This window comes from Cibotium barometz, chromosome 37 (assembly GCF_041138505.1).
Source record: "Cibotium barometz isolate CiBa-2024 chromosome 37, ASM4113850v1, whole genome shotgun sequence".
Lineage (NCBI taxonomy): Eukaryota > Viridiplantae > Streptophyta > Polypodiopsida > Cyatheales > Cibotiaceae > Cibotium > Cibotium barometz.
In genome coordinates this window covers 31,117,950-31,190,038 of record NC_141082.1, presented here as the reverse complement: position 1 = coordinate 31,190,038, position 72,089 = coordinate 31,117,950, and the positions used below count along the sequence as shown (strand labels likewise).

Genomic DNA, 72,089 nt, shown 5'->3' with positions numbered 1-72,089 from the left:
CAAACAGAAACAACTACAAATACAAGGCACACTCATATTAATTATACGCGAATAGTCCACATCTATCTAATGTCAACACGTAAAAAACGTACTTCAACAGTAAATAATCCTCAAAAATATTAAATTCTCAAGAAAAAAGAATTATCATGATTTCTTTCTAATTTTCTCTTTTTTTCTAAGGCCTCAAAATTTACTAACTTTGAAATCCACCAAATTCTATCTTATGGCACTCCAAATCTAAATTTTTCCAAAAACATTTAGCAATATTTGCCAAAATACAATTGATATTTCAAAAGTACCAATTTTTAAGATTTTTAAAATAATTTCTAAAAAATTTCTAATTTTTCTTAATTATTAAAAAAATTACCCGGAGAATCCCATCAAACATGAATTTTTTTAATTCCGCCCGACAATTCTCAAATTCAATTAAAATTTATAATTTTAATGAATTTACTAATTTTATGAGCCAAATAAAAGATTTTTAAAGGAATTTGAACGGTCTCACGGGCGCCCGAACGGACACACCACATGCCGGTTACCAAACCCAGATATTCCAAAAATTTGAAATAACCTTTGTCTATTTTTTCATAAAAAAAATTTTAAAAAATAAATTTTTAATGCACCCCGAATGCATTAAAATACGAACGGTCAAAAAATTGAAACCCAAAAGGTTGGTCATCCCCGAATATGTAAAGTCAAGGGTCACTGGAAAATGAAGAGACAAAGAAAACCCAGAATTCAGAAGGTCAAAAGAATTTTAGAATCCAGAAAGTGAAAAGTCTCAAGAGAAATTTTTCAAAAAAAACCTCGAAAAAGAAAATTTCACATTATCTTTTTTTTTAAAGCTTTAATCAAAGGCATTATAAAGCCTCTTTTTTTTGTTTTTTTTAACTAATAAAGCTCTTAAGCTTTAAATCTCGACGGAGAAGAAAAAAAGAATTCGAGCACACTGGAAGAACACGATGGTGCATACATGCAGAAAATTAATTCTCTGATTTCCAACATGAAATTATATTTTCTAGGCCGCACGCTTGTGGAAAAAACCCGTAAAAACGCATTAAAATGCCTAAAATTACCCTTTTATGCTCAAATAATGTCCTAAAAATTAGGAAAAAATTTCCTAAATTTGTTTGAGATGCAGGGGAATCCTTTTTTAGTAAAATATCCAGAATAGCATGTGCAATATTTTGGTTTTAAAGATCCGTAAAATATTTATTTTAACCCAAAAATAGAGAAAATAGCATTTCCACCCACGAAATTTCCCCGCAACGTTGATACATCCATCCAAGTTAAGAACCACCACGTTCCAACTGCCATATCATATCATCTCTATACAATATCTCTATACAATGTGAAGACCTATGTTTGTGTGAAATTATTAGATAAATGAAATCTACCTGTAGTTGGTGTTAGCACATTCATCCCCAGTTTCTGCCCATTTCTAGTGTCCTTTTGGTCCCATTTGTATGGCCCTTAATTGTGGGCTAGCCACCCCTTTTTTCCATATTTTTGGGGATTTTTCCCAGCCCTTTTGGTATTTTACCAGTCGGTCAGCTCCTCTGCTCTAGTCGGCCAGCTTATTGAGCTCCAGTCGGCCAGCCCTCCTCACCTATAAATAGGTGGGGCTGGCCTCTCACTTTTCATTCAGTCTTGTATGTATTTGCTCCCTCACTTATGAGACTTGTAGTGTCTCTTGATTGGGACTGGTTTGCTTCAGTATATTCAGCATAGTTTGCTCTCTCTCTCTCTCTCTCTCTCTCTCTCTCTCTCTCTCTCTCTCTCTCTTGTTGGAATTAGGGTTGCAGGAAAGCACACAAAGCTTGGAGAAGAAGAAGCAAGAATGCACACAACACACAATGTATTAGATTGTGTCAATGTACAAAAGATAAGTTAGCCCTAGAATGATGGGCGTATATATAAGCCGGGGAAAAAAACCTCCTAAAGAGGGAAAAAGTACCCCGACGGTCCTAAGTGTGTTCACACACATCACTACCTATATATATGGCAACAAATCTCCCCTAGGAGTGATGGTGTGAACGAGAGCTGGCACTCATGTATAGGGAAGTGCCATGCCCAAAGTAGATCAGTCCACAAAGGGGAGCAAGCCCAAAGCTTTGCGGAAAGCTTCGAACTTCTCACGAGGAAGCGCTTTTGTAAAAAGATCGGCGAGGTTGTCCTGTGTTGGCACATAGGCCAAGCTGATCTCTCCTACTGAGAGTTTCTCCTTTACATAGTGATAATGCACCTCAATGTGCTTTGTGCGAGCATGAAAAACTAGGTTTCTCGCAACTGCCAATGCGCTCTGACTGTCAGTGTAGATAGAGGTGGCAGACTCCTGTCCAACACCCAAGTCAGCCCCATAAGCCGTCTGAGCCACACACACTCAACTGTAGCTGTGAAAGCTGCCTTGTACTCAGCTTCACAACTAGAAGTGGCCACAGTAGGTTGCTTCTTGCTCAACCAAGATATGCATGAGCTACCGAGCATGAAACAAAAACCACTTGTGGAAACTCTTGTGTCATAGCAACCAACCCAATCTGAGTCGAAAAAAGCATGTAAATTTGGCGGCAACGATCCCCCCTTGGGATAAAACAACCCAAGATGTATGGTGCCACTCAAGTAGCGAAAGATGCGTTTAACTGTCTTCCAATGCTGAGACCCTAGGCTATGCATAAACCTGCTCACCTGTGAGACTGCAAACTAAATGTCCGGCCTCGTAATGCATACATAAATGAGGCAACCAACAGCAGTCTGATAGAGTGTGACATCAAAGTGATCTCCAGCATCATGAAGACAACTTCAAACCTGTCTCCATTGGAGTAGCAATAGGCTTGCAGTCTTCAAGAACAAATCTCCGCAACAATGTCTCAATATTGCTTTGTCTGACACAAAGCAATACCTCCATCACACTGCTTAAATTGTATCCCCAAATAATGATGCGAATGCCCCAAATCTGACATCTCGAAAGAGGCATTCAAATCAGCCTTAAAATCAGCAATATGACTCTCATTTGGTCCTGTGAGTAGCATGTCATAGACATAGAGAGCAATGATTAGATGTACATCATCCACACGTTTAACATACAAAGTGCTTTCTATTGGACTATTCTGAAAACCATGTGCAGTCAAATATGCATGTATCTTTTCATACCAAGCTCGTGGAGCTTGCTTTAAACCATACAAAGCCTTTTTCAACCTGTACACTTTGTTTTCTTGCCCTCTTTGAACAAAACCACGAGCTTGCGCATCTTTACCATCCCAACGAGCTTGTTCAGTAGTGCAACATCCTCAACAGATCCTACATCTACAGAACCTGGACAAGCTCGTTGGGATGGTAAAGATGCGCAGGCTCATGGTTTTGTTCAAAGAGGGCAGGAAAACAAAGTCTACAGGTTGAAAAAGGCTTTGTATGGTTTAAAGCAAGCTCCACGAGCTTGGTATGAAAAGATACATGAATATTTAACATACGAAGTGCTTTCTGTTGGACTATTCTGAAAACCATGTGCAGTCAAATATGCATGTATCTTTTCATACCAAGCTTGTGCAGCTTGCTTTAAACCATACAAAGCCTTTTTCAACCTGTACACTTTGTTTTCCTGCCCTCTTTGAACAAAACCACGAGGCTATGATACATACACCTCCTCATGCAAATCTCCATTCAAGAACGCAGTCTTTATGTCCAACTGATGTACATTCCAACCATTATGAGCTGCCAATGCACAAATGCTACAAATGGTAGTCATACGACAAGTGGGAGCAAAGGTCTCATCAAAATCAATGCCCTTTTCTTGAGCATAACCCTTTGCAACAAGTCTAGCCTTATAGCGATCAACACTGCCATCTGGCTTTCGTTTCAACTTAAAAACCCACTTACATCCAATGATCTTTTTACCAATAAGCAAATCACACAAAGACCATGTACCATTCTTCATTATAGCATCATATTCACTTTGCATTGCAGCCAACCAATTTTCTGATTTTTGTGTCTCATCAAATGAAAGAGGTTCTTCCTCTTCACACATACTAGACACAGCCAAAGCATAACAATCTGATGCATGAGGCATGCTGAAAACCTGAACGAGTATGACTAGAAATAGGTGCATCAATTTTACTATCACGCAAGGTTTGCACCAGCCATTTAGGCATACCTCTAGCCTGCTCATTTTCAATCCTATCCTCATAAATTACATCCTGTAAATATGCATCAGAAATAGGCTGATCTATGATGTCGTTTGAAATCTGCATAGGCTGAATATTTGCCTCATTAGGACTTACATTTGAATTCCCACCTGTAAACAGAGGCAACAACGTATCAAATACATCCCGTGAGCTCACACCTGTCTCTTTGGTACATGATAACAAAGGCTGCACAGCATCTTCCACAAAAACAACATCTCGACTAATCAAGATACGCTTTGACTGCGGATGATACAATTTGTAACCCTTTCTCTCAGCACTGTAACCAACAAAAATGCATTTGACAGCCTTATCATCCAATTTTCTACATTGTTGCACAAGCACTAAGTCATAGGCCAAGCAACCAAAGACACGTAAGTGACCAATAGAAGGCTTCCTGCCATGCCAAGCTTCGTATGGAGTAACAGACTGTAAGGCCATAGTGGGACACCTGTTGAGTACATATGCAGCACACATGACAGCCTCAAGCCAAAACGCATGTGGCAAAGCTTGGCTCTCTTGACCATACATCGTGTCATCTCCATAAGTGACCTATTTTTCCTCTCAGCAACACCATTTTGCTAAGGGGTATACGGCACTGTACATTGGTGTTTTATCCCATGACTAGCCAAAAATGCATCAAACTCTTTAGACAGGTACTCCCCCCCGATCAGAACGGAGGGTGCCCACAGTACAATTGGATACATTTTCAACCATAAGTTAAAACTGTTTGAAGCACAAAAACACTTCAGACTTTGCCTTCAGTGGATATACCCATGCATGCCTTGAGTAATCATCAATGAAAGTCACGAAGTACAAGTGTTTACCAAATGACGGAGTTTGCATAGGCCCACATACATCACTATGTACAAGTTGCAATTTGCGAGTGGCACGCACAGAACCATCCTTTGGAAATGCAAAACGCTGCATTTTGCCCAAAATACAGCCTTCACAAACATGTTTCAATGGTGCCTCAAGAGGGGGCAATGAAGCAACCATATCAAATTTCTGCAAACGTAGCAAACTAGCAAAGTTCAGATGACCAAAACGAGCATGCCATAGTTTTGCATCTGAAACTGCCTTTTCATCAGAAACTACATTTGCTGAATCTTCCACACACTTGTCATAAGAATTGAGCCTATACAGCCCACGAAACAAGGTGCCAGATGCAATAATCATATCACCAGAAGAACAGTACATCTGTCATCCACAAATTTGACTACAAGTCCAAGTCTAGCAAGCGCAGAGACAGACAATAGATTCTTCTTTATCCCTGGCACATACAAAGCATCTGAAAGTGTGAAAGCGCTGCCATCTATAGTAGTAAGCATAATTTTACCAACGTCCTTCACTGGGTAAGAAGCATTATTATCACATGTGACAGTATTCCCATTAGGGACAGCCTCAAGACAAGTGAACATATCACGATGCGAGGTAATGTGCTTTGTAGCACCACTGCAAAATACCATACATCAGAGTCAACAGAAACTGCCAAACATGCATCATGTACAGATGGGTCATACCGGCATACACGCTAAATTCCCATTCTGTATCCTGCACAACATTTGCAGAATCTGCATTTGTAGAAGCATCCGCTATTGTGGCTGCATTTGACTCTTTCTTCTTTGCCTCTTTAGCCTTTAGCTAAGGGCAATTCTTAATGACATGATCAGTTGCCTTACAATAGTTGCACCTGATCTTTTTCTTGCCTTTATCAAGAGCCTTCTCAGACCTATTGTTGCTACCTGTGGAAGGAGAAGAAGTTGCAGACCTACTAATAGGAGAAGAAACAGTGGAAGGGGCTGCCTTACCACTTCTTCTCTGCTGGTGGTTGGGCAGCAACAAATGCCTGATCAACTGCACGCTGCCTAGCCCTGTTTTGCCTGGACTGCGCTTCTTGCAAGAGCTTGTTGACTAAAGTATCATACTTGACAACATCAGGTCTGTCCTTAGGAAACAAGTCTCCACATGGAAGCAAAAGTCTGATATGACTCAGGTAAAGTATCAAGAACAGTCTGCACAAGAGAATGATCAGGAATAATCTCACCTGTAGAAATCAATTGTTCCTTGAGTTCTTTAATCTCAGCAAGAAAAACATTCATGTCATCATCTTCCTCCATAATCTTCGATTCTAGCTCTTTACGCAGGTAAGAGATTTTTGCCTCGTTACGACTTGCATACAAACCAGCTAGAATATCCCAAGCCTGTTTTGCTGTTTTAGCTGAACGAATATGTGGAGTGATGTTACGTTTGACAGAAAGTGCAATCAAGGCATGAGCCTGCGCATCTTTACCATCCCAACGAGCTTGTTCAGCAGTGGGTAAAACAACAGCAACAATAGAGCTGCTAGAACCTGCAACATCCTCAACAGATCCTACAACAGATGCTACATCCACAGAACCTGGATGTACATCCATACCCTACACAATGTTCTACACTCCTTTTGCAACCAAAACATGCTGCATCATGTATGCCCAAAGTGGGTAGTTGCTATCTCCATCCAATTTGTCATCAGCAGATAACAAAATACATCATTGCTGTTATCATCAGCAGCCATGGTCACTGACTGAAACTGATGCAAAAGCTACCTGTAATGAAGCAAAGACTGAACAGAAAACAACTCGTGCTATGTAGCACGCTCCACAATAGAATACGTATGCCTGTTTTGCAGAGAACTGCACTGTCAAAATTTCTGCACAAATTGACGAAAACACATGCACAGAACTTGCAATGCAAAAACGGAGCCCGAAACGACCTCAGTTGCAATTTCTGAGAAGGCCAAGCCCTATGGGCTTATTAGCAGAGTATAGGGACTTACAAGCACTTGTGAAAGCTCACCTCAATCGGAGAACGTGAGTCGGAGGGTGCTAGCGGCGTAGCCCTGGGAGGCCGATGCGTGCTCTGATACCAATTGTTGGAATTAGGGTTGCAGGAAAGCACATAAAGCTTGGAGAAGAAGAAGCAAGAATGCACACAACACACAATGTATTAGATTGTGTCAATGTACAAAAGATAAGTTAGCCCTAGAATGATGGGCGTATATACAAGCTGGGAGAAAAAACCTCCTAAAGAGGGAAAAAGTGCCCTGGCGGTCCTAAGTGTGTTCACACACATCACTGCCTATATATATGGCAACATCTCTCTCTCTCTCTCTCTCTCTCTCTCTCTCTCTCTCTCTCTCTCTCTATTTAGCACATTCTAGTGCCCCTTTGCTTCCACTTTGTGCACTCTTTCATGGTATCATCGCTCCCAGTTTAGCAACCTCTTTGCTGCCCCAGATTCAGCCCTGTTTTCAGCACCTTCTCCTCTACGTTTTTTCACAGATCTGCAGCTCTTTACTGCTGTGTTTTCTAGACTAAACTTGGTGGTCGCTTCGCCTTCAGATTGGCTTCATCAACACATCCATCAGGTACTTGTTGACTAGCGTTTTCTTTTCCATGTGGAGATTGGACATAGGCGGCCTATTTTTTCAGGACAACAGCCTTCTGTGTGCTGCGTTTTCCTCTCCAATGGGCTTTCCCCTTTGTAGAGGGGGTATGTGGTGTTTCAGGATTTGGTGGCACTCTTGGTACCTATGGAGGACACTTCTACTTCAGAGATTGTGCGTTTTCTTGAGGAGAGCCCAAGCTACTGTCCTTGTTAATGCCTTTCTCTCTTGCACCCTCTTATAGCATATTCCCAAGCCCTGTGTAGCTGCCTTTCCTCTCTATATCAAATCTGCATTTTTTGCTTCCCTCTTCTGGTGACCTCAAGGTTGGAGCTACAGTCGACAGAAGCTTTTACGTTTTTTTGTACAGAAGGATTCTCGGGTGCTGTCCAGCCTCTTAGGGCTGTGTTTTGGTGGGAGGAAAGACCCTATATTAGCGTTTTCTGATTTGGATAGTTTTATCTTATGAGGGTTGGTCCTATTGATTGGATCAATGATGACAACTTCAGATTTGGCTCCTGTACCACTCTCTTGTTATTTCCTTGATGAGGCAGACAAGTTGGATGGTGGTAACTTTCAGTCATGGAAGTTGTAGGTTACTTCTATTCTCAGGGAGTATGGTTTGATGGAGTTTCTCTCGTACAAGAATCAGTGCTGCTTGCCGGACCTTGCCTGTACGGAGGATGTGTGTCGAGATGGAGGAAGACTGACGGAAAGATCTATGGCTTTCTCCTCCTGAATTGTCAGGATTCGGTTCTTCGACACTTCATCTATGCTCGTGATGATGCTTCTGCCTTCTTCTATGTGTGGCAATTGCTTTGTGACCTATATGGTGATGCTAGTTATCGACAAATGGTTTCTATGGTGCTATGCAGCCAGTGATCTTATGGATACTTCTTTTGGAGATGTTCCTGCGATATTGGGCCAGTTTTGCTATGCAGCCAGTGATCTTATGGATACTTCTTTTGGAGATGTTCCTGCGATATTGGGCCAGTTTTGCTATGCAGCCAGTGATCTTGTGAATACTTCTTTTAGAGATGTTCCTGCGATTTCTCATTGCATCTGAGGAGTTTGTTTCTCTTGTTGCCTTGCCTTCAGTTTCTGTGCATACTTCTCCTTGCCATGATGATATATCTGGTAATGTTTTTGAGGAAGATAGTGGGCTATCTTTGCTCACAGCTTCTGAGGGGGATTTTTCTCATATTGCTTCGCCTCCGATTCTTTCTTCATCAACCAGTGACCAGGATGTGTTGCTGGTCGCTTTGCCTTCTATGGAGGAGCCTGCTTCTATGGTGTGTGATGCTATTGAGGAGACTACTACTACTTCAGTTACCACTACAGTGAATGTTCCTCTTCTCCTTACTCTGTGTGAGGATTCTGGGTTGTAAAGTGTATTCATGACCGTGCTTGGGGCACAGTGGTACTTCCAGGGATTGAAGGATTGGGATGTGGAGTCCCGACATCAGTTTTCAGAGGGGGCAATTGAGTTCTTACATCTGGCAATGCCGACCTTCGAGGAGGGTGCTATTATACAGTATTTGGCTACTCTTGGTATAGAGTTGGAGTAAATGGACTCTATTTCTTTTGAGGGTATTATCTTCTTAGAGCTACAGGCTTCTAGGGATTCCTGTGACACTGTGTTTTCAGAGGGGGTAGTTGAGTTCTTACATCTAGCAATGCCGACCTTCGAGGAGGGTGCTATTATACAGCATTTGGCTACTCTTGGTATAGAGTTGGAGTAGATGGAGTCTAATTCTTTTGAGGGTATTATCTTCTTAGAGCTACAAGCTTCTAGGGATTCCTATGACACTGTGTTTATATTTGGCTTTGGCAGCACAGATATTTGGAGCAGCATGCTACAACCTTCATGGTTGATTTCTTCTAGAAGAATAGTGTACCTGGCAGCTTGCTCTGTTACTTTTGTAGTGAGTTGTGTGGAGATTACTTGTGGAGATTTCCCGGTACCTGTTGTTGCTGCTTTCTTTTGTCTTTGACAGAGGGCGACTTCTTTGGCTTCTCGGAGTTATGTTCAGTCTCTGTTCAGCACATTCTAGTGCCCCTTTGCTTCCGTTCTGTTCACTCTTTCAGTTGGCATGTACTTTGCATGGTATCTGAAATAACACTGCATCCGAGTCAAAGCATTTTAACCTATTGGACTGATTGATAAAGATGGATCCAATGGTGTTGACCTACCCCACTTTTCAAACCTGCACTTCACTCTTTCTAGCCACATATTTCCTAAGCTTAAGGCAAGTTTGAAAGCAGTCCTACAAACCAAATCACTACTGAAATTGTACTCAAACTTTCCCTTATAGCAAGGAACCAATACGTTGGGCATCCAAATTGAAACAAAATGGATGTTGGACATCCATTTTTATTCAATTTTGATGTTGAACATCCAAATTTGTTAAATTTTGATGTTGGACATCCAAATTTATTCAATTTGTATATTCAACATCCAAACTACGGTAATGTAGTAGTAATGTTTGGTTGTTGAACATCCAAACTTGGTCATACAAGATATTTATCATCTAACAAAAGGTCCAAGTCTTTTTTTTTTAAGTTCTAATTATGATTCAATCAAGATGCATTTTCAATAATTATGATTCAATCAAGATGCATTTTTAAGTTCTAATTATGATTCAATCAAGATGCATTTTTAAGTTCTAATTATGATTCAATCAAGATGCATTTTCAATAATTATGATTTTTAGCTTTTAGCATTTTATTTTTGTGAAAAAAACTATATACATAAAAATTTACAAATGGAATCTTTTTTGGGAGAATGTTTTGAGCTACATGGCCATCTTCATAAAATCGACGGTGGCTTGAATTGCAAGTTTTGGTTGTGCTGCTCCTCTTGCTAGTCTCCTATTCTCTCCTTCTTGTAGAATGAAAATTGAGCCTTTACTACCTCTTAAAGAGGCCTACTCTCTTGCTAGTCTCCTATTCTCTCCTTCTTGTGGAATGAAAATTGAGCCTTTACTACCTCTTAAAGAGGCCTACTCTACAAAAAATAGGAAGTAAAGTTATCTCTAACATTATCCACAAATAATATTTTTTTAAAAATTGCTAGAATTTTTTTTACATAATATTGCCCTACTTCTTGTTTACTAGAAGTGCCCATCTATCACTTCTCAAGTCTAAGTCCATGTGTTGAGGAGCACCAGAGTACACAATTTTCGTTGGTTACCCCATTTGCTAGCCAATTCCATGGTTCCACAAATTCTTCACCATCCCATTCACATAGCCTATTATTCTCCTCTTATTCTCTGTTAGACGGGGCAAAGAGAAATGGAAATAGTTTGTCTTAAAATGCAAGCACAAGTAGACAGCACTCGCTAGGTCTATCTTTCTCATCATTTGAAGTTGGAACATCAAATAATCTAATCACTCCACCTTGTTTGAATGGCAATGATAGTACCATGGGTGACAATGTGAATTTGATGGAGCAACTAACATCGTCACCATTGTATTGTGGCATAACATACCATAGAAAGAAACGTAGAGATTAGTTATGTGCAGATAAGCAGTTGAGAGCAGCAATCAAAGAGGAGTGTTGTAAGAAAAAGTGTTTAGAAAAGATTGGATTGTAGAGGCTTAAGGCAATACACATGTGCTACTTTGATATGAGAAATAAAGATAAAAATGTATTTCTTTGCACATTTTTTCACAAAAGAGGATGTTGGACATTCTCTTCATTGCATTATGAAAGTAGGACATCCAACTTGAAGGAAAAGTGTAAACTATCACACCAACTTGTTTGTAACCATTTGGATGCGGGACATCCAATTTGTGACAATTTAGATATTTAACATCCATTTTGCTTCAAAGTGGATGTGGAACATCTACTTCGATACAAGTTTAATGCTATAGAACCAAGCAAAAGCAAAAGAGTTGGTCCTTTTTCGAAGACTCGTGCTACACATGCAATGTTGTAGTTTAGATGTTCAATATTCATTTTGCTACAATTTGAATGTGAAACATCCATTTTGCAACAATTTTGATGTTTGTCATCCATTTTATTATAAAAAAGATATTGTACAATTATTTTGTTTCAATATATATGTTTACTTTTTAATTTTGTAGCTTAAGGGTTGAACAACATCCTAGGCATGTTATTACAATTTTGATGGTTTTTTACATTTATCTTGGTGTACTTTTGATGTCGCACATCTTATGATCTAGTGAGGCTACATGCATGTGCTGTGAGTTATCTATTGCACATGGGTTGAAAATTTTGGGTCTGTTCACAATGCATAGTTGGAACAATAATGGTCCTACCTGATAGAGCGTATTAGCCAGGCAGTGTGGGGGGGGGGACAGCATGTCCCTCGGGGGATCCGAAGGGCTATTTACAATATGGCCTATAGGGTTTTTGACATTCAACCATCAATGTGGTTGGTAGTCATTTATAGGCCGCTTTCCTAAAAACGCATGTCTTTAGAGGTTATATCAAGCGGGTACTCTTTTGGACTAAATTAGCACTTCAAACATGCATATGGATGTTTTGCATCCAAATTGTGGCGATTTGGATGATCAACATCCAAATTTGAATGTTAAACATCCAAATTGCTACAAAACGTTAGCCTAAGTTTGCTTCTCTCTTGTTTTCCTCAACTTTTTTCTTTGTATCTCACTGTAGGATGGCGTCCACGTCCATTTTTAAATCTTTTTTCTTTTTACCAAAAATAACATGTCCTTTTTCCGTTTCCTTCATCATTGTTTCCCTCGCGTTGCACCTCCTTTAATGTCTTCTCCTGTGGCCTCTTGCGCTGCTATCTCTCCTTCTTCTACGTCGCCTCCCGCAGCATCTACCTTTGTTGAGACCCTTGTAACTCTCAGGATGCTTGCGTGTTCGAATTTCACACAGCAAATATAAATGTTTTTCTTTAAATTTTTTCCTATATTTATATGCTTAAGATCTATGTTTTTTATATGTTTTTGGTTGATTTCTGCCTTATATAACCTAACTATGAATGAGTGGTTCCTTGGAATACAATTATTCTTTTCATTTAGGGACACACGTTCACACATCAAATCCCTTCTTCTCCTCCTCATACAAACCAACCCCAAAGATTGTGATGTGAGCTTACTTGTGGACTAAAGTTTTCCACTTATGGAGAGTGGTCCGACGAGTGAGTACCATTTCTTAAAGCTCCATGTGTGTGTGTGTGTATACGTGTGCGCGTGCATGAGAGAGAGAGAGAGAGAGAGAGAGAGAGAGAGAGAGAGAGAGAGAGAGAGAGAGAGAGAGAGAGAGAGAGAGAGAGAGAGAGAGAGAGAGAGAGAGGTGGAAAAATGAAAATGCAACAATTAAGGAGGAACACCGCCTTAACCACTAGTTTATTGTCTCGACCCCCTTTCAATATTGTTACATTTTCAATGTCTTCTTTTCTCTCACTAGTGTCTTATAGGCTTAAGGGTTCGGAGAAGTTTCATGAAAGATGAGTTTCTAAGACACTGGGGTTAGGAGAAGTTTCATGAAAAGATGAGCTTTTAAAGACACTAGGGTTAGGAGAAGTTTCATGAAAAGATGAGCTTGTAAGACACTATGGTTAGGAGAAGTTTCATGAAAAGATGAGACCTATAATAAGACACTAGCTATTGAGAGAGAGGAAGTCATTGGAAATGCAAAAAGGTTGAAAGGGTGAAGGGCCCACGTGAAAGGTGAGCTAGTGGGTAGAACTTAGAACAAGGCAGGGGGGATGAGGCATGGCATCATGCATGGTACTCCTATGTTGGAAAATGACTAAGGGGGTTGAATAGGACAAGTGTCATGTTGTGATTAATGCATGAAAACCTTCAGAGGTGGGAGGTGAGTAGATTGTCTTGCACACCCAATAAAGCAAGCTATTTTGAATAAGTCGACATATTTGTAAAAGTGGACACTATTTTGAACCCCACAAGTTATTTTAAACAATATGATTTATATACGCCAAGAGGAAGTGTGGGCTCACTCTTATGTGGGGACAAATTGGACCCAATCTTATGTTATGCATAATTCCTATTTAATGCTTTGTGATTAATACTTTGGAATTATTTTAGTGGGTACTCTTCACCCTCCAACACTCGCGAACTCAACTCCCTATTTTATAAAACACCATAAAAAACACGAAGGGAGAAAGACCTTTCACACTTTTTTCATGAGTACCTTGCCCATGCTACGAGTAGCAATCAGTTGTACCTAATGCTCCCATGCCTCATGATGCTAGTAGAACTGACAAAACCATACAATCCCTTTAGTATTACAATAACCAACAAGATTCTTACCTTAACACAATACTCTCACTATGCTCATCATGCAAATTGTTGCACTTATAGGATTCTCCCTTACAATTCTTTGTTTTTCCTAAGTTTTGAAAAACCTTGATAAAAAACACGCTTTTTTAACGCTTATTGGTCCTGAAACTAAAGAAAGTGAGAAAAGGGAGTAGGAAAAAGAAAAAACACATCCTTCTAGGATGCAAACACATGGCTTCAAAGCACATACTCAAGATGCCATCATCTTTTGAGTTTGTTAGAATGAGATAGGAAGTTAATACTTAAAAGTCGGCATTGTAATGCCTATGATACCAACCAAAACAAGCCCTTTACTTTGTGCAAGGAGCAACATAATGCTCATAGTCCACATGCATGAATTACCTAGGGTAGCTGGTTAGCTCACTATCCAACCATAACTCCATCCAGAGTACCCTGAAGCTTAAACCTGACCATAACTCCATCCAGAGTACCCTCAAGCTTAAAGCTAGATGCATCTATTAACCGACTGATCGTAAAGTATCACTGAGACCAGTACCCAAGTAAAAGCTCCCCTCTTATTATAATTGATTCTTTAAATATCAAAGGCATATCTAGTCTAACCTCGGTAATAAGCCATCTCGTTATGGCGTTTTAAGTTCATAACAAGGCATTCACCATCTTATATAAAAAGTTGCAATTCTTCATTACCTATTATCAATATATGTATGTACTATTAATAATACATGATGTAGATATCTTAAACTTAACTCATTACAATTTATGTTTATTTTGTAGATATCTTAAACTTAACTCATTACAATTTATGTTTATTTTGTGAAAGGTATCTGTGTTCAAAACGCTCTAAAGTTCATGCTTTGGTTTGAACAATGTCCACCTTGTTCTTGCGAAATGCTATCCATCTTTGTTTAGAGAGGCTTCCATAATCTCTTGAGGTTTGACAAACAACTTCCCTTCCAACAGTACACACATAGTTGAGGTTTGACAAACAACTTCTCCCCCAATCACACACATGCATAAACACACGTGCACACATCGAATCCTTTCTTCTCCTCCTCATATGTGTGTATGTGTGTGTGTGAGAGAGAGAGAGAGAGAGAGAGAGAGAGAGAGAGAGAGAGAGAGAGAGAGAGAGAGAGAGAGAGGTGTAACAATGAAGATGCAACAATTGAAATAAGAGTTTTTTTTTTTGGTTTATTGCAAGGAGGAACACACACACACACACACACACGCCTTATTTTCACCCCTTTTGTGGAGTGAGGGGCAGGGGTATGCTAGAATCGACCTTTGTTCGGGTAGAGAGAGTTTGCTACCTTAACCACTTGTTTATTGTTCCGACCCCCTTTCAATATTGTTACATTTTCAATGCCTTTTTTTTGGACCAATATAAATATGTATTAATATACCAAAAAAACCAGTTACACCTCAAATAACACAACCCCATTCAGCATCTTATAGATCATATCCCATCTCTCATCTTCAAATACAAAAGATGAATTTTCCCATGAAATCTGAAACCCTAGCTGAATGCATGCTTCCAATGTCTGCTTTTCTCTCACTGGTGTCTTCTTATAGGCTCAAGGGTTAGGAGAAGTTTCATGAAAAGATGAGCTTATAAATAAGACACTAGGGTTAGGAGAAGTTTCATGAAAAGATGAGACCTACATAATAAGACACAAGGTAGTGAGACATTGGAAATGCAACAAGGGGTTGAAAGGGTGAAGGGCCCACTGGTGGTGGGTAGAGCTTAGAAGAAGAGGGCGAGGGGGCATCATGCATGGTACTCCTATGTTTGACAATGACTAAGGGGGTTGAATAGGACAAGCGCCGTGTTGTGATTAACGCATGAAAACCTGCAGAGCTCTTTAATGCAATTTCTGGTCAGAAATCCTTGGAGTGTGCCAAGTGCCCCTCTCATCAGAGCCTCGCAGCTTTCTAGAACAGCTTCAAAAGCAAGCCTGTGTTCGTCCCTCCCTCCGCGAGGGTCCCTTCCTCGCTCTGATCGCTAAGGTCAAACCCTCCGCCCCCCCCCCCCCCCTCTTCACCGTGCTACCTCCATACCGCTTTTTATCTAAGCTTCCTCCATGCTTCCATGGCCCTAGGGTTTCTGCTTAGACGGTTCTCTGTGCTGCTCGGATTCCACAGAGCAGGTGGCTGCTTGGAGTTCAGGAGCAGTTTTCTCGCACAGTAGAAGATCGCCGCCGCCCTAGCGATCGCCATCGCCATCGCCGTAGCCGATTCTTATGGACGGAACGCACAAGGATGATTTTTGAGATCGGTGAAGAAGACGAAGCTTCACACATTGCTGTTGGTAGGAGAGATTTTTTAGCCTTTCCTACCGGATTTCCATGTCAGAGTACTCTTGGAAATGAGGCTGCTTGAACAAATAAGACGGTGCGATTAGGGTTTCTGTGTGTGAGGTTGGCAGAAATGGAGGCTGCAGAGCTGATGCAGGGGCAAGGAGAACGGTGGAAAGCTTCAGGTAATGTTTTTAGAACTTACCTTCCTCCGTCTCCGACAGATCAGAAGCAATTCGGCAGTAGCGGGCGTGATCTCCCTGTAAGTTGAGCTTGCTCTGCACAACCCTAAATTTTGTTACATCGTACTCTCTCTCTTCGTGTTTATACGCGGTCAAGCGTCGGGACATTTGAGAGAGGGCCCTTACATCCTTTTAACATTTACTACGAAGAGGTGTGTGACCTCATCATTGCACAATTCTGCAACCATGATCATCCTCATAAACTCATCATGACATCATCAGCACCGTATAAACCCATCCTCATTTTCTTCACGATGGCATCATTCGCACCATGTCAACTCATCCTCGTTACCACCGTATTAACCCATCTTCATTACCCCTTCATGATGCCATATTGTCATATCTCAATACCTCGTCATGATATCATTAACACCGTATTAACCCCTCCACATTACCTTATTGTGGCATGATCAGCACCACATTAACTGTCCTCATTATCTCATAGTGTTATCATCAGGACCACATTATCCACATTACCCATCCTCATCATCTCAATAAAACATCATGAGCACAGTCCTCATTACCTCTGACATGATCAGCACCATTTTGACCTTATCCTTCTAACACCATGACTTGGAATTCCTGCAGTTGAAGCTCTAAGTCTCTAAAGCTTTAATGATGATTAATGTTTGAATGCTACTTAATCGCTGTTAATTAATATACTGAAACATTCCTCTAGATTTATTGTTCTTTTGTCATCAAGCCTATTAGGAGCAGCTAGTGGTTTTTGTTTTGTGGTTTCATGATCATGTGCTGTGTAGATTGTGGTCAAGCTGACAAAGGATATCATCAAAACATATCAAAGCTGCAATGCACTGTTCTCATTCTCAGAGGCTTCCAATCCTAAAAGATACTTGACAAATCCATCCACTCCTACATCAAACGGAGACCTTGACAACGAGAACTTTGATCTCATTCTTGCCGTCAATGGTGTGCTTGTCAATGGAGATACAAACCACAGGTGAGATTCTCTTGTGGTGGTGCTGTAATTGTCTGGAAAGCTGGCTTGCAAGCTACAAGCTATAATCATGCATCAGCCCTTAGCTGTTCACACTGTTGACTTTTGCAGATACATAGTAAAAGATCTTCTAGGCCAGGGGACATTTGGGCAAGTGGCCAAATGCTGGGCGGATGAGATAAACTCATTTGTTGCAGTGAAGATCATAAAGAATCAGCCGGCATATTGGCAGCAAGCAATTGTAGAGATTTCAATACTAAATATGGTAGGCCTTTTTTGACTGTGGACTTTTGCCAGTGTAACAGGTTATGCATTTCTCTGAAAAAAATACCATCTTTAGGTTTTTTTTTTGGGTGCAGCTAAACGAGAAATATGATCCAGAGGATAAGCACCACATTGTGCGCATCCTTGAGCATTTTATTTATCAGGACCATCTGTGTATTGTGTTAGAGTTGCTTGGTGTCAACCTGTAAGTTTTCCAAAACTTTAGACTGTTATATTGGCTCCTTCTACATCATAACATGCCTTATCTTTGTAACTGGAGTTCTGCATGCAAAGGTTGAACCACATAAAGTAATCTTATGCCAACATGAAACGATAGAACTGTGATATGCTCTCCTTCTACATCATAACATGCCTTATGTTTGTAACTGGAGTTCTACATGTAAAGTTACTTTGCCAGTATATTTAGTCGAACCACATAAAATTATCCTATGTCAACATGTCAATTAAGTGAACGTTTCTCGTGCTAACCCCTGGCGTTTTTTAAATTTCAAAATTAAAGAGAATAAATCTGCGGTAATCTCTGCAAGAAAGGGGGGGAGGACTGGAGATCGGCAATGCCAGATGATACTGCCCTTGCCTCTGGCCAAGGAAGGGCCAGGGCTCTAAGGGCATGTAAAAACATTCTGCCTCTTCTGTATAGTTCTGTAGTGGCCCTGAATGCTCCCTGCAGCTGTGAAGAATGTGGACGATATCAGTCCAGATAGTGCGGATTACCTTTGCAGGAGGTATCACTGAGTCCCTTGATTGTCTCGTGGCACTCGGTCTGTCGAATCCGCCATGCTGCTATACCAGACCTGGCTCAAGCCTTTACAGGACTAATGTTCAGACTTTAGCCATGGACTTTAAACAAGGGACTAATCGTGCATGGGTTCTGTTGCCTCTAGATGATGGCTGGAGAGGGTAACCTAGTTCGATAGAGGAGGTTAATTTGCTTGGTCTCTGTTTTGCACAAGCTGATGTGTGAAAATATACCCAAAAGGGTATTTTACCCAGCCCAAAAAGGGTTATTTGGTCATTTGATTTTACCTTTATCTGCTGGCCGACCAGCAGCCTCCCTTCCTATATATATATGAAGCGCATCTTTATTCAGGTAACACGCAAGAGCACCTCCTTTGCTGGTCGCCAACATCTGGGTCACCATCAGCACGCAACCTGCCTTCTCTGCTGCTGGTGCAGGCCGCCTACGACAGGTGCAAGCTGCCATCTCACTGCTGGTGCAGGTCGCCGTGACTGGTGCAACCTGCCCATCTCTTCTGCTGGACTCATCGCCTACATCAGGGCTGTCTACAGCATTTCTCCATCGCCTACATCAGGGCAGTGTTCTGCGTTTGTGATGGCCTACATCCGGGCTGATCTCAGCGTTTTTCACCATCAGGTATACTTTTGCGTTTGTCTTCAGCACACCAGCAGGCTGACTTCAGCGTTTCTTCATAAGGAGTACTTCAGCGTTTACATCAGCCTTACATCAGGCATATATCGGCGCTTACATCAGGCTTATTATGGCGCTGTTATCTGCGTTTTTGGGACAGCAGCCCTCTTTGCTCCTTCGGAGTCTCACATAGATCTCCTGAATTGGATTTCATCATTTATATATACATCCCCATTGCATGCTGTGTGATTGCTTTGATCTCTCGTATATTTGGTCCTTTGGTGTACCCACGATTACGGAGGATCAGCCTTTCTTACCAAAATATTGGTTCTCCTTATTCAGATATAGATCACACGGAGGATGGGACTCCTCATTCACTCGAGAGCCTTGTTCGAGGTCTTTCATTAGGAGACAACCAACCTATTTTTACCTACTCACCCTCTACACCCTTGGCATATGGTTTTTCCTGGGTTGATTTCCACAGCAATACCCTGCGCTTTTTCCATAACCAAGAGAGAGAAAGATAAGAGGCCGTGTCAAGCAACCCCTGAATACACATAAGTTCAAGACAAAGAGGAACAACACATCTCTTCCATGAACATCATCCTGTGTATATGTAGCTTGATCTCTGTATCCAAATCTCTTCAAGAGAGCCTTCGAAGACTATGTGGCGGAGGACGGAGGCTTGCTGTTGTGATCTGGAGAGCTCCATGTTCTATAAGGCAAAGGCGAGGGATCGATCATCAAAAGAGAGAGAAGCAGTCAAACATCGGCCTTCTTTGTAACCAGTGTCCACACCTCCTATGAGGAAAAAACGCTGAAGAGAAGGTACCTTCGGGTCCAACGGATGAAGCCCGAGTGAAGGTAGAGCTACCAGCAAGATCTATTCAGAAAAACGCAGCAACCATGGCTGTAAATCTGAAAACGCAGAGGTATTCGGGACAGTAGAAAGGGTCTGGAAATGCAGAAGAAATAGGGTACCACCAAGCTCAGATCAGCAAACAGCATTAGAAAACCTGTAGGAGAAGAAAATGCAGCACATGTATGGCTGCTGTCTTGCACAGAACAGGCCGCCTGCACTACAGGGGTAGATGAATCTGAAAACTGCTGCAAAACTGCTTTAGACAGCCACCTGTAGAAAAACACATCACACTAGGTGCTGCTACCTTGAAAACAGTGCAAAAAAGAGGTGTGAAGGAAGTCTCAGGAGGTCAAACTGGCTATGGATGACCATGGGCTGCTGAGAAGAAACTCCTGGAAGAGGCAGGCGACTAGTAGCAACTTCTGAGAAAAAACGCAAGATCTGTCCACCTTGCTGAAAACGCAAAAAACGCAGGAGGGATTATCCAACACTGAAGATCACCGGCGCTCTGGTACTATGATAGAATGTGCTGCGGAAGAAGGGAAAGTGGAAATACAGGGGAGAGAGTGAGAGAGAGAGATGGAGAGGAAACACAGGTGAGAACCTGCTCTCAATATCATCATCCAAAGGAATACATGTCCCGAGAAAGAGGGGAGAAAACCTTGTATGTGAGGGACTGTAGCAAACAATGCTAAGCAAGCAGTGAAGAATGAGGGAGGCAAGCCAGCTATATATATGCCCATATGAAGGCAGCCGACTAGGGAAAAAGTCCTCCACGACTGGGAAAAATACCCAAGACTCCATAAAATGGGGAATAATATGGGAAAACATATGTGAGGGGTGACCAGCCCCTCTCGCTAACATGGTCAGTCCTAGAGGCTAAAATAGGACACCAAACAGGAAGCCAACAAGAAGGGGATGATGTCTAACAATACCTAGGGCTGTTGGCCTATAGAAAGTGTCCACGACTGAGACTAATACCAATCGGCTGCATTAAATGTTTTGTCGGCGGCTGCTGATCTCTCCGTGTCGGTTGCTGTACACTCCTATCGGCTGCCCACAATGTTGGCCTAATGCTTGAATGCCATGCTTAATGCCAAGAATGCTTTGCGTAATGCTTATGAATGCCTAGAATGCCATGTTACTTGTACACCAACTGGGTGTGCATGTGACATTGCCTAAGCCAGGTATCTCTAGGTCACCATATTGGCGATTTGAATATGCAAGAAGTAGGTGTTTTTAAGGTTTTGCTACTAGGATAGGGTTCAAGTGGATTTTGAGAGAAGGGGGAGAACGGAAAGATTTGTATGCATGTGCGCAGGTGAAATTGACGAGGGAAAGTCATGTTTTTTGGATTGAAATCCTAGGTTTTCTCTGTGTCATGTTAGCGCTGTTTCATGGTGTATATGATTGTTCGCTTGGGTTGTAGGGTTTGCAGCTGGACATGCAGGGAAAAAAATGACGATGTGTAGGTTTCCATGTGAGTACAACACGTGGCTGCTTGCCCGATCTGGATAGGCTCTGATACCAACTGTGAGGGATTCTTCCCGAGGATCACGTAATACACATGCGTAAACAAGATTAGAGAAATATATTTAAAAAAGGGGTGCGAGTAAGCTCACCACCCAATTGTAGGTTCGTGTTTGTAAACCTTCCCTAAGCTAGGGGCTAAGGTTCCACTCCCGTGAGTCCATGTTAATAAAAGTGGATTTGAAGAGAGTATGAATGCATAAACATAGAAAGTGAGAACTATGGTGGGTGAAAGATAGAAGCAGACATACTTACAGCATAGTATTAACACTAATGAAGATAATCAAGATATGAATTAAGACTAATCATATACTTAACATTTTTGCATTAAGAGAATGAGTTTGTTACATCCATTTGTAGCTCTCATTCACATGCTCTATGCACACTTGTGACATCCATATGCTCACATGCCTTGTGCACCTTGCACCTTCCATGTGTCTACTTTTTGACCATTGACCATCTTTTACATTCATCCATTCATATGTCCCATACATGACATGATAGGCACCATATTTCAACACAACCCCCCTCCCCTTGGTGTCCAAATCGATCTCATTCCAAGAAGGTAATGTGAAACACATAGACATGACATTTGACCTCCCTTAATGGAGACACACACATACATCACTTAGCCTACATTATCGGTGGCTAGGGGTGATTACATCAACATGACATGGCATCATGGACATGAACATAGATAGCATCACATATGGGTACATTTTGACCAAGGGTTGCCTAATCCCAAGGTTGACATAGGCATAAACATAAGACATGAACATTAAACATCATCTCATACGTCACTACACCTATAAAAGGTGTTCTTGTGGAGCATCCTCATGAGTTGCTTCCACCATCAGATTACTTTGTTGCTTTTGCTTTGACCAACAATTCTTCTCAAGGTGGCCTATCTTGCCACATGTATCACATGCAAGCTTGGTCTTGTTTTGATGATGGCATTGGGCCATGGGCCATTACATGCTCCATCCATCCACAATGGTTACATTTGACATTGGATTTATTATACTTCTTGTTGAGCTTTGTTGTGTGCCTTTTAGTTTCTTATCTTCTTCAAACAAAGAGGATTCAACACTTTCAAGAGTAAGATTTGGAAGATTAGTTAGAGTTGTTACCACCGAAGAAAACTCTTGAGGCATGCTTTTGATTAAGACCACAATTGCATCTCTCTCATCCAAGGGTGCCTTAATACCTGCAAGTTGCATCATAATGTTCTTCATCTTATCTACATGCTCCTTAAATGAGTCTTTTGAACTCCATATCAACTGTATTTTAGATTTATTTCTGAATTTTTTGCCCTAGCTCCGAATGCTTTCTCTAGCTTATCCTAGGCTTCTTTGGTATGCTGTTTGTTGCTGATGCGATGAATGATATTATCTCCAAGGCAGTGCTAATACTATGCTCTAAGTATGTCTTCTTTCATCTTCCACCCACCATAGTTCTCACTTTCTATGTTTATGCACACATACTCTCTTCAAATCCACTTCTATTAACATGGTATCAAAGCCAAGGCACCTCATTTTCACTCCCAACACTAAGCATTATCGTTAGTGCTAATCACAAATATTAGCAACCTTATCTCCTTTTTTCACTTGGCTGAAAACAAACAGCAGTTGAAGGCTTGGCATTGTCAACACACCATACCGTTGCCCATGATCTTCTACGAGGGCCTTCATCACTCTAGGGCCTAGCCACAACTCGGAGGAATCGATGAGATTCGCCTGCAGTCATCTGAAATCACCGATTAAAGGCAACGCTTAAAATTTGGTGAAAATACAGAACTCCCTCTCTCCGTGGCAAATCGGCTCGAAAGGAGTCATACTCGAGGGGTTTTTGCATGCTGTGAATCCACTAGAAGCGTCAGAAATCGCAATGGAGCAATGTACATGGAGATCCAAGCCTGCACCTTTCATTTCATTAAGTTTTTGCTAAGTTCACTAATCCTTGATTAAAGATTGATTAATCCCAAGTATCTATAGCTTAACATTATCTTCATTCATTGCTATTTCACTCTCTCAAGGCATTTGGCTTAAATGGGAGTACAACTATCTCAATTGATCACTCAAGGTTACCTACATAGTTGTCAGGTACGAAAAGTTTGATTCGGTACGGCACGTTCAAATACGGTCTCAGAATGCAGCGCTAAATTTTGAAAATAAAAATATGGTGGAGGTACGGTCCATTTAAAAAATACTTAAAAATAAAAAAATATGGTGGAGGAAGAGGGAGATGATTGAGAGTCTAGAGGGGAGAGAGGCTTGAGCCTTGAAGGAGAGCTCAAGGGAGAGGATAGACTTGAGCAATGAGCACTTGTGAGTGAAAAAAAGATCAAAAAACAACCCCAAAAAATGATCAAAAAAAAGAAGGGCAAAAAAACGATCGAATCCTAGTCGACCGTACCTCCACCGTACCGTACCGAACCATACCTCCTAGGCGGTGCGCGAACCGGGTGCCACTATGGTTACCTATATTTTTTTCTTAAGATTAATGTGTGATTAGTGATCTCAATCTTGTTTAGCATCCAAATCTGAGCTAAATTTATTCAGATAATTGTAAGAGAATTAGACACTGTTGAGATACAGTTAAAATCTCGGTAAGACCTTCCTCACTGAGCCATGGCAACCCAAATCCTAGTGGATAAATTTACTTCTATACGTGACAAACAAAAGTCATGTATCTACTCATGCAAAAGAAGCTTTAGGAGGTAGTAACTGGAGATGAACTCAATGAAGGGAGTGAGGTTGAGATCAAAGCATGGATAAATAAAAATAGAAAATACATGGCCATCATTGGATTAAAATAAAGATAATCAACATATGAATTAAGGCTAATCATATACTCACATTTTGCATTAAGAGAATGAGTTTGTTAGATCCATTTGTAGCTCTCAGAGAGCTCTCATTCACATGTTCCATGCACACTTGTGCCATCCATGTGTTCATAAATGCTCACATGCCTTGTGCATCGTTGCACCTTCCATGTGTTTACTTTTTGACCATTGACCACCTTTCACATTCATCCATTCACATCCCCTAATAACCTTAGCTTGCATTCCTTCCAATTTCATAGTATCCTAATCTTCTTCTACCTTATTCCCACATACATGTGCCCCATACATGACATGATGGGCACCATATTCCAACACATGCCAGTCAATCTTGGCATCCCATACCACCAGTGCTTGTCCATAGGGGCCCTTGGCAAGACTACCCATGATCTGCCATGTCCATGGTAGGAGTAAGCCTATTGGTCTATGTCTAGACCACAATGAATCAATGATAACCCAAGACTCACTTATATAGTGCTTATTGCTGCTATAAGTAATAGTCTAGTCATAAATAGCCGATAATCTTGGATTTATTAAATTTGAATCCTAGCCACCTGAATCAGCCTGCTTTCCCTAATCTCAAGGCTCCCCTAACCTTGTTGGATTAGTTCCTAACCCCAAGGGTTAGTACTAGGTACATAACAAAGGGACAGACCCTGACACCTAGGGCTTGGAAGGACCTATGTAGCTCACGCTTGACATGTCCCTGGAATGGGGCTCACAATGGGGTCACGGGTACAACAAATATTCCTAAAAAAGGTACTAATTCTTTACAAGTATGGTAGTGATGATGAGCCAGTGTGTCACCTTGCACCTCAGAGCATGGGTGCATGTGACAATCCACACCACCGAAGCTAACTCTTGATCCAAAGTCCAAGGAGGGAAAAACTGGTGGGCCATTTGAACCCAATAGAGAAAGCTCAGTATTAGCTCAAGAGTGGTTGTTTTGGGTGCCACACAATGGGGCATACCATTTGGCAATGTCCCAAGAAATCCTCTACTTCGACCGCGGCCAGAGCCCGTACTTCCACGGAAATTGTGGTAAGTCAGCCTGTGGATGCCCCACCAAAGACACCCCCACATCATGGAAACTCAGCACTTTAGGCCAAGTAATATGGGAAACAAGTACCTGAAAGGCTAGTTGTTGACCGGAGCATAGCATGGAAGATGGACGTGCAAGAGGAGTTGTTAAAAGAATCTGTTGCTTGTTGCCCATATGGGCAATTTACTGAGCTGGCCTGGCGCTTCTTTGAGTTGCTCCAGGTCAGGTGGCACCTAGGGCTAGGAGCTGGAAAAGCCCAAGCCAGCCAGCCGGCCAGATTGATGAATTGATCCAGCAAGAGAACAGCGTGGACGATGAGAAGCACGGTGGCCTGCTAGGATAACAGGTTTGTACAACCAGTCCTTGGGGGCTGGTCGTAAGGGGCACTTTTGGATTAGTTAGGCTTGCTTTATCGTGATGTGTGATTTTCTTTGAAAGTACATTTGGTGTTTTAGTTCTTGGCAAGGTTTTTTTAGAAGAAATTTGTAAGTAAAAACATGTTCTCATGGTAATGCTCTGCGTGCCATCTTGCAGCAACAGGCAGACATTGCACCACTAACTAGACATTTATAATGTATGTTTATGCCAGATATGAGCTGCTCAAAGTCAACAACTTCAAGGGATTGTCCTTGAACCTTGTTCGTATCTTCACCAAACAGGCATGCTCTCATTATGCTCTGAACCCTCATGGGATTTCAAGTCTTGCCTTATGTGCCATGAGAAATCTCAATGCTCTCTAAATATTTCACCTGAGTGTTGATAAAGCAAGGCATTTTGTGTAAATGTATAATCGCTACCTGCATACATTGACAAAGGACCCACACTGGTTCTATGTGATGCTTAGTCTCCATTTCTTTACTGGCATTAGTCTTACAAAAGTAGGGGTGCCGTATGCTTGCAGATTTTGACAGCGCTTTCAGTTCTTCGTGATGCCAGTGTAATACATTGTGACCTTAAACCAGAGAATATTCTCCTTACAACACGGTTTGTGCATATCGGTTTGCATTTTCTTTCCTGGGTAAATGAGGGCTTTGGAAGCAGTTGGCTTCCTCTTACTCTACCACTGAGCATAATTTGTCATGGCCATTGCAGTCCGGCATCAGCTGAACTTAAACTCATCGATTTCGGGTCTGCATGCAAGGAGTATCGAACTGTCTATTCCTACATCCAGGTGCCCATGAACCTTAACATTTTTCAGAGGTTGAGGTTTGTCATGCTTCAATGTTGATAGCTTTTGATGTGTTGACTTTGGTGGTTAATTGTTACAGAGCCGCTTCTATCGCTCCCCTGAAGTTGTTCTTGGCCATGAGTATCCTACTTGAACGAATATCATATCAATGGAGTTCTTTTCGATTCTATTTTTAGGAGAAATTTGGTCTTTACCTGACAGGGTTTTGTTTGGACTCCCTGCTTTTCACAATGCTTATGATGAACTGTTTTTTTCTCACTTTGGCTTATTATGCTACTTGGAAGATAACGTTGCCTCAGCTATGATTAACAAACTGCAGTGGGGAATGTCTTTATTGAACATGCTGGAATTGATGCAGTTCTTTGCTTAACACTGCACAGTTGCCATCTTTCTTTTTCTTTTGGTGCAGGCATAGATATAAATGCAGAGCCACTTACTTACATCCATATACACAGCCACCCACCTTTTTTTCCATCCTGTAGGTAGATCCTTCTGTAATCGCAAGGTTTGGTACCCACCGGAGGGCAGCTTAGTCTTCCCGCCTGGAGGTGTTACAACTTGTGGCGGCAAAGCGGCCACAATACCATTGGAGCCCTGTGGGTATTTGAACTCGGGACCTTCCCTTCCCAAGTCACTAGCTCTCACCATTGGGCTACGTGCCCTTTGGCCACCACTGACCCATCTACACATACATAGGCAGGTGAAGAGAGATCGTAACAAAGAAAAGAAAATCAAATGACCTATAATCTAGCAGATACTAGAAAAACAATCTTAGATACCAGTGAGTCCTGGCTACATGCATCACAGGAAATAGGGTTATGAAGCTGGGACAATCTCATCCTTCTGAGGGCCTAGACCCATGTGTCTGTGGAACGTATCCATGATCCTGATCTGCATTGGATGGCTACGGTGGTTGTACCTCCTGATCTCCTCCAAGTTCAGGTGTGGCTTGAATCTGCGAGATGGTGTACCTCTTTGAGATGTCTCAAGATGCGGGTGGGACCAAGGTCACCCCGAAATGTTTCACTATTGAAACGAAACGATGCTGAAACGATTTATTTTGGAACAAAACGTTTCAACACCAGGTAGGTGGACAGTGAAACATTGGACCGAAATGATGATATACATTAAATCTGAAGGTACTGACTAATAGTTATAAGATGATATTAGCATATTTATCATCAGTAAACAAAGAAGACATACAAAAGAACAAATTGGATGAAAGAAGGAAAGAGAAAGAATTAAAAAATATAAAAAGCACACAAAATCACAACCTTTTTTCCCACATGAAACGATATGGTCTCAATGTGCGCATGAAACGTTTCAACACTGAAATGCGAAACGAGTTTCAAAGCCACCGAAACAAGTTTCATGGTGACCATGGGTGGGACTCAATTTGAGCTTGATGGTGGTCTTGTGGGCTGGGGTCATCTGTCTTGTTGGGGGCCAATGCCGATGCTGGGAAAGGAGAAGTAAGGAGTGTTTGGATGTTGTATTCCCACCTGCAAGTGTGCTTTTTCAAGAGTGGCTATTTATGCTATGAATCTTATCCAAGTAGAGAAGAGGCACACACCTCTGGTCCTCATCTCAATGGCTGTGTAGAGGATCAAACTCCTCTTTGAAAAAACAATGATAGCGTTCTAGGATCTTATGGGATGAAGAACAGAGGGTAGCATTTTCTTATGGCTCCACTTGTCGCTAGGTGACATTGCACCTATGATGAGTACAAGATAGGCTTGTTCTTGTAGCGAAAATAAGGTACAGGCTTCCATCTATTTTGAGTGATTTACATTGTGGAGGTTGTGAAGTTTGATTTGGGAGAGGAGGGAGGGGTGTGCTGGGCCTCCAAATATTGCCAATGTGGCCAACCAGGCTGGTGGGTCCATTGACATGGTCCATAAGCAGCCCACTTTTTGGTTGATTCCTCCTGGCTGTAATAGGTGCCTCTTGGTTTCCACCTCTACCTTCAAATCTGCTCCACTTATTATATAATATCTTCAAGTCAATGCCGCAATGCCTTGTTGTTTTGCAAGAGGGATTGAGTTTTTTTTCAAAAACAAAATGAAGGATATGTGTTTATTTAATCTCCTTGATCTCTTGCTGTTGGAGACATCTCAAGCCAGCTTTTGGTCCATTTTCTGTTTATATTTGGGAACTTGACAAGACGAAGGTATACGACTGCAATCGATATGTGGTCTTTTGGATGTGTTGCTGCAGAGCTCTTCTTGGGCTTACCGTTATTTCCTGCACAGTCCCAGTATGACCTCCTCCAGCGCATGATCAGAATTCTTGGGTGAGTATATATACTGTTCCCTGTCTCTCTATGCAAATAAAAAAAAAGCGATAAATAATTTGAGCTGTTTTATGTGAAGGCAATCTGACTGTTACAATTTTATGGTTAAAGATGTCAAGAGGTCTGTAACAAAGAAACAAAGCTCCTTTAATGATTCCACTGCTACAGCTCGTAGACATAGTGCCTGTCATTGAAGGAACTTGTTCCCCTCCTCCACTGCTTCATTTCCCAGATGCGCCCCATCCGTTTCCATGGCCGTTTTCTCGTTTCCCATGTGATATTGTCACAGGAAACGGCCGTTTCCACCCCTAAAAACTCGTTTCCCTGTTTCCATTCCTCGAACGTTTCCGTTCCTGTTTCTCGTTTCTAGTGTTTATGGGCCAATTTAAGTGTTTAATTGCATTAATGGTCAAGTTATGTGATACCCCTTAGGCCCACTCAGAGTAACAATTGTATCACTCCGTGTTGACATGGCATCCTCACAATCCACCCTGGCTTTGCCTTTGGAAACAAAAAGCTTGATCACCTTTGGTACTTGTAACTTGATGGATTGACCCTCGTTTGCTCTTTTTGTAAGTGTGACCCTACCAGCTCATCAAAAGTGGTTGGATTGCCTCCACTTCTCATGGAAAGATTAAGAGAAGTACGAAAACTGAGTAAAGAGCTCAATGTAGTGGTGACAAGCTGCCTTTCTAGAGTCACCTCATCTATGTTGAGTAGTTGTTCTTTGAGATCCTTTACCTTTGTCAAATGATTTGCCACTCACTCTCCTTCATGCATGTGCAAATTGTCCAGCTCCCGCTTCAAGTACACGACTAGCTTCCGCTTCAAGTACATCACTCTGGCTTCGGTTTGAAACATTGATTCTAGGACTTCCCATGCAATCTTGGAAGTCTCACATGACTGAATGTGAGGAATGATAGATATTTTAACTGAAAGCACTATAAGAGACATGGCTTGGGCATCTTTGGAGTCCCACCTACGTTGTGCTGGAGTAGGTGCATGAACCTATGGACCTGCTGTTGCAACCATCTGAGCAACGGTTTTGGGATTTGAGGATGGTTCTACTTGAGGTTCATCACATGTGACAACCTCCCATAATCTCGTGGCTACCAACATGCTTTTGATCATAAACCTCCATAAAGAATAATCGGACACATCTAACCTATCCTCAGTGGAAAGTAAAATCAATACCTCTTGACGCCTTTGTGCCATCTCCCCCACACCCCCCACACACACTGAATTTCCTTTTGCAAAGTATTAAGTGCTGTATAAGAGAGCCCCTCTATGCTGATAACTCCTAGCACCTTTTAAGCAAATAAGAAAACACCTGAAATGTTATGATAGTACCGGGATGAGAACTGAATTTTGTAGCCCGCCAAAAAATCACCAAAATCAGAATGTGCACTTGAATGAGCCCCAGCTCCGGAAGATAAGCACCTATGCTACTTCGGAATGTGTGCTTTTGCAGCACCATGATTGCACTGTATATACTGAATGAGAGTATACAACTTAATGGCCCTAGGCCCACATAGAAATAATATGCACGTGCCAAGTGTAAAGCTAGGTGACATGTGTAATGCTAGGTGTCCTAGTAGGTCTCACTTTCCCTGTAAGTGCTCTACGCCCATCTAAGAGTGTTGCTTGGCAGAGGCTGACATGCGGGAAGGTGCAATAGGCACGAATAAGCAAAAGCCAGGCAAGCGAGGGCGAAGATTTTCGTGCGAGTAAGCGGAGGTTGAAAATTGCCGACTGGAGGGTGAAAATGGGTCATACCTGGCAAGGGCCTTCGGCACCTAGTGCCGCCTGGCACGGTGGGCGACTTAGTCGGGCCCCCCGGTCAGCCTAGTTGGCTGAGCGGTGGCGCTCAGCTCAGCTTGGCCGGTATCCTATCATGGGGTCTGCCAATTGGGCAGCGTAGATGTGCGGAGCTGGCGGCGGAGTGGTAACGCAGGTCCAAACGGCCAAAAAGGGGTGCGGGGCACACGCACCACCAGAGCTCTGATACCAATTGAGGGTTTCTGAGACCGAAAAGGAAAACTCAGAGGATGATGAAGGGGAAGTTCCATTGTTGGAACGAGATATAGATCTCATGTGCATGTCTTTACAGTTGTGTATAGAAGAAAGGGAGGAGGTGGAAGCTGAGGTTGAAGAGCAATCAACCAAAGAAGAAGTTTTGCAGAAGATGCTTGCTAAAGATCTGACAGTGGTTGAGAAGAAAGAGTACCTGACAATTTTGTAGCAGTTCCTAGATCTGTTTATTTCTTCTTATACTGAGGTTAGGGGGGTGATAGCTGTCCAACATGAAATATAATTGAAACCTGAAGCTAAGCTAGTGGTGCAAAGACTGAGAAGATTGGGGGTAGTGTAGCAGCAAGTATTGAGAGAAGAAGTGAGTAAGTTGTGAAAGAATGTGCACAAGTGGAAGCAAATAAACACGAGAGAGAACGATTGCAAGCAAAAACTAGAGCTGTATTAGCTTGAGGTTACAAAGTACAAGAGCCAGCAAATAGGGCAATTGAAGATGATTGAATGAATAAAAGAGAGCAACTCTTATATACTTGTGCATGAAGCAGTCAGCTATAGGAAACAGGCCGACAGGACTCCACGACAGCATTAATAGAGATGCAATATTTTAAGACCCCCTCTGCATCTTGAAGTGTGCAAACAAAAAGTCCGAAGAAAATGACGAAGGTGCGACCATGGACACCTCAGCATGGCCAATACTGAGTACACCTCGGAAAATGCACATGTCAGCTTGTTGTCTTCAGAAAACATCATGCCACTATAAAGAGCAAAAGAAAATCTGCTTGGCTCCAAACTCAAAGTAGAACTGTGAACACATCACATCCAATAACCTCGAACGAATGAACATGGATTACATCCTGTCCATAGTCTCTGCTGACCAATAGTTCTGGAACTCATCCGAACCAGGAAGGAAACTTGGTTGATCTTGGAACTCATCCGGACCATCAAGAGAACTTGCATGTCTTCATACTTGGAACTCCGACACACGGGTCCCATGCTCCAGATTTAATATAAGCGAGCTTTTTGAAAGCCCCCTCTCCCGCCCACAAGCCGTTTCTGAAAGACAGCACGCGGGGGGATGCACTTAGGATCAGAGTAGGACACCAATCATAATAGCCCTTAGGACTTAGCCAATATTTATAAGTGAGTGCGTTCCCACTTCATTAAAGTTTGGGCGCCCAAAAGTCACTTATAAATTATGACCACTTCCAAGTTCACACTCACTGAAGTCCCGAGGCGGACAAGACTCAATGTCCAGGACATGATCTTCCTTTTTACTCATAAATGGGCATCTCCCCATGTCCTCTTACTTGATTGGACCCCAATTCACTTACTTATTAAGAGAAAATTCGTGTTCTCTCTTCATGAGGATTTTTGGAGGCTGAAAACTCTGTTTTTCCACCATTTCTCTCCATTTCCAAGCTCTCCATAGCCATACCCAACTTGCTAGGGTGTTTTCCAAGCTTCCAAGAGCGTTTCCAAGTGCTAATCACTCTCCTACTCACTCCCAATGACTAAAATTCAGCAAAACAGCTCTCATTTTTGCTGTAATTTTAAAAACACGAATTTTCTCTTAATAAGTAAGTGAATTGGGATCCAATCAGGTGAGAGGACGTGGGGAGATGCCCATTTATGAGTAAAAAGGAAGATCATGTCCTGGACATTGAGTCTTGTCCGCCTCGGGGCTTCAGTGAGTGTGAACTTGGAAGTGGTCATAATTTATAAGTGACTTTTGGACGCCCAAACTTTAATGAAGTGGGAACGCACTCACTTATAAATATTGGCTAAGTCCTAAGGGCTATTTGAGCCTAGATTGGGTAATACTTACCACCTGTTCACATGCCACACAACCATGTCAGCAGACAGTTTCACACGCACGGTTCACGGACGGGCGTTCCCTAGCCCGGAACTACACATAGGTCATGCAGGCATGAAAACAGCATGCAATTTCATTTGCAGGCAAGCACATAAAGATGCTATGCAATGCAGCATTGGCATGAACAATTTCCGTTCATGAAACCATATAAGACCAGGCGTTTCCAGGCAAGTATATGCGATACCAGACCCAGTGGAAAGCCAATCCTCCAAGCGCTTCCGGGCATGTACACAAAGGCACGAGTCCCAGCGGAAAGCCAATCCTCCAAGCGTTTCCGGGCATGTACACAAAGGCACAAGTCCCAGCGGAAAGCAAAGTCCTCCAGATATTCCGGGCATGATAACGTCAAGTCCCAGCGGAATATCATATCCAACTATACAGCATGACACGTGTCAATCACATGCATAAGCACATTCCATAAGCCATGGACACCAATCCAATATGTACATAGTGTGAAAGCAAGAGTGAACCATTCGGGTGGCCAAATGGTGACATCCCCCCCCCCCCCCCCCCCCGCGCTTCTAAACAGTTGTCTGCAACTGAAATGCATCCAAATATGTCTGAAGCACATGCGGGCAATCTTTGAAGAACTCTTCATCTACCCATTTAGCATCAATGGGAAGATAGTTCTTAAACTTCACAAGGTAACGCCTCAGAACTTTGCCTGCAGCAAGCTTGCGTTCCTTGTGATACACAATCTGCTCTGGCTGCAAGATCTCCTCAAGATCATCCACTTCTGGTGGATCGTCAATGACCATTTCACTGGGCTCCGGCCCTACATACTTGCGAAGGAGACTCACATGAAAAGCATTGTGTATGTGCCAATGACTAGGTAATGCCAATCTGAAAGCCACTTCATTGATCTTCTCGGTCACTCGAAAAGGCCCATAGTACCTAGTTGCAAGCTTAGGATATGCACCCTCTTTGCCAGGCCTCTTTGCAAGTCTTGCTTTCTCAAATTTCAGCAATACCCAATCATTCTCTTTAACATCCAATTGCCTTCTATGCTTGTCAACAACCTTTTTATGTTTGTCTTGTGACCTTGCAATGGCTGTCCGCACCTGAGCAAAAGCAATATCCAAGTCTCTTACATACTCATCAGTTGCAAATATCTCATCCTTTGTGCGAAGGATGGGTGGCAAAACCACCTTACCATAAACAATCTCAAACGGGGCCTTTCCCGTAGATGCATGCACTGTGTTGTTGTATGCAAATTCCACAAGCGGTGAGTACTTCTCCCAAGAAGACTTCTGATCCGCCACATAACATTTCAAGACCATTTCTCTCCATTTCCAAGCTCTCCATAGCCATACCCAACTTGCTAGGGTGTTTTCCAAGCTTCCAAGAGCGTTTCCAAGTGCTAATCACTCTCCTACTCACTCCCAATGACTAAAATTCAGCAAAACAGCTCTCATTTTTGCTGTAATTTTTGGTCTTTTTGCTGAAAACCCTAATTTCAGCCTTCCTTTCTCAAGTTGAACCATAGGGAAAGCTTTCCCAAGGTTCCCTTCATCCTCTTGAAGACTTTGGTCGCGAAGGATTGCGGCAAATCGAAGAGATCAACACTTCTAAAGCTTCCAACGCGAAGGCTTCCGCTTGCAACAACTTCTATGAAGACTGGTAAGCTAATTGGACAATGTGTTGTCATTACTTATTCAGTAGAAGGGCAGGACTCCTTGTTTAGCCGCCCTGTGTAGTATTTCTCTTGTCCTATGTGCTCTTGACGATGTTGCTACCTTGCTTGGTAGAACATAGAGCCAATGGTAGAGAATATGGGCACTGAAGTCGGGCCGGGCATCAAGGCAGCTCCTTGGTGATCTACATCGACATACCATTGTTTTCTAAATGTTGAATTTCATATGCATTGGCATGGAGGATTTGGCAATGGATGCCCGTGAAGCTATGTATTGAATTTCTGCAACAGTAATACAATTTACTTAAGGGAGGGGTCGGCCGTTCCGGCTCATTGTGTGTCTCTTGTCAAGTCAGCAATTTACTTCTTGTATATGAGCAAGTGTCCTTCAAATCTTAGTGTATTTAAGTGTATTGATTAGCATTGTGTTCAACCAAGTTACAACTTGAAAAGGCCCATAGTACTTGTCTAAATTGCATCATTATCCTGTTGGATACATGGCAAGTCCATAATGAAATCCATTGTAATACTTTCCCATGGCTGCGTGGGAATAGGCAATGGCTGAAGCAAACCTGGTGCCTTTTGTCTATCAAATTTGACTTTTGACAGGTGATACATGCACGTACATGTGCCTCTATGTCCTTCCGCATACCTGGCCAAAAGAAATACCGCTCAATCATGTGCGTAGTAGGTATTATGCCTCTATGACCAGCATATGGAGGAGCATGGCACTCATCCAAAACCTTTTGTCTCATGTCAGACACCACACATAGGCAATTATCTTTCATGAGATAACCCTCTTTGATTACATATGAGGCATGTGCATGACCAGCCATCAAATCCGCGCAAATAGTGGCAAAATCAGCATCCGTATGATACAAATCACGCATGGTAGACAAATCCCCATGAGAGGCAACCGAGATAGCTGCCACATACGGCTTTCGTGACAATGCATCGGCCATTACATTCTTCTTTCCCGGGGTGTGCAAGATCTGAAAATGAAACATAGAGAGGAAATTGGCCATCCTCATATGTATCTCTGACAACTTAGTTTGAGTAAGAAAATACCTCAAACTCTGGTGATCCGTCTTCGCAGTGAAATCAGCTCCAAGAAGGTAATGTTTCCATATAGTAAGAGCATGAATTATAGCCAAGAGCTCTTTCTCATAAATGCCAAGAGATAGCTTTGCATCATGCAATCTACGACTCTCATAAGCCACGGCATGTCCCTCTTTATTAAGGACAGCTCCTATGCAATTTCCAGATGCATCACATTCCACACAAAAAGGCTTTTGCAAATTCGGAATGGTCAACACTAGACCATGAGTAGGTGCATCTTTCAATTTGAGGAATGCATCTCTCTCTACATTAGTCCATTTGAACATGGCCTTCTTCTTTGTCAAATCATGTAAAGGAGAAGCAATCCATGCAAAGTGCCGAATGAACCTGTGGTAGTAAGAGCATAATCCAAGAAACCTACGGATCTCACCGAACTCAATTCGGGCCAATTCCGAATTGCATCAATCTTTGCAGGATCCATCTGTACTCCATCTTTGGACACAATATGTCCAAGATAATGTATCTCTGGCAAGAACTCACTCACTCTTCTTTGCATTTATGAAGAGTTTATGCTTATGGAGCTCTTCAAAAACAATAGCCAAATGAGCTTTATGCTCTTCTTCGGTCTTCGAGAAGACTAGGATGTCATCAAAGAAGACACCTGTAAATTTCCTGTACCCATGGAATATGCGATCCATCATTCTATTGAATGTAGCCGGGGCATTTGTAAGACCAAAAGGCATAACAAGATACTCATAAAGCCCAGATGCTGTCCTGAAAGCAGTTTTGTGTACATCCTCACGCACTACACGCACTTGATGATATCCACTCTTGAGATCAATTCGGCTAAAGCATGCCGATCCATCCAACTTGTCAAGGATGTCGTCTATGCGTGGAATCGGAAATCGATTCTTGATGGTAAGCTTATTCAAAGCTCTATAATCCACACAGACGAAAGGATCCATCCTTCTTTTGAACCAAGAGGACGGGTGAACAATATGGGGAAGAGCTTGGTTGAACCAAACCCTTTTCAAGAAGCTCATTCACTTGCTTCATGATCTCCTCTTTTTGGGATGCACTTACACGATAGGCTGGCCTATTAGGTGGTGAGATACCCGGCACAAGATCAATGCGATGATCTTCCGGTCGTACAGGTGGCAACTCATTTGGTAACTCATCAGCAAAGCAATCATTGTGCTCTTGCAAAAATTTCAGCCTATCATTACTAAGAGTGTTTACATGTACATTATTTTCCTTAACATGATCTCGTACAAAAATCAAGACGCAAAAACACTCTTTTTCATTACTTTCTTAATTTGTACATGAGATACAAGGGGAATGGTATCACCCTCTTCACCAGCATTAATTACATGCTCTCGGCCTTTATGCATGAAGGTGATCCTGTTGGTCTTGTAAACCTTGCACGGATCAATATGTGTATGCCAAGGCTTTCGAAGCAATACATCACAATCATTCAAAGGTGCCACAAGAAAATCCTCATGATCCACATAGCCTTGAATGTGTATGCGCAACTTGCCAAAAATAGGCATGAATTGCAGTTCTCTACCAACAAAGGCAGCCCCTGCTTCAATTTGAGGACCCATGTCCTCCACTTCAATACCCAAAGCAGCTGCCATCTGTGTGGATATGAAATTTTCAGATGCACAATCATCAAACATGAACAAAGCGGGCTGATCTTTGAGCTGTCCCCAAGCTTTACATACAACCCTATCTTTGCTATCATGTGAAGTGCTGCCCTGCACATCCTGAACCATATGCACATTAGGCTTTGATGCATTTGCATTATCACGCTTCTTCTTGTTTAGGCATGCCTTTGCAATATGCTCGGTGCTAGGACAAGTAACTCGTATATTGCTTTTTCTGTTCCGGAGTGAGACCATAGTCTCTCAGTTTGAAGGGACGCTTCTTGGTAGTGGTATTTTGAGCCTTTGGATCATTTTTATCTTGGTTTTGGTCCTTTTTAGGTGGCTGTCTATCATTTTGCAGGTTTTGGACAGCCTTCTCTTTGCCTTGAAATGAGGGTTTAGCCTTATTGGATCGACCCAATTTGAGTTCCAATTGCTCGGTGGCGGTGGCGGTTGCGGTTGCGATTAATTGGTGCAAGGTATGACGAGGATACATTTGTAGTCTCGCTTTGTACACGGGTTGCAATCTCGATTGAAACCTTCTCTTCCTTTTCCGCCTCGGTGACATGCATAAATGAAGACACCTCCAAAAGCACTTTCCAAAACTTTTGTACATATGCATTTACCGAATCCTCCTCATTTTGCTTTACCCAATCCCACTTCATTGTTATCTCATTCAATGCATTGGGAGGTAAGAATTGAGCATACAACCTCTCCTTGAACTCTTCCCATGATCTAACAGGATTTGGTGAGAGCTTCTCCGTGAGCCACCAATGGGCAGCAGTGCCTTTCATGAACATGCTTACATGCTGGATCATGGATTTCTGAGTAAAATCCTCATTACTGAAAGCAATATCAAACTGGGCAATAAAAGCAAGTGCCTTTGATGCATCATATTTCCCATGATGTGTGTCAAACTTCACAGATTTGTCTCCGGCTTTGAAGTCACGAGACTTTGATGCATGTGTGTGCATCTCAACATGTTTTCCCCCATGTTTGTCGATTGGGACAGCCCTGGACTGGCATCATTTTTGGACCAAAAGGTGATGCATAAGGCATAGATACATGTGCCCTGTAAGCATGAGGCGTGGCTGGCCCCTCAACATGCATTGATACATTTTCAGCCATAACTTCTCCCTCACGAGCACACTCGAAGGCATGAGTGGCATGAGAGATACGCGGAATACCTGCACCAACAAAAAATTGCAGCCCATGTTGCATGTTTTGTGCATGCACATTTTCAGCCGGCAATGGCATTTGACATACATTTTGACCACTGCCATAAACATTGTATCATAGTCACAGGGGACGGAGCCTAGGAACGTTGGGACGCCGAAACAGGACGGGGACGGATGGGGACGGACGGACGTCCCCCGACGGGCGTTTCAAACAGGGGACGGCGCAGGGGACAGCACAGGGACGGGGGACGACTGTTGGGGACGGCTTGTGCGGGGACGGCAGAGAGCCATTGCGCCTGCACTCGTTTCTGGCCGTTGCGCCTGCACCTGCGCTCGTTTCTGGCCGTTGCGCCTGCCTGCCGCGTGCCTGCCTTCGTAGCCGTTTATGGCTGTTGGGCCTTGGCCCTCTCTCTCTCTCTTGCCCTTGAGGCTTTCCTCTCTCTCTTGCCTATCTATATAAGAGCCCATCTCTACAAGGCTACAAGCACACACAAGTTCATTGCTCATTGCTCAAGCTTTCAAGGCTCAAGCTTCTTGAATCTTCTCTCTTTCAACTTCCAAGTTCCAAGATCTAGGGCCTAGGCTCTCACCTCTCCCTCGAGCCTCTTGAGTCTTCCAACTTCCAAGTCTCTAGGCTCTCTCTCTCTCTCTCTCTCATTCCTCAAGGCTCTCTCTCTCTCATTCCTCGCCATACACTTGTCTGTCAGAGGAGATTATGCATTATTCTACACTAGGGGAAGTATTTCTTACGGGCGACTTCAATGCCCACACACAGAGCAGACAGTGTGAGGTGTATGACTATGATGACATGGAGATCCTCCACCCTGTGGATCCAGAGGAGATAGGGGCTAGTCGGGCATCAGAGGACACTGGACCAGACAGAGGACATTATGGGGACCACTTACTAGAGTTGGGAGCCAGGCATCGTCTCGTTATTTATAACGGGATGCTACAGTGGCCGGGATCAGGAGGGCTGACATGCTTCCCACATGGGGGTCATACACGGACCGGAGGCACGGTGGTAGACTACATTATGGGGTCTTTGGAGGCATCACAGCTTGTCACCTCATTCTCCATTCCACCTCGTCCTATTGGGGCAGATCATACATACTTGGCATTTTCACTAGCCGGATCACCAGTATCACCAGCCCCCCACATACCGACGCCACACACTACCATCTACTTCACACATGACATGGCAGACATATACACTGGCAGAGTAGAGGATGGGCTCCTACTCATGGATCCCCTGGCATCTATGGATACCATTACAGCCCAGCTCGCATCACTCCTACACACGGCTGCATTACAGAGCTTCCCACATCGTGTACACTCAGGAGAGCCTGCGAGACCTGGGACTATGCCCCAGAACAGATGGTATGATGACGAGTGCAGAGCCCTATACTCACGACTCCGCATACAGAGAGCCTTGGGAGCCATCACAGAGCAGGAGTCGAGGAGAGAGATGAGGAGACTTACTCGCCGCAAAAGGCGGGCCTTCGCAGAGATACAGGAGCTAGAGATCTTTCATTTCTTCATGAGTAGAGATAGCCCTGTCTCATGGCGGCACTTCAGAGAGCCCCGGACCCCGACACCTATTGCAGACCCACAGACATGGCACACATATGCAGAGGGTCTATACCATGCCCCACAGCAGCCACCTATACCTCAGCCACAGGACCCTCGACCTACCACAGCTAGCTTCTTTACCCACTCGATGGTACAAGAAGCTATCCGCCGCCTACAGCATGGACGGGCTGCCGACCATATGGGCCTGCAGGGTGAGCATCTCATATATGCAGTAGATTCTTTAGCTCCTTTTCTTGCACACCTGTTTAACAGGGCACTAGCAGAGGGTTTGCCTGCGGAGTGGACGATGCACACCATCGTGCCGATTCACAAAACAGGGGATATGCTCGATCCGAGCAACTACAGGACGGTTATGGTTGGCCATGTGCTGGCCAAACTCTATGGCGCAGTGCTGGAGCAGGAGCTTAGCTTATATGCTGAGCGAGCAGGTTTACGCTCATCAGGGCAGGCAGGCTTCAGGAGAGCCTTCTCTACCACTGACCATGTATTCACTTTGAGATGTATGATTGATCAGGCCAGAGTGAGGAAGAGAAAGCTCTATTGCTGCTTTGTGGATTTCCGCAAGGCATTTGACACAGTACCACGAGAGAGGCTCTTTCAGCGCCTGCAGTCTCTTGGCATACCAGCAGATATGACATGGGGCATCTATGCATTATATGAGCAGGTTTTTGGGCGAGTCAGATGTCCAGGAGGTATGTCCGAGACTATTGCTAGCACCATTGGTGTGAAGCAAGGATGCCCACTTTCCCCCACGCTATTTGGGTTATACATTGATGAGGTGGCTGACTTCATTACACGGGGAGGCGGAGATGGAGTTGATTTAGCAGGTACCTCAGTACATATTATGCTCTATGCTGATGATATTGTATTAGTGTCTGAGTCCCCCGGTGGTCTACAGCAGCATCTACATGCACTCCATGATTTCTGCACACAGAGGGGTCTTACTGTGAACCTTGGGAAAACCAAGGTTATGGTCTTTCATACATCGAGACAGGGCAGGAGTCAGCTGACATTCACTCTCGCAGGATGCCAGGTGGAGGTGGTGACATCATACGTGTACCTAGGGGTTACCTTCTCTGCAGCAGCCACACGCTTTACCATGGGTTCAGCAGCCAGAGCTAGATTGACACGGGGATATGCAGCATTGGCTATGCTAGAGAGACAGTGCCACCAGGCGCATTTTCAGGAGCCCCGGACGAAGGGGTGGCTATTTGACACATTAGTCACACCGGCATTGATGTATGGAGCAGCAGTATGGGCGCCAGGCCTTGCTACACATTGGTGGACACAGATAGAGAGACCACAGGCCCTCATGATGGCACGCATGATACGCAGCAAACCGTCAGTACCTCATGACATTATCCGAGCAGAGTTTGCTGCGCCTCCTATGATGGTAGAGGCCATATTTCAGACTATATGCCTGCTAGACAGATTCAGAGAGATGCCACAGGACAGATTATCATACAGAGCTTTTCAGGCATCTAGACAGTTGGCTGAGGCAGGAGACAGAGGATCATGGTATGCACAGGTCACACATTGGTTCTCACAGCATGGCCTAGACATGGATCATCTACCACCATTCCAGTATGACAGGGATGCACCACATATCCGTCTCTCTCATAGTGAGAGGAACAGAGTATTGAGACAGGATCTATGGCAGCTCTATACACGAGAGACATGGATATCGCCTACACAGCCTCTTCCACCGAAGATGCTATACTACAGAGATCACTTCATGAGTATCACTGATGATGGATTTATAGAGAGGCCTAGATACATGGAGGGCTTTTTACCACACGGCTCCCGAGTGGCTATTGGTCAGCTCAGAGTTTCATCACACCGATTGGAGATTGAGACTGGCAGAGCAGCACGGATCCCCCGAGAGGAGAGGGTATGCAGATTGTGCAGAGAGGAGGTGGAGAGTGAGGAGCATTATATATGCAGATGCAGAGCATATACAGCCATCAGAGAGAGATATCCCATTTTATTCAGAGAGCCACATTCCCTACGCCAGATCTTTGAGGCAGCAGACCAGCGCATACTGGGGAGATACATTCTAGACATACAGCGCCACAGAGAGACATTATTACAGGCTCAGACAGCCCGAGAGGGGGGGCGACAGACACAGATTACTACATTTTTTCAGAGATCCATACCCCTCCCAGCCCCTACACGGCAGGGAATTACTCTCCAGAGAGCAGAGACACTTAGAGCCCGCAGGAGACAGAGGACACCTGGCTTTCGGACACCACGCCTATACCAGAGAGAGATGACAGAGATCAGAGCTCAGTTTCATAGAGAGGGTGAGGAGCGACTGGCTCGCTTCAGAGCACACCCAGGCATGTTCTTCAGAGAGCTGTGGACACCCCCTTCACTGATGTATACCATTTTATACCCCCAGTATGGTACAGGATGGAGCTAGCTAGGTTGCATATCATGATTGTATACTCCATGCATATAGCTTTGCATTCTCCTAGTAATAGAGCTCCATCCCCTACACACCCAGATTCAGCTTTTTTATTCAGTACTTTTTCATTTTGTTGGGATGACAGAGGATACCCCATACATGTACTCCGATTTGTCTCATAGGCCGAGTTCGGTCTTTTGGAAGACGTTAATAAAATCTTTCTTTCTTTCTTTCTTTCTTTCTCTCTCTCTCTCTCTCTCTCTCTCTCTCTCTCTCTCATTCCTCAAGGCTCAAGAGTCAAGCCATCTTCAACCATGGCATCCTCCTCATGTGCCGGGGCTTCTCGTTGAAGGACAACGGGATGGACATGGTGGGAGGAGGTAAACTACACCACATCCGTTCATGGAGGCGGTTCTCGGCCATGGATATGCAAGCTTTGCCCGTACCGCCGAACGGGTGGCGTCGACAAAGTGCGAGCCCACCTCTTGCATGAGAGTGGGCATGAGGTGAGGTTTTGCACGAATGTCACGTCCGAGAAGAGACGGGAACTTCTTGACAAGCTTAGCGTCTACGAAGTGGTTGTTGGGTGTTGGACTCACACACTCACACACACAAACCTGCACATTAGGGTTAGGTGCAGGGTAGAGAAGCTCACACACAGAAATGAGAGAGAGAGAGAGAGAGAGCCTAAAGTGTGGTATCCACAAAATGCAAGTCAACCCTTGCATGTGTGCCACATCCATATAATATAGAAGTACAAAATATTATATGTTAGAGTGTCCTTTCACACTTGATGTCCAAGGGGAAAAACCACATGGGAAAGAATGCCCTTGGTTAAGCCCTGTTCACACATAGCACTACCATAAGTGAGCATATGCCTACAAATCCCCCCTGTAGTGGAAGTGTGAACCTGTACAAGGTAGCAGATCACTCTCTGTATGAGAGTAAGCCCAAAGCTTTGCGAAAAGCTTCAAACTTTTCTCGAGGTAAAGCCTTTGTGAATAGATTTGCAATATTATCCTGTGTAGGGCAATAAGATAAACTGATCTCCCCTGCATGTAGCCTCTCTCTGACATAGTGATAATGAATCTCTATGTGCTTGGTACGTGCATGAAATACTGGATTTCGTGCCACGGCCATAGCACTCTGGCTATCAGTGAGAATGGTGGTGGGTGTCTGCTGACACTCACGAAGATCAGCCAATAGTCTCCTCAACCATACACAATCTATTGTAGCTGTAAAGACTGCCCTGTACTCAGCCTCACAAGTAGATGTAGCAACAGTGGGTTGCTTTTTACTCAACCAAGATATGCATGAGCTGCTAAGAAAAAAACAATTCCCACTGGTGGATTGCCTGGTATCATAATCACCAACCCAATCTGAATCACTGTATGCATAAAGCTGCAAGCTGCCCCCCCTGGGATAGAACAAACCAAGATCCAGGGTACCCTTAAGATATCGAAAAATGCGTTTGACTGCTTGCCAATGCTTTGTGCCTGGGCTGTGCATGAATTTGCTCAACAAAGACACTCCAAAAGATATGTCTGGCCTCGTGTTACACAAGTAAATGAGGCATCCCACTGCCTGGCTATAAAGGCCGGCCTCAAAAGGCTCTCCAATATCATGCATAGTAAGCCGTACACCTGGTTCTACCGGAGTAGAAATGGGCTTACATTCATCCATGTGAAACCTTTCTAGCAAACTTTTTATGTATTTAGTTTGCTGCATAACAATGCCATCATCTGTATGCATAAACTGTATGTCGAGATAGTAGTGTAAAGGCCCCAAATCTGACATATCAAATTCAGCTTTCAAATCAGATTTGAAATCTGAAATTTGTGCTTTGCTTGTACCTGTAATGAGCATGTCATCTACATACAAGATGACTATGAGAAAATCGGCATCAGTTTTCTTCACATACAATGTGTTTTCAGTTGGACTATTCTCATAAGCTTGGCTGGTTAGATGAGCATGTATCTTATCATACCAAGCTCTTGGAGCTTGCTTTAACCCATACAATGCTTTGTGCAACCTGCATACTTTATGTTCCTCACCAGGAACTACAAAACCAATGGGCTGATTTACATATACTTCCTCCTGTAAATCCCCATTTAAGAATGCAGTTTTGATATCCAATTGATGCACTTTCCATCCTTTATGGGCAGCCAATGCAATCACAGATCTTATTGTGGTCATTCTCGAAGTAGGAGCAAAAGTCTCTTCATAATCTATTCCCTTTTTCTGGGAGTAGCCTTTAGCCACAAGTCTTGCTTTGTACCGGTCAATAGTACCATCAGACTTTTTTTTGACTTTGTACACCCACTTTGTTCCAATTACATGCTTGCCTTTAGGCAATTCCACAAGATCCCATGTATTGTTCTTCATGATAGAAGAAATTTCAGCTTGCATAGTTTGCAACCAATGCTCATTCTCATGTGCTTCTTCATAAGAAGAAGGCTCTTCTGAATCAAAGAGACCACCCATTGCGAATGCAGACTCCCCACGATGTACATTCAAAGCATGGCTGGAACTAGCCCTTGTTCTACCTGTGAGTGGAGCTGCAAGTTTGCTTTCTTGCAAAGTTTTCAGCAACCATCTTGGCACTGACTTGGCTGTGTCTATGGCTGTTTGCTCTTCCCTGACAAGATCTTCCACTTCTTCCACAGAAGGGGGCTGAATGGCTGGCTGTTCCACATGTTCTACATGTGGATTTTTTTGTGTAGGGGCTGGCTGATCTGAATCCCCCCTAATTGCAATGGGTAAAAGTCCATCAAACATGTCCTGTATGCCTGTATCATTGCTTTTATACAAGCTGACCATGGGCTGTTCTGAATTTTCAGCAAATACCACATCTCTACTCACAAAAATCCTTCGTGTAGTTGGACGGTATCCTTTGCTTTCATTGCTGTAGCCCACAAAAATGCATTTAATTGCTTTGTCATCAAGCTTTGTTCGGAGTTGTTCTGGCACATGTGCATATGCCAAACACCCAAATGTACGCATATAATCCACTGTTGGCTTTCGGCTATACCAAGCCTCAAATGGTGTTATGGTTTTCAAAGCTTTTGTTGGACACCTGTTCAACACATGAGTTGCACACATTATAGCTTCCATCCAAAATTTGTGAGGCAACTTTTGTGCTTTCACCATGCATCGTGCCATTTCCATGAGAGATCTATTTTTCCTTTCAGCTACACCATTCTGCTGCGGTGTATAAGGCACAGTACATTGGTGTTTGATGCCCTTTTGAAGCATATAATCCTTGAGTGTTTGGACTTTACATGCACACATATTTTCAGCCATTGCTACAAAGTGTCGAAAGCATGTAAACACATCTGCTTTCGCTTTCAAAGGGTAAGCCCAAGCAAACCTGGAGTAGTCATCAATGAATGTGACGAAGTAAAGATGCCCCCCTATGGATGGTGTCCGCATTGGACCACATACATCACTATGTATGAGCTGTAATTTACTTTCAGCTCTAACAGCTCCATCTTTGGGGAATGGTTTCCGTTGCATCTTTCCCAAAATACACCCCTCACATACATGTCTTGGTGGAGACTCAAGAGGCGGCATATTATCAACCATATGATGCTTTTGCAAAAGCATCAAACTCTGAAAATTTACATGCCCAAAACGAGCATGCCATAGCTCTGCATCATGCATAGCAGGAGTGTGGGCAGCCACTGTATTTGCATCATAAGTGCGCTTGTCATAGCTGTCCAGCTTATACAAGGCTTTGTATCGTGTTCCAGAAGTGACTATTTCATAATCCTTTGATGGGTCTTTTACCAAACACTTCCCATCTTCAAATTCAACCTTTAAACCTTGGTCGTTTATGGCTGAGACGGAGAGCAGATTTTTCTTTATCCCTGGAACATACAATACATTTTTCATACATATATTGGCACCATTGGCTGCAATAAGTATGACATTACCAATTCCTTTTACTGGATATGTGGTATGATCTGCACATGATACAGTGCGGCCATTTGAAGCATAAACCAAGTGCTGAAATACATCTTTGCATGAAGTGATGTGGCTCGAAGCACCACTATCAAAATACCATGATGCATTCTGTCTGTCAGATGCAATGCAAGACATATCAGTGTCCGAAGCACTTGGTGTGTCACTAGTGCATGTGACCAAAAAAGTGTACTCTTCCTGGATTACATTAGCTGATTGCTGTGCTTTGTCATCCGAAGAGTCTGCTACTGCATTGCCTACTTCTTTCTTTTTCTCTTTTGCAATCCTTTTCCTACATTCACTGATGTAGTGTCCAGGCTTATGGCAGTAGTGACATTTGCCCTTCTTTTTGGGCTTGTTTGCATCCCCTTTGTCAGACTTTTCACCACTAGAAGAGGGCTGTCCATGACTAGCCTTGCTAGACTGTTGTCCCCCATGCTTAAAGCTCTTTGCTTTACCTTTATCCTTGGCTGTAAATGCCTTTTCTCCACCACGGTTGCTCGATAAGTTTGCTCTTGTTTGCTCTTCCTGCAAGAGTAAACCCACGAGCTCTTCAAAAGTGACGGGATCACCACCTCCTCTCATTGAGAGGTTGAGAGAGGTGTGAAAGCCGAAGTAGGAAGGCGGTAAAGAATGAAGAGTGTTGGTGACCATCTGTCTGTCTGGGATAACCTCATCAATGTTGAGCAATTGTTCCTGCAAATCTTTCACTTTGGTGAGATGATCTGCCATGGAGTCACCCTCATCCATAGAAAGAAGATCCAATTGCCTCTTCAAGTAGGCAACTCTTGCCTCGTTGCGTACCTGATACATTGCTTCCAATGTGTCCCATGCAAGCTTCGATGTCTTGCATGAACGAATGTGCGGAATAATAGTCCATGTGCATGAAAGGGCTATCAATGACATGGCCTGTGCATCTCTAGAGTCCCATCTCTTCTGCTCTTGTGTGGGAGCAGGATCTACATTAGGAGCTCTTTGAGCACCTCCCCTTTGAGGCGTGGTTGGCTGTATGGTAAGTGGGCGTGTGTCATCACCACACACGATGCCCCAAAGCCCTTTGGCTACCAGCAAATTACGGATCATGAAACTCCAGAGGGAGTAGTTAGATCCATCCAGCTTGTCCTCCTGGGTGAGCACACCAAATACATCTGTAGCATTCTGTGCCATGTCAACAAAATATATCTGCAAGCAAACCAAGCACCAATGTGCACTGCCAGGCAACCAAATGTCCTGTGCAAATGTATGCCTGCAAATCAAAGCAAGTGTAAACCTGCACCAAATTGTCCAATTACACACAACGTGTATACATACGCGACAAATCGCAGCTGTAATGCCCAATTACATGCTCCAATCAGAAAATCCCCAATTTGTATGCACTCCAATTGCTTCAATGTGCATCTAATTGGCCAATTTTCACAAAAGTCCCAAATTTCTGCAAATGAAAGAGGCTCAATTTGTCGATTTTGACCTCAATTTTGAAAACCCCCAAATTTCTGCAAATGAGAGAGGTTCAATTTGCTGATTTTGACCTCAATTTCGAAAACCCCCAAATTGCAGGCAAAGCAAAATGCCCAATTTTTTTAATTTGTCCTGAAATTGAGAAATCCCCCAATTTGCCTGAATCCACCACCTGCAATCTGTCAAATCTTTCTTGATTTTTTTTGTTTTGTTTGCTGAAACAAAGGTACCTGGGCAGCCGGGAAGAGACCTTGTTGAAGGGAGTCGTTTTGCAGGTGAAGGCGTTGGAGGGAGTGGTGTTGTAGGGAGTCGTTGCAGAGCACGGATGGCAAGACGGAGGCGTGCAGAGCTGCAGATGTCGAGGAGGCCTGCAGAGTGTGGGTTTGAGCAAACGTCGGACCAACCAGAGGCGGGCGTGTGCTGGAATACCAAATGTTGGGTAGGCGAGCAGGCGTGCAGGCGAAAGGGGCAGCCGTGGGCCAGTCGTAGGTGGGAGATAGCAGACGGGCGCTGGACGGTGGCGGACCAGCAGAAACGGGTCCCAGCGCAGGTGTCGGGTCCCAGCGCAGGTGTCGGGCGAGCAGCAGGAGGGAGCAGCACGGCGCTGGAGTCGCTTGTCGAGCAGGCGGGACAAAGGCGACGGACGATTCAGGCGCAGGCTCCCGGTGTTTGTGTCAGGCTGGACCAGCCGGGACGGAGCAAACGGAGGCGCAGGGAGGGTGGACGCGCTGGCTCGAACGTAGCAGGATGACGTGGGCGCCGTGGGTAACGGAACAGACGGTCCCCTTGGACGGGACAACGCTGGAGTAGCACCGGCGGAACAGTGGTAAGCGTCGGCGGTTCTGGGCAGCCGGCTGGGGCGCTGACGGAAGAACGGCGGGCGTTGACGGAAGAACCGCGGCTGTAGATGGCGGTGCCGCCCGCGAGCTGGGCGGTGGTGGTGGGCTCCCCACTAGTGCCGCCCGTTTCTGGCGGCCGGACGGTGGAGCAGCGACGGACTTGACGACGGACGTCGACGAAAAAACACAGCGTCGACGGAAATTTGCAGTTTTTTTCGCAGATTCTGCACAGCCACCACTCCAGGGCCAGCTCCCAGCTCTGATACCAAATGTTGGGTGTTGGACTCACACACTCACACACACAAACCTGCACATTAGGGTTAGGTGCAGGGTAGAGAAGCTCACACACAGAAATGAGAGAGAGAGAGAGAGAGCCTAAAGTGTGGTATCCACAAAATGCAAGTCAACCCTTGCATGTGTGCCACATCCATATAATATAGAAGTACAAAATATTATATGTTAGAGTGTCCTTTCACACTTGATGTCCAAGGGGAAAAACCACATGGGAAAAAATGCCCTTGGTTAAGCCCTGTTCACACATAGCACTACCATAAGTGAGCATATGCCTACAGCGGTCGAAGCGACAAGAAGGACACCACGAGTGGCCGTGGATCCCGCGACGATGGGGAGAGGAACTCAAGCCTCTACCATGGAGTCATGTGGTGGATTGGGATCATGCACACCATCACCTTTGCCATCAAGTCGGAATGTTACTCCATCCACGACACCGGCACCCTCCATCTCCACGGCCTCTCAATCATTACGTGGCCCACGGCGACAATCTACACTTGGGGAGAATTGGAATCCCAAGTTGAAGGACGAGGTGGATATGGCGGTGGCCCGCTTCTTCTTCCACTACCACATTGCCTTTCAAGCGGCTAGGTAAGTGCAATCGATCATTGCCAATTCATCATTCATGTTTTCATCATCCTAGTCCCCTTCTCATTAGTAAATTACTTTCTTGAATAGGTCGGAATACTTCAAGGTAATGGTTAAGAAGATTGGGGAGTATGGCTCAACCTATACGCCCCCCTCATCCGAGAGCTTGCGCACTACATTGCTCGACAAGGAGAAGCGCATTGTAGAGCAAGCGGCCGACAACACAAAGCGGCAATGGGAGAGGAACGGAGTCTCCCTCATTGTGGATGGATGGAGTGACACCCGCAAGAGGAGTATTCACGGCATGGTTGCATATTCCCGTGGAGAGATGTACTTCATCTCATCTCATGATGCATCCGGCATTGGGAAGAGCGCGGATGTGCTTGCGGCGGAGTGGGCTACCACCATGGAGATCGTTGGCCCCGAGCATGTAGTGGGCTTTGTTGCGGATGGGGAGCCTTCCAATAGGGCGGCGGGAGCTATTCTCCAAAGTATGTATGGACATGTCACGGTGTCCTTTTGTATGGCTCATTGCCTAAACAACCTCCTCAAGGACATCGGGGCATTACCATGGATCAGCCCGCTCATTGAGGAGGCCAACACCATGGTCTCCTTTGTTCTCAACCACCAAAGACTTCGGCATGAGTTCAACAAGAGGTCCTGTCTCTCTCTCCTCAAATATTCCGACACCCGGTTTGCCTACAACTTTCTCATGTTGGGCTGGTTGAAGGATTGTAGTGGTGCTTTGAGGGGGCTTTTCCTTAGCGACGAGTTTGTTGCCATGCAAGAGTCCCATACAAACAGTGGCCAAGAGTGTAGGATGACGCCTCTTGGTGGGAGCGTGTGAAGACCACAGATGCTATGGTGAGGCCCATAGTCCACCTGTTGAGGATTGTAGACGCTATGCAGCCATGCATAGGCAAGGTCTACGAGGCCATGGATCGCATGATAGAGAAGTTGAAAGACTTCGTGCCTGACGAAGACAGATACGAGGAGATCCATGCCTTGTGTCTAGGAAGGTGGAATTCCTACCACTCTCCATTGCATGCAGTAGCTTATGTGGTGGACCCAGAATTCCAAGGCAACAAGCAGGAGAGCGACCGGGAGGTGAGCGCTGGATGGAGGATCATCTTGGATCGTCTTGTGCCTGATGCATTGGTTAGGCGCAAGATCAGGGACCAGCTTTCGATGTACAGGTCATTTCATGGCTCCTATGGCTGTCATGATGCACAGGTTGACCGCTCCAAAGTTGGTGCTGCTCGATGGTGGGAGGACTTTGGTTCAGATGGACCGGAGCTGCAGAGCAGCTTGCCATCCGCATACTTAGCCAGGCCGTCAGCTCCTCTTGCTTGGAGCAACTTTGGAGTACCTACAACCACATTGCCTCTAGGAAGAGGAACCGACTCGGGGTAGAGCGTGCCAATGACCTTGTCTTCGTCAACGCGAACTTGCGAATGCTTTGCAAGAGCGTGACCAAGAAGGCAGATTCCTTCACCGAGTGGGAGATGAGTCAACAAGAAGAGCAACGGGAGGATGAGGTGCAGGAGCAGCATGCCAGTGTGAGGATGAGCTTGATGCTTCTTTGGCAGCCGCACAAGCTACCCATGACCATGAGGCGAGCACTTCACGTGGATGATCATTCATGGATCATGATTCATGGGCCTTACTACTTAGCTCTAGCCTCTAGCCTCTAGTCTTCAGCACTTTTTTGTCATTGACTCATTTGAGTCCGTCCTTGTATTTTGCCTCCTTAAGGCTTAGTCCTGACTCCTGAGTCCTAACTCTTGAGTCATGACTCATTTTGTATCTACTTAATTATTAATATGACTCAAAATCTTACATTTTAGTGTAAATTTGTGCTCATTTTGATGTACTTCCAAAGTAGAATAAGTGCAGAGTAGAAAAATTTAAAAAAAAAAGTATTTTTTGAGTGCCGTTCCCTCCCCCGTCCCCGTTCCCTACTTATGGCCGTCCCCCGTCCCGTCCCCGTCCCCGTCCCCCGTCACCGTCCCCCGTCCCTTGTGACTATGCATTGTATCCTTCACGGGCTACATAAGGTATTCTTGCATGGCGTGAAGTCACTGATTGTTCCTCTCCCATAGCAAGGGTCACCAATTGGCCCACCATTTGGTCCATCTCTAGATTTGTGTCTCGTTCACTTGAGGCTAGGCCGGTGTCTCATGTGAAGGGGCCAGTATTTTTGCTTAACATGGACGGGAACCAGACTGGTGCCACCCGTGTGTTAGCAGGATGGTGTTGATGGACGGGAGCCAGATTGGTGCCACCCGTGTATGACCTGGACTGTGTTCTATCCATGGGATTGTCACGCCATGGAAGAGCCAGTATTTGTGCTGTGTCTTGTCTATGGGATTGTCACTCCATAGGGAGGCTTGTGCCTGGATCTGTGTCTTACCTATGGGACTGTCACTCCATAGGAAGACCGGGATTTATGTTTTCTGTCGTGCCATCATTGTGCCCGACAGATGTAGTGTACTTGTTCCATGAATGGGAGATATGTCCATGATACTATTTGCACATGCATTCATGTTTTGCATGTTTGGAACTGTTTTCGCATGACTTGTATTCTTGTGTTTGCCTGTTTGACGTGCCACTTACTGAGCGGGGACACTTGCCAGTGAGTCGTGAAGTTTGCTCTGTCTTCTGACGAGTTTTGTTGGGTGTGAAGAGGTGGTAAGTGTATTGCACTTGTTTGTTTAATAGCTTTCTTTCTAACCTTTATTTTTATAAGGTTGTAAGTTCACATTCATTTAAGAGTCGGCACCCACGTATGGGCCAAGGTGGGGAGGGAAACCCCACTCTTAACCCTTTATGTGTGGGGGTGGGTGCATGGCCACCTACCCACACCCCACCTTGAAACTGGCCGCCCCCATGCAAGCTAGGGGAGCTGACCAGCTGTGGTGGTGTGCTCTCTCTCCAACTCCTACAAAAGAGCGACCACCCCACCCGCTTGGAGAACACAGGAGGCGATCATCTCTTCTCCGTTTGCTCTCAGGTGGCTGCACCTCCACTCTGCAGGGTGTTGCGCCTCTCCTCTCCAGACGGCTGCTCTCTCTACACAGGTGGCTGCGCCTTCCTCTGCAGGCGGCTGCGTTTTCCATTGGCGGCTGCGCCACTCCACAGGCGGCTGCAGCCAGGTGTGGCGGCTGCAGCCAGGTGTGTTTTGCCCTTACAGGCGGCTGTGCGCTCCCTCCTCCTCAGGCGACCACAACAGGCGGCTGAACCTCCTCCTCCTCCCCTTGCAGGCGGCTGAACCTCCTCCTCCTCCCCTTGCAGGCGGCTGCGCCTCCTCCTCGTCCTCAGCAGGTGGCTGCGCCTCCCTTCCACACGCGGCCAGAGGCGACTGCACCTCCTCTCCACGGGCGACTACAAGCAGCTGTTCTCTCTCTACACAGGCGGCTGTCCTCTTCCACAAGCGGCTGCACTCAAACCTCCAGGCGGCTACGTACTCTTCCCTCTTGCCAGTAGGCTGCTGCGCCGTGGTGTTCATCTCTAGTAGTTGCACCTAGATGCATCGGGTATTTGTCTTCCACTCGCGAGCTACAAGTAAGTGGATTGAGATTTAATTAAAGGACTTTAATGTAAATCTGAAAAGGGATACTCTCTACCGCTAATACCCGTTCGGTGCCGGGTAGTCCAAAGCTTTTGGAGAACCACAGTCCAAGAGTGCTGAGATCGGGAGAGCCAGGCGTTTGTATGGGAGCGCCTGTTTGTGCGTGGTCCTGGAACACCAGTGGGGTGCTCTCCGCGGATTCCAGTGAAGGCACAGGACCGTAGAGACTGAACTACACAAGTGGATTGCTCTTCTTCGAACGTCTACTTCGAGTCTCTTGTTTGGTAACTGTATTCATCTCAGTTGAACCCATGGAGCATTGTATCTTTTAAATACTCCCAATAATATATCATATATTGAGGGGGGGTCGGCCCGTTCCGGCCCCAGTGGTGGTGTCCATTGATCAACATTTCATTTCATTTCAGCTTTCAATTGTTATTAAGTTGTCCATTCAATTTGTGATATTTAAGTTGTGCTATTACTTGTGTGGGTGTTCAACGGAGTCTATTCCCACTTGACGGGATCGGTTTCATTGGTTTCAGAGCACGGTTATTTCCCTCTTCTTAGTGGGGAAACGAACTTGTGTATTGGACACCCCGCTTCTAGCACACTTAACACAATAGACAGCCAAGGCAACCCTTTGGAAATGCCCAATTCGAGGGGCCCATCAAGTGCCTTGCGTGGCTCTGATGCTTTACAAGGAAGTTACAAGTCCCTTGAGAGGGTAAATGATAGTGATTCAAGGGGACAATTGTCTGGAGGAAAGACAGTCATGCAAGAAGAAGAGCCTGATGCAATGAGGGCTCAATAGAGCTAAAATTTTTGCATGAAGATCCACATGTGCAAAGTGCCATTGAAGCAAGGAAAGCCGATGCAATGGTAGACGTGACTTTTGAGTCCATGGCACGGGAAGTGGGCAAGAAGCCAAGGGAGTTGGCACTTTCCTACCTCCTCCGCAAAGGTGACATCAAAGAGGGGGAAGATGGAGAGGTAATGTCACATGCACTCTGCACTGTAGTGCATGGTGACAAACTGGCTTATCATCAGTAGTGTAACATTTGTACAGTATTAGTTCCATTCAGGATGATATTTGTCGTACGCCGTGAACCCATTGTAATCCTCAGGCTAGGATAAGTCAGGCACGAGCTACGTAGGCCATTCTCAGCCATAACAAGTCAATTAGTCAGTCTAAGTCCCTTAACCCACTTAAAGAGGCGCATTCATACATATACAGTCAGTAGAAACCTTAGGGTTTGAATTAGAAAGCATCCTGCATATTGCACATCATTCATGCATAGCATCTAGACCATTGTAGGATCCCTAGATATCATCCAGTATTTATCAGGATATTTACTAGGATTTTTTGGTATTTTTCCCAGCATTTTATACACATTTATGCATTATTCATTGGACATGAGCAGTTGGCCAGCTCACTAGCCAGCCGACTGGCTCATTCAGCCCATATAAATAGGGCCTTTGCATAATCACTTTCTCATTCATTGATATTCAGCAAAGAGCATTCAGGCGCATCATATTCAGCCTTGCATCCACCTCAGTTTCATGCGTTTTAGAGAAGCGTGTCATCCTACAGCAAGAGGAGCATCAACGCTTGTGCATTCAGCCCTCCATCAGCAAACGCATTAGTTCTTAGCATTCAGCCATCAGTAAACCTTGCGTTTTTTGCATCCATTCAGTTTTCAGCATTCATCATATCAGCGTTTTGTTCCAACCTCTTGGTGAAGGTAAAACGCAGCATTCACATTCATTTACAGCATTCATACTTAGTCTAGAACAGTCCCAAACAGCCCCTCTCTCAGCCCTAGCTTTGCATCCCTCCCTCATTCCATTGGGAAGAGTGCATAGGCTCGAGATTGGACATCTTTGGTGCTTCTACAGCAATGCACAGTTCAGCCCAACACTTGGTCTTCAGAGGTCTTGCATTTGGCTTATCGTTAGTCACACCGTCAGTCTCTTTAAAGATAATAAAGCAAATACTATCTCGGTAACGGGATAGGGGGCCCTTTGTGGGTAATTCGGGACCCCATACGGTGTCCAGTTTCTCATCTCTCTCTCTCATCTCTCTTTAAAGTTTGAAGTCATTAAAGTGGATTCTAAACTCGTGAAACTCAGGATACAAAAGACGGTGTGAGCATTTGTGAGACAGGATCCTCCAATACGAATACTTCCGCTGCATGCTACAATAGACTATTTTTGGATCTGCCTCTGGCTCTACAAGAGCTGGTGTGGAAATCGCGGAGCAAATAGCGTCTTTGTGGGCCATGCTTGAAATGGGCCTCACAAGCGCATGGTATTGCTGGTTAAGTTTTTTTTCCCTTCTCTATCCGCTACAGGTATGCTAAAGTGGAATACTACAAGGGTTCCACTATTTTTTATTCTAGTATACCCATAGGAGGAGTCACGCTAAACTATGGGGATGCATGGCTACTCTACCTCTCTCCACTTGTCTCACATAAGACACACAAAGGGAACACTTAACAAGGTTAACCACAGTCATACATTGAGAACACTAGAATAAGAATAATGAAGGTTTGGTGAACAGAGTGGTATAATGGCCACAACCAAGAAGTACAAGTAACAGCAACTAGTCCCTCAATATATCCTTGGTCTAGCCATAAGTACAGAAGGGCCCTTGGCCTTTGGCGTTCAGCAGTGGACGCCACCCATAATTGGAATTTTACCAATTAGGGGTTACATGCGAACCCATGATGTGTACTGGCTATATTGAGTACACCTCGTATTAGTGAGTCATCCCATGCTCAACAACATGCACATTAGGAGGATTCTTCACAGTCATCATAGGAGTTTGCTAGAGGGGTGAAATACCTTCTGTTGTCCTTCCTGCATCCCTTGGCAATGCCACTTTTCATGGGCTGAAATCAGAAAACCAGCTGGTCGACTGTTTCATACAGCTTTACATGAAGTAAGGTGATTCCGGAAACCGGTAACTCCTGGGTGGAGTGTTTCACACAACAGTGGACCGTTATGCAGTTTTGTGCAAGCTGGTCGGAGCTATCCTAAGCAGATAAGTGCTTGAAGGCTGTGTGTACAGCCTTGAGCGGGTTTTGGGAGACCTAGTGTGTTTTGGGAGTGTGTGGGAATACTTGGTGAATATTGTGAGATGTTGGAAGCATTAGAGTGTGTTCGGGTTGGTTTCCTCAGCTATTTGAATATGTGTACTGCGCAATTGGGGGTTATAGGTGCGTGAGTACTCGTGGGATTTGGGGCGGGGTGCCAATGGAAATGTTAGGAGCTTTGTTTTTATCATAATTGTGCTTTGAAGAATTTGGTGCGCATGGGCTGGGATTTCTTCCGGGCACCTACATCTTTTGCAAGGAGGCCCCATCTTCAACCCCTAGTTGGTGTAATCGCCAAATCTCATTTTTAAGTTGTCTCTAAATTGTATGGTAAATCAAATTAACTATGTTAACCTCGTGAGAATCACACGTCCTATTACACCATTTCACTTTTTTATTTTTCAGTGAAAACTGAAGAATGAAGGGGAAGACTCCCTCCATGGTTGGCCGTTCTTGGAGAGAGGCTACATCATAGGGGAAATGCGCAAGCGGGCAGCCCGAGCACGAAATGGCAAAGCGGTCCTCTCGCCCTTCCTGGATGAAGACGTGACTGTGGGCACTGGAGTATAAGACAAAAACACATCACTTTTAGTTGAGAGTGTCTGTCACTCACGACCTTGTGTTTTTCTTTGGACAATATGCAGGTGTGCACGGGGACATGGTGGACAGTGTTAATAGCATCAGTTTGGGGCAATAACTTCATGGACAGATTGGTACAACTCTTGGGGTCGAAAAGGGAAGTAATGTTGATAATCCCATGTGTGGACAACCCCAAGTGTGAAGGGGACAAAGAGAATTAAAGTTTAAAAGGTTTTATAACCTTTGGTGCAAAGAGAATTAAAGTTTAAAAGGTTTTATAACCTTTGGTGGCCCCTAGGCTAATTATGGAGGCTACACCACTTTTAGAGACAAGTCTCTCTTTCTCTCTCATGCTTTTTGGGAAAGGGCTGCTGGCGGGCAGCGCTACACTCTGGCTTTTCGGAAAACAGCTGTTGGCGGGTCTGCGCTGCTGGTCTTCTCTTGCTTTTTGGAAGGATTGCAGGCGGGCTGCATTGTTGTGTTTACAGGCGCTGCTGAATACAAGCCCTGGACTGCCTTTTGGAGAGGGAGTGCTGGACATAGAAGCGTGGACTGTAGGAGGGAGTACAAGGCTGGACAGTAGGTTCACCCACAGGTGTTCTCTCTCTCGGCTGCAAGACGAGGCGCGCATGGCTGAGCGGGTCTCTCTCTGTGTTTCTCTCTCTCTTGGAAGGGAAGGAGCGGGCTGAAGGAGGCGCATAGCCGGGACTGTTTTGATATTGTTTATGGGCTGTTTTGCTTGGCTGTAAGTACACTGTGTACATGGGTTATTGGCTGCAAGTACAAGGTCACATGGTTATGTTTCTTGGCATGGGAGCGACGCAAGCTCTCATGGGTGTATACCCATATAGCAGATTGCTTTCTTCCTGCTTGCAGTTTTGGGCATACCTATGTAACATAGTTGTGGGGTAGAAATACAGCCAGACATATTCAGTAAGAGTTCTCTCTTTTGTTTGTGTATTGTGTTGGCACTACATTTGAATATGTGCCGAGGATGTTTTCACGTGGAAACAGGACATGGGTTTCATGTTGGGCCAGACCAGATGTTTAACGGGAAAACAGATGTTTGCTAAAATAGGTCCTTGTTTCATGTGGAAACATGTTTTTGGGTTTCTCCAAGAGATAGGTCACATGCAGGCAGCGGTCACAGGAGTGGACACATGTTTGGTACAGCCTTGCTACTGATTGGATAAGGGACAGAGAATCCATGACTGAGATGGAAATTACCCTTGGAAGGTCGAGAGGGAGTGTACAGGTGTGTCTATTGTATGGTATGCTGTGCTGTGATGCGAGTTTTCTTTTGGGAAATAGTTTGGGAGTCTGTGTTGTGATGCAGAAGCACTGGATGTGTTAGGGTGTGATGCTGTTCGTAGGGGAGAGGCTATGGATGGTTGTGGCAGCCTTGATCATGGGAGAAAGCTTCTGTATGCAAGACTCAATGTGAGAGAGTCTTTCGATGTGAACAATGGCTGGACTTGTTTGTGGATGCTTAGTGGATATGAAGCCATGATGCAGGGTCTTTGCAGGCTTTAGGAGTTCTACTGTGACGGCTGAGTTTCTAGCCTTATTGTAATCAAAGCTCTCTCTTATAATCAATTAAAGAAATACCGCAAGGGGCGCCACTGCATTTTTGGGCCAACCGGTGTCCGTGTATTGTTTGCAGGAGCACTCTAGCTCCCCCTGTTTGTTTTCTTTTTCTTGGTCCTCAAAGGTGTTGAAGTGTTTTGTGTGCAAGTTTGTTTTTGCACCGCCCTTTGTTTTTGTCTGAAGCCCGAGGCCGGTTTAGAGTGTCCAACATAGTACGCTTCCAAACATGCAGAATCAAAAAAGTTCCCATAGAATGGCTTTCAAAGATCTCTTTGAAATCTATGAATCTTCTGTAGACACCTTGAAGTCAAATTCCATTATTTAGGTCTCCAAAACTTTTCTCTATAGGTGGATACACAATTCTAAGTGTCGAATCAGCTTAAAACCGCCTTTTTTTCATACTTCTGTGCTCTTAGAGCACTAACAATGCACAACAATTCTATTCAATCAAAAGCATTCCTTTTCAATAGATCGGTATCTTCGTGTGCAAAAGTTTTCGTGATTCAAATGCTTATTATTAAGCAAAACTAGCTCACAAAATGGCCCAAAATTAATATTTGAATGCCTAAAAAAATTATATCAGCTAACTCTATCATAAGTAACGAGTAAACTTATATATATATATATATATATATATATATATATATATATATATATATATATATATATATATATAGATAACAAGTGAACTATGAATGGAATTGTTACATGTCTGAGGGGTGAACGTTCAACATTTTTTCCACTCCATCGTATAAGTTTGGAGATATGGGCCGGTTTGTTCTTTTCTGGTCTTGGCCATTACATTTGTGCGCGAGCATTGGTGGTACAATTCCTGAAGCTACCCCCTCCCTATTTCCATGGCTATTCTCAACATTTTGGGCGTCAATCCTGCCATAGCTGGAGCTAGTGCAGGTGGAGGTATGATAGGTGGGGTAGCAAATCTTGGAGGATAGCATCCCATTTGTGGACGATGCCTTAGTGGTGGTGGGTCGGTGTGCGCTCACAAGGATCCGTATGGTATTCGGGATATACCCCGCGAGATGGGTAGTTATCTGTTCTCCATCCATCCCTTCCTTCTGAACTCTACACTCAAATATTTTGTGCCATGGTGGAGTAATGGGTACACACCTGTTAGTGATTTCTGAACAGGTTTTTGGTAGGTATTCACATGTTTTCCTCACTCAGCACAGGGAGGGGACGAAGCAAGAAGATGAATGGTGTTTTTTTGTGTGGAAGGGGGAGGGGAAGCTCCAGCTCTAGACCTTTCACTCGAACAATGAATCAATCCATGTAGACGTCTAGTCATAAGAAGGATTTTCCTCCTGAAACCTAGATGCTTTCTAGGGCCTCATCAGTAGAAGATTTGTATGAAATTTCCATCGTCTTTAAAAAACTGTCGCACTTGCTTAACTGGCTTTTAGGCTATATTGTGGAAACAGTGTCCCTCATGGTAAAGACCTGCCCTTAATTATCCTTCTTCTTGACCCTGAATTGAATGCCTCTGCCTTTTTGCAAACCGATAGTTTAAGAGCTCTAAGCTACCTTTTGTAATGGTTCTCATTTTGTACATGAATGAGAGTTGGCAGTTCTGTGTCGAGATGTCAGCAGGAATAATTTTTGAAATGTTGCTGGTTATAGCTTAATAGAGTTTGATTGGGTCTGGTGGGCTGGTGAACACTTAGAGAACTTTTTCTTTGTGCAGAGGTAAGCCGCCAGATCATGTTCTTCGAAATGCAAAGAACATGAGCAAGTACTTCAAGCATGCAGGAGCACCCATTCGACACAATGATTTTTCAGCAGGACAGCGTTCTGCTTATCAGTTTCTGACCCCAGAGGAATATGAGTTGGTGAGTGAGATTATAATTTTCTGTGGGATATATATGGTTCTGTGTTATGCGGGCTGGCAGGTATTGAACCCAGTACACAACTTGGGAGGTGGAACTTTTCACCACCAGGCTACATGCTGTGGACAAGATATGAATTAAAAAAAAACTAGTCCTTTGTTATTTTTGTGCAATCTAATAATTTGTACCACTCTTTGCAGAGGGAGAAAGTAAGGCCGATTCTAGGGAAGCACTATTTTGCTGAAGATTGGGATTTAGAGCAAATAATCACGAGCTACCATATGAAGAAGGGCATGAGTCCGGAAGAAATGGAAAGAGGTTTGTGTCCTTGTTTAAACTTTGTATTGCAAGATGTTCTGAATAAGGTATTTTAGCAACTTTAAGGTTGTGATGGAGGAGATCTCTTTATTGTTGACATTGTGCAGAGCGCCATAAACGGTTAGTGTTCATGGACTTCCTCAAAGGGTTGGTTAACTTTGATCCTTTAAAGCGATGGACTCCACGGCAGGTAGATTTTTCTTCAACTTTTTGTTTCTGGTATGGATCTTTGAACTGTAGGGAAGGCAGAAGGCATAAGTCGAGAGTTAAAAAAATAAAATAAAAAAAAAAGATTACTGGCTCTTTTTTGTAAAATCTAGCTTAGGGCAGGGTTTGTTGTTTTAACTTAGAGTAGGCCTTGTTTAGTCTTTTCTTTGTTGCTCTAGCTTAATATAGACTTAGTTTGGTTCTTTCCTATGTTTTGTAATTGTTTGTCGTTATACCTTTATACCTTAGAGTAGACTTTGAGTGCTAGTCTCTATCATGGCTGAGTATGCCCATCACCTCCGGAGAGTGATAGAAACTCAGTTCACTGGTTTTATAAAGCATGTTCTTTTGGACTAACCTTATACAAACGTGCACCTACTCCTGGGCACTGATGACGTGAGTAGGGATGTCATAGCATATTGTCCATGCTATGCATGATAGAGTTGATGAACCTACACTTCATGTTCGGACAGACATTGGAGTTAATGGTTGCACTTTTGAGTCGATGTCTTTTTTAAAGTTTAGCTTAATGTTTGGTTCTAGTTCTTAGTGCTTTAGGTCTAGAGTTTACAGTTCTCTGTTTTGCTATTTTGTTTTTTGTTTTGTTTTGTTTGTTTTTTGGTTAATGTCTTAATTAAAAGCCTTCGTTTGATATTATCTTTTGATTTCCTCTCCTTAGTAGCTAGGTTTGTTAGTTTATTTATTTTTGATCTTTCAAATCCTCTGTTTTTGTCTTTGTCCTTCTTCACTATTATTTCTTTCTCATGAGGAAGCTATTAGTCGTAATACAAATCACCAAGCCTTGAAAAGAATAGACCAGAGATACGCATGCACCTTACTCGTACACAGTGCTGGGTCTAAACCTGCCCACACCTGTCCATTTTTGTTCCATGCTGATTTACTACTGAATTTTCCCATCCCACATTTGTAGACACTGGTCTTCAATTGTCTGTCCATTTCCTGAATCTTCCAATAGACCATAAAGCAAAAACAAGGCATATCATGATCATACATGCACAAAAAAGCAATGTTAGAGCAATTAGTTTATGAGATTTATGTGTGCAGGATAAATATTTGGCTTCTGGGCTGTTCATTAGTTTTACAAGGTGTAGGCTGCCTTCAAATTTGTTTGTTTCTCAGTAATTAATCATAATTAGCATACTCTGGTATATTATTTGGTTCCATCGTCTGTATAGGCAACAACTCTTTGGCCTAGCCCTTGATCAATGGTAATTGTTTGTTGTTAGGCGGCACAACATCCCTTTGTGACAGAGAGGCCTTTCACAGGTTCATTTCAACCTCCTGTTGAAGCCCCACGAATGGTAAGTCTTAACAGTTAGGATACTTGAGGGTTTCAGTCCCTTATGCCTTGTAATTAAGGATTGTGGTATTTGTCAAGGTCTGATTTGTGTGTATATCTTGGCTCTTCAGCGCATCCATCAGGGAATGACTGTGGACCACAATCCAGTTTCAGGCCATTGGCTTGGTGCAGGTCTCTCACCCCAGGTTTGGATATCATGAGTTAGGGAGCATTTCTTCCTCCTCCTTTTTTAAAACTACACCAGCTCTTAAGAGTATTTGATGGAACAAAGGAGTGGTCAACCAACCCTGTGTCATGCTGAAGTCATGGTTGTTTATATACTTAAGCACTTCATGTATTTCTCTGATGAGGCCTCGTACAGGTGAATCCTAATGTCCTGCAATTTGGGAGGCCACAATACCATGGCCATCCTTTCTCTTATGGGAGCAGTTATGGTAGTGCGGGAAGCTATGGGAGTTTTGGTGATGGCGGTGTTGGACTTGGAAATAATTTTGGAAGCTATGGTGATCCTTCAGGAGCATATGTGAACCACCGAACACCCGCTGCAATAGTTAACCCTGTTTTTGGAATCAGTCCAGATACTTGGCGCAGAATGGGTCATTTGCCTGCAAATCATGCATTGGGCCAGGCACATTTGGGATTGAGCCCATCAAGTAGCTCTTTCATACCAATGTCTTTGGGTGTAAGTCCTTCTAATTTCACCCCTCCCAACTCTCACTTTCAGCATTCCCCTGGATCTTCATCAACCGGGTCTCCAGGCAGGTATGGCCCGACTTCACCAGCACGAAGTGGTGGTAGTGCAGCTGCTTTAGGTAAAGCTGCTGCCTTTGGGCAATATAACAAGCGTAGGGGTTGGGGCTCACCTGGATCTGTTGTAAATCCAAATAGTGGAAGTCGTAGCTCAAGTCTTGATAGCACAATGTTATCCTGGCATGGTGTCCATCCAAACACTTATGCTGGGAATGCTGAGACCAGTCCCAGTTCCTATGTTGAAGTCACTATGCAGGGCAGCCAACTGGGTTCCCCTCGCAGTTCATCACATCATGCATCACAGTTTAGACCGAGGAATGGGACAGTTTCTGGAGCAAGCTCAGCACAAAGCCAAGCCTCCAAAATTGTGAACTATCCAATGGGTTCACTAGGTGCATTGATATCGAAGACACAACCAACTTCTAGTGGAGGAGAAGATACATCACCACCACCTAACCCTGGTGATTGGGACCCAAATTACAGGTATTTAGGCATCTTTGTCCTCTCGTCTTGGGAAGAAATAATCTTTTGTTTGGTCAAATGGCTATGTTAGCATTCTGAGTCGTGCATCTGGGATGCAGTGAGGACTTACTATTTGAAAATGATGGAGGCGAGACTGTACCCAACGGTGTCTCTGCGGTATCAAGCTCATCAGGAGAAGTAGCTGGTGGAATCCAAGGGCCGGGCTTCTTGAACACACAAGATTCCACTGGAAGAGTGAGCTATAATATCCCACTGCAGGAGGGACCACAGTCTTCTGTTTTCAGGTATTCTTGGTCAGTTTTTTTTTTCTTTTTTTTTTGGGGGGGGGGGTGGGGTGGGGGGGGGGGGGTGCAATATATAAGGAATATCACTATATATATGGAGGGGTTTTTTCAAGAGAAGGGATGACCTTACCCTTGTCCCACTGAAAATGCTGTGCAGGCAAGGTAATATGTTTCCAAATTACATGGAAGGCAGTCCACATGCATTGGCTGCCTATGGATGGAATTTTCCAAGGCCTCTGCACTATAATCATCAGTCACAGCAGATTTCTCCCAGTAGGCTTGGGCAGCAATCAGCACAGCTTTTGCAGCAGCAATACCAGTATCACTCTTCCAATTTGCACCTACGTGAGCAACCACCTCATTCAATCCCAGTCACACAGCACAATTTTGGCAACCAACACCATCTTCAAGGTAAGGCAGTGGTGGCATCTAGAGACTTGGAAGTATGGTTTTATACAATTTACTGACCACTACATATCATGCTTGTGTTGTGTTTGGGATCTGCAAACAGGCCAGAGAAATGGGTCATTGAATGGGGCCTTCCCACCCACTTCAACCAGAAATGATAGAAGGATGGATTCATAGATAGTCTAGGATGCCTCTGTAACCTCTTTTGGGAAATTCCATTTATACAAAGCCATAAAACGTGAGCAGCTTGGCAAAATTACATAGAAATCTATGAGCTCCAAGATTATGCCAGTTGAGAGCATTTTTGAGCATGGTGTTTTCACTGCACCCCATTGGTGTATGAGAAACAGAAGATATCAGCACGATGATGCCTGAGCAGGGCCTTTGCTGAGGACTTGCCGGCCTTTCTTGAAAATGTCAGATCAGTCTGTAAGGGAGAATCAGCTCAAGCTGCCAGATTCATGTCCTTTGTTTTTCTTTTCCACCACAAATCTCTACACATTTCCTCTCATTGGGCTTTCTTGTAAGGTCAAATCGGGAATGTCAATAGAAATCAAGCGTTCCTCCTCGGGATTTCCAGAAATGCTGCAGCTTATTTATCAGAAACTCAACTTGCAGACAGTTGTGTTTGTATTGTGCACAAGACTGCTGCTAATCTGCAGTTATGTGGATATTGGAGATTGCAAAGGACTGCTTGGTAAAGAATTCTGAAAGTGTGAAGCTTCTTGGATGGCTTTAAGAAGCATTGGCAATGACATGTCTACATTACATGCATCCTCTCTGTTCAGTATGAAAGATGGACGGGGCTGCATTCAATGCGTTGGGCAGAAGGCAATTCTGCAGCCGTGCACTGTGGCATGCCAAAGCAGTGGAAAGCTGTTGTGGGAAAGCATAAACGGCGGTATGGTTATCAACAAGAGGATTTGGGCTGCTGAATGTAGATGGTGCAAAGTTTGGACTGTGACCGAATTCTTATCACACTTTGTACTCATGCATTGAGGACTTCACCACAGTCCTTGTATTCTAAAGAACGGGTTGGTCCATTCTTTGTACACTGATCAACACTGTGCATGTAGCTGTACCTATGTTGGCATCTTCAAGATATAGTGTCTTGCATGCACTTCTGAAATCTCTTTCCAAAGATCAAAGGCCTTTAGTAATAATATTCTGGCAGGCTCACTGCTCTAAAATGGGGAATTAATTTAAATCAATTAGCATCTCTAAAGTTGGGTACTATTTGAAATGGTCTTATAATAGTTATAGATGAAGGAGTGTCCTCAATGGCCCTTTTACACATACATCGATGCACTTTGTGACACGTTCATGATGATTGGTGAAGTATCTACTATCAACCACAAAAGAAAGGGTACTCGTCATGCTGATTGGTGAAGTATCTACTATCAACCACAAAAGAAAGGTTTTCTTTTCAAGCTGCTTCTTGATCCGTATTCTTTCATATTTAGAAGTTTACTGTCTGTATTCAAAAGCAAATTTCATCAAATTAAAAACAAGGGAAAAATTATAATGGTCTTTAGAGATTGAGGGATGGGAGTGAAATAGGTCCCTTCCTATCAATGAGGTAAACATGTCCTGTGTCCTACAGTTGCATTTCCTCTTCAATGTCCTAAGTTTGGGGGGTCTCGGAGAGAGTAGCCCAAGTAGTGATAATACCTCTTTTTACTTGGGCAGTATGACTGCACTCTTGGAAAGGGAAGACGCACAATTTCCTATGTCCCATTGATTTTTCCAGTTCATAAAATTATATTACATTGAACACTAGGTAAAATTTGCAAAATTATTCCAAACACGGTGCTTGCTGTACTAATTTCTTGTGGGTGCTAAGTAAGAAAGCACATTGCCATCTTTTCTGTGCATCGCAACACATTCTCTTGAAAGAGTCCTATTCTCATCCTGAAGGTGCATAGCAAGCATGTTCTTACTTGTCATTGTGGGCAGCGTTGACCAGTTGTGAAGAGTAATGCTATGCTGTTGTGCTAGCTTTGTGCAATTGTTTGTAAGGTGACACATAGAGCAAAGGAAAATGAAGGCTACTTTGGATGCCTCTGTCATCAGCTGTGAAGCTTAAAAGCCGACATTGTTGTCTAAGTTGTAAAGCCTCGCTTGTGTACTTGTTTGTGAGGCAACGCACTCTTAACTCTTAACGACATTTTCAAAATTAACGTACCTTGTTCTCTCTATTGTGTGTACTCTGTGTGCGCTTGATAGCTAAAGGTACCAGAAAAACTCTGTGTAGCTCTGTTTATCCTCACTTCTGGCTTTGGAAACATGCTTTAGCTACGAAGGTGCTCTTACTGAGGTACCGAGTCAGCTCATGATACTAGACTTGTCCTATATAAAATACTCTTCCCAAAATTTGTTTCTGTAGGCAATTTGAGGGTGTGTGTAGACTTTGTAGTCTGAGCGTTCTGTTTGATAATGCCATGGTTACATACAAACTGGCGCTTGAGAAGAAACTAATTAGAGAGAACAATTCACAAGGTACCGAGTCAGCTCAGGATACTAGACTTGTCTTTTATATAAAATACTCTTCCCAAAATGTGTTTCTGTAGGCAATTTGAGGGTGTGTGTAGACTTTGTAGTCCGACCGCTCTGTTTGATAATACCATGGCTACATACAAACTGGTGCTTAAGAAGAAACTAATTAGAGAGAACAATTCACAATCTTCTTCAACCAAAGAGCGACTTTGTTCCTATGTGGATGGGCTCAGTAGCCAAGGTGTAATGTGTTGCTATGCCAGATGCTTACGATAGAATCCGATGACTTGACTCTCCCCCCTTTGTGGTGTGTAGAGCTGTTGCCTTGCCCACCCAATGGCCACAAGATCCTTAGCTGATAACTTCTATTTGGCAAAATAACGTTCAACTGTCACACAGAATTCAACCCTTGGTTATGGAGAAGAAGCGCATACATTTTCTTGTTAACAGTTATATGGAAGGCTACTTGCTATAGATATCAACAGCTCTCAATAATGTCCTTTATATTGTTTATATTAAGTATAGCGTTTAATGAGCCCACCAATTTGGATGCTGATTGCTATGTATTGCTATCGTGCTCAAGCTTGACGTTTTATGTCTTGCTTTACCTATGAGCTCATGACTTTATCAAGCTCCATAGGAGTTCTGATTGTAATCTAAAGGTTGTACTATAGTGTTGCTTACCTTGGCTTGAGCTGTGAGGCTACAATTTTTGAGAATGTGTATCACGACCTTCTAAATCTAGCTCTGCTACTGTTGATGCTTTGAAAACAGCAGGCTAGCTTGGGCTTCTTGCCCTACTTGCAGCCCTAAGTTGAAGAAGACTCTTGCGAATGCTATGCCTGTTGCCCAAACGAGATTAAGCTTGAGCAAATGATGGCCAAGCTCCTTGAATTAAACACAAGGTTTAATTGTTTACCTTTTTATTCTGAGGAAAGAAGGTTTTTCCATTGTCACTGGCCCAATGAAGAGGGCCTTCTGCGATACTTCAAGCAGTTCAACATGGGAGCAATTAGGCCAGCTTCCATGGTAAACCCTCGTGCCTTTTAGGCATGGTGCATTTAAGAGGGGGTTCAAGTGGGATCAACGGCTGAGGGGGCCCGATTTTGGGCGGGGGCGATCCGGGCCGTCGGATCTCCGAAAGTAAACTAGGGCTAGGGCCCCAAAGTAAACTAGGGCTGCCCCGTATAACAAAAGCATATATTAATATGGGATGGATATAGTAGATAGTAGAAATTATAGCCTAATGGTAAGAGTATGGACTCCCTAGTGGCACGTCATGGGTTCAAATCCTTTCTTTTGCATTTTGAGACTTAGGCAAAAAAATTCTAAGTCCAAACTCCGGAACTGGAGTAAACTAGGCAATATGGCAAGCCCGATTTTACTGCGGGGTGGCGCTAGTTTACTTTGGGGCCCTAGATCTTTTGTAAACTAGGGGAGACGAAGCACGACATCTCAAAAAACACTCAGCCTGTGAAGTAAACTACGGATCAGGCCGAGTGCGGACATCACAAAAAAAGCTCGACCTGTGAAGTAAACTAGGATCCCTAGTTTACTTCACAGGCCAAGTTTTTTTCGGCCCTAGTTTACTTTTGGCGATCCGACGGCCCAAATCGCCCCCGCCCAAATTTGGGCCCCTCAGCCGTAGATCCCATGTCCTTTTCCGAGTCGTCGCCATCCCTTGTTTACTTTTTATCCCTAGTTTACATTTTTTGACGACTAGATCTTTTCGCTTTGTTTTCCCATGCACCTCCACCGTCGATGCCACTTGAACCCCCTCTTAAATGCACTATGCCTTTTAGACACGAGGATGGTAAACCCAAGGTTTTATTTGATGATCTAGGTTAAAGATGATTTGGCGTATTTTTATAATATTTTATTGTTATTTTTATAAAACTATCTAGAGCTATTTTTTCGAGGTTGGAATTCCTATCGTTTTTGTTATTTATTTAAATTTTAAAGTTTTACAATTGCCCAACGACATCTCACTAACATATATTGAGCAAGCATGGGGAACATTTTGAAACAATTTCCAAGTGTACCATTGCCCACAAAATTACCAACAAAATTACGGTGAACACATTACTTCCTAGAGAATTGTGTTGAAGAGGACAATTAGTGGTGGCATGTGTTTCCAATAGAATAGTAAGTTACTCTCAATTGATACATATTAATGGTGGTAAGTGGCAAATGGAAAACTAAGTTATTCTCAACTAGTACATACTAATGAGTAGAATATGAGAATAAGCTCTTATAATCCATTTAGTTTTCAACTTTTAAATCGGGGAATATCAAGCCCTTCCCATTTTTTATTGTGAGTGCATTTTTTCCACTTGGCTTTGAGGTTGGTCAAGGTTCTATGATCAAATTTTTTATGGTTAATGCTAGATGAGGAGTGTTATGGCCTATTCCAATATATCCTAGAAACATATTCACAACATGAAATAAGAACGAAACTCAACACGTGGTGGAGACCTTATCAATGGGATGTATTAATGGATACAACCCTAGATGCAATCATCTCTTGTTTCACGGAGCTCTATGTTGTCGTACTCCTTCCGATCCGTTGTCATATTGGCTCAGTTATAGTCCACTAGGTAGACACACACTCCTGTCTCTCACAACTATGGCAACTACACAATCATAAGGATAGAGTAGAGAAGCAAGAGCAAGACTCAATTACACAATGGATGAGTGTGTTGTATTATAAGAGAAATTCACTTATACACAAGGCCATAAGTGTTCACACACAAACTCAGGCTTACCAGGCACCCACCAAGGCTCATAAGTTTCCTATTGCTTATATACAATGCTTATTCTTATAATACATGCGTGAAGTACATTCATAGGGAATTCATCCTAGCTTGCTAGCAAAAGCTCTTGAAGTGGGCGTATTCCATCGGAGCATTACTACGGGCATCCTTTTCCAAAATTGTACATTTGGACACCATTGCTTCATAGCTTGATTATACATCCTTTTGGTGTGTTTGTCTTTTCTTTTTGATGTAGAATATTAGTGGCAACATCTAAAAGAATGGGTTAACATTCTCCCCTTCTTGATGTAGATTGCATTCTCGTGATCGAGTGGAAGACTTTGTTGTGGAGAGAATTGAGAAGCTTGTTATTATTGTTGTTGTTGATATTGAGATAATACTCAATGGTCATTTTGTCTTTGGTAACGAGTAAGTTAGTGATTTGCGCGAGTACCTAAATGGGATGGAGGTCTCTGCGTGTGTGATTGTATTTTTTTTTCATTTTTATGAGCTCTCTTTCTGCTTTGTATTTTTATTTATTTTTGCTCACCTTCTTTTTTAGCAATCACAAGTAGGGTTCAATATTTTATTATTGAGGTTAGCAGGGTTCTAAGGTTGGTTAGAAATTGAGGAGAAGAGATGGGGCATTTGAAGGAACGTAGACATAATCACCAGAATGAGAGTGTGAATCTCTTCCTCATTTGATACATTGAAGCAAAGCTTCTTGGTTGACGCTTTCCCTATTGTAGAGTATTGTAGGAGGGCTGAGGACCTTTCCCTATTGCAAGACTATTGCCAAATGAACTTGCTGAGGCCATGTTCTTGTATTCTTCATGCTCTTATAAGCAAGAATATACAGTGAAGTTCTTGAAAGTGAGTTATTTAGACTCAATGTAGTAGATGTTGAAGTCGAAACCATTGGAGTAAATTTAAGTGCTCTTACAAGTAGATTTATAATGAATTACTTGACAGTGAGTCATTTTATGTCATTTTGACTCTTGGTGAGTCATTCTAGCTTTTTTCAAGTGATTCAGACTCTTGATGTAGCTACTATTGAAGTTGAAACCATTGGAGAAGCTATTGGAAGAATTTAATCGACCTGGACCGAGTCTAATGAATAATTCTTCACCATTCTTGAGAGGGGCATGCAAGATCTGTGGTGAAGATATTTTGTCGGGTTAAAACCTTTGGAGAGACTAATGAAAGAGAATTTATTCAACTTGTGAGGCTAATGAATAATTCTTCATGATTCTTGAGAGTAGAATGCATGGTTCTATGGTGAAGATATTTTGTTGAGAGGCCCTCGTTGTTGTTGGTGAGGTTTGGGTTATCGAATAGAATAGGAAGTAGTGGTGGTATTAGTAAAGATGACTTTATATAAAAATTTACAAGGGAATCCATGTGGTGGGTCATACCATGGACCAACTTGTCATCCATGGCCTCCCACCTAGGGATGTATCTGGAAGGATGTCAATGGTGAGGTTATGGTGTTAATAACTACTTGTGTTTACTCACACAGCAGTTGCTATAGTGGTTAACAAGTTGAAATAAAGAATGGTAAGAAAATTAGCTCACCCATTGATATGGCTGATTGTTCTGCTTTACAAGCTTGAGAGATAATTGATGAGCATTTGATCTACTCTTGTTTGTGGAACTGTGGTCTAAGTGAATTTTCATGGGCACATGTTCTCCTCACCTTGGGTATGACTTGTGGAGGTTCCTTGAAGATTTTAGTTCTCCACTTGGTCAGTATTTTTATTTTTTAGAAGACTCCTGGTAGCATGAAAAACTAGTTGAGTTTTTCACGACCGTGAGAAACAAGAGTTGTTCCACCTACAATTTTTCATGGTCTAAGTTAAGCTTATGTGGGCTTCCTTGAACATATTATGAATTTGGATAACCTCCTTGATGGAGCATGGAATGTTTTTGGGCGATTGTTAAACCACTCCGTAGCATGGTTTCACTCGCTCGACCTACTGTAAGGTGCTTTGCCATCTTACCCACTCCAACGAACGCTTATTATCTTTTGTAAGATGATGCTAGAACATATAAATTGGTCTTACCTTGTACTTAATGTCAAATAGGAAAATTCGTGTACATACTTACTTAAGACTATTAATAGAGGCTGTACCATTTTTAAGTTTGGACAATCTAGTGTGAAAGTAGTCACTTCTCTATAAGTCTTTTTTTATAATAAGCAATACACAATCATTCCCTCGCAATAGAATACTTGAAGTCTTATCTTCTACTCTTGCTTGCTTGTAGTCTTTTTGGACTTATGCATGCTAGATCGATAATTGCTTGAATATGTTTGTTTGTTCCCATCTTTGATTGGCTTCTTCTTTCTCCACCTTTTGTGAGAGATTACCACCATGAAAATGAATCTCTATTTACATTTATCTAGGTGAAGAGAGATATTCCTTCACCCCATTGGCAAAGGAGCATTTCGGTGTGACAATCGAGTGAGGACGTGATGGAGGAGCTAGCACACACCCACATCAGGAAGTTGCAATTGGGATTCAAAGGCAAGTCCCAATGATACACTCGTTGATCAGGCTAAGATAACTGAACATATTTGGCATCGTTTGTCGAGAAAATGGCTTGGACCCTTCAAAATTAAATAGTTGGTCGAAGTGGTTCGTATGCTTGATTGGCATAGTGGAGCACCAAGACCACCATGGAATGATTTGCATGGGTAAATGGTAGTTCGGATCATGACATGATACTATACCCTAGCATGATGCTGCTAAGAGATTAGGATTCTTATACCTCGTCCATAGGGCGAGGTTGTGGTGGTGTTGAATTGGAGTTGAAGCAAAGGTTGCATGTATTGTAGGTCTTTAGATGTACCCTCAATGTTGAGATGTACCCTCAATGTTGAGAGTTCTATAGGTGATGGATCATACTATGGGCCAGGTTTGCGCCCACCATGGTTCCCCCTATCTAGAAATGTACCTGGAAGGTTGGTGTTGAGATGAGGTTAGTTACATGTGCCTGCATCTGTATGTGCTATGATGAGATATGAAAAAAATGTGATGCTAGTAGTGAAACATGTAGGTGACGTG

The 72,089-nt window shown here is 43.5% G+C and overlaps 1 protein-coding gene across 1 annotated transcript; it reads left to right on the top strand.

Moving 5' to 3' along the window:
* The first annotated feature begins 15,702 nt into the window (after positions 1 to 15,702).
* On the top strand, positions 15,703 to 64,965 carry YAK1 (YAK1-like protein 1). The gene is made up of 18 exons (XM_086776770.1): positions 15,703 to 16,422; positions 17,164 to 17,363; positions 17,472 to 17,625; positions 17,720 to 17,829; positions 25,880 to 25,949; positions 26,192 to 26,274; positions 26,383 to 26,461; positions 26,559 to 26,599; positions 28,650 to 28,772; positions 59,863 to 60,007; positions 60,205 to 60,322; positions 60,430 to 60,512; positions 61,777 to 61,851; positions 61,961 to 62,035; positions 62,212 to 63,083; positions 63,182 to 63,367; positions 63,525 to 63,778; positions 63,879 to 64,965. The coding sequence occupies exons 1-18, from the start codon at positions 16,294 to 16,296 to the stop codon at positions 63,950 to 63,952; spliced, it is 2,871 nt and encodes a 956-aa protein (XP_086632896.1). The 5' UTR covers positions 15,703 to 16,293; the 3' UTR covers positions 63,953 to 64,965.
* The last annotated feature ends 7,124 nt before the right edge of the window (positions 64,966 to 72,089 follow it).

Excerpts from the sequence above, each read along its gene's own strand:
- YAK1 (XM_086776770.1), top strand. The coding sequence starts at position 16,294 with ATGGAGGCTGCAGAGCTGATGCAGGGGCAAGGAGAACGGTGGAAAGCT. Across the intron at positions 60,323-60,429 it reads TCCGGAAGAAATGGAAAGAG|AGCGCCATAAACGGTTAGTG; the intron begins GTTTGTGTCCTT and ends GACATTGTGCAG. Across the intron at positions 63,368-63,524 it reads CCACAGTCTTCTGTTTTCAG|GCAAGGTAATATGTTTCCAA; the intron begins GTATTCTTGGTC and ends AATGCTGTGCAG.